At 42.1% G+C, this 71,628-nt stretch overlaps 3 protein-coding genes across 4 annotated transcripts; 2 read left to right on the top strand and 1 right to left on the bottom strand.

The window, feature by feature from the left end:
- The first annotated feature begins 12,503 nt into the window (after positions 1-12,503).
- On the top strand, positions 12,504-20,653 carry FGA (fibrinogen alpha chain). The gene is made up of 6 exons (XM_066632584.1): positions 12,504-12,554; positions 15,351-15,476; positions 16,157-16,340; positions 17,586-17,731; positions 18,545-19,544; positions 19,944-20,653. Exons 1-6 carry the CDS (start codon positions 12,504-12,506, stop codon positions 20,651-20,653), a joined length of 2,217 nt encoding a protein of 738 aa, XP_066488681.1.
- Positions 20,654-25,315: 4,662 nt separating this feature from the next.
- FGB (fibrinogen beta chain) lies at positions 25,316-45,963 on the bottom strand. Its single transcript, XM_066632891.1, has 10 exons — positions 45,788-45,963; positions 37,528-37,603; positions 37,063-37,089; positions 33,119-33,328; positions 30,958-31,141; positions 29,478-29,705; positions 28,619-28,732; positions 27,766-27,888; positions 26,300-26,585; positions 25,316-25,606 (listed from the first exon to the last, which is right to left on the bottom strand). Exons 1-10 carry the CDS (start codon positions 45,961-45,963, stop codon positions 25,378-25,380), a joined length of 1,653 nt encoding a protein of 550 aa, XP_066488988.1. The 3' UTR covers positions 25,316-25,377.
- Positions 45,865-70,172, top strand: PLRG1 (pleiotropic regulator 1). Of its 2 annotated transcripts, XM_066632457.1 has the most exons (16): positions 46,171-46,228; positions 48,373-48,525; positions 51,188-51,294; positions 52,557-52,693; positions 54,681-54,734; positions 56,593-56,686; positions 58,795-58,885; positions 59,090-59,191; positions 59,637-59,729; positions 60,024-60,173; positions 60,276-60,377; positions 61,809-61,911; positions 64,543-64,651; positions 65,577-65,716; positions 66,961-67,154; positions 68,956-70,172. In XM_066632457.1, the coding sequence occupies exons 3-16, from the start codon at positions 51,248-51,250 to the stop codon at positions 69,013-69,015; spliced, it is 1,476 nt and encodes a 491-aa protein (XP_066488554.1). In that variant the 5' UTR covers positions 46,171-46,228; positions 48,373-48,525; positions 51,188-51,247; the 3' UTR covers positions 69,016-70,172. The 2 variants fall into 2 exon arrangements, with proteins under 2 accessions (XP_066488553.1, XP_066488554.1); XM_066632456.1 differs by lacking the exons at positions 46,171-46,228; positions 48,373-48,525 and adding an exon at positions 45,865-45,970.
- Positions 70,173-71,628: the final 1,456 nt, after the last annotated feature.

Below are 71,628 nucleotides of genomic sequence, written 5' to 3'. Positions count from 1 at the left end.
TATTTGGGGGTAGTATTTCATCATCATTAAACATCACAGGGAGCCCCTCCATAAAACGTATGTGGGGGTACTTCTGAAGGAGCTCCTTATACATAGGCTGCCAGCATGCATAACACCATACAATATTTTCAGGAACAACAGAGAGCACTGTATGCGTGTGATCCAACATGTTTTTTATAAAATACGTTTTCCCGCAGTTGCTAGGCCCTGCTAAAATGGCCGAAAAAGGGTGTTTCCACCGCACATCCATCTTAATACCCGTAAGGTAGAGTTCTGAAGTCTTTCAGAAGGACCCTCTTATCATATGCGACCCATAGCGTCTTCTTCAGACCGCCTGTTTCGATACGCCACATCTTTTTATTTCTCAGAATGCCCCTCTGCTGCAGAACAATTTCTTTAGACACCGTTCCATAGTCCAAAACCATCTGTTTCAGACTATCGAAATGGACCCTTTCAGAATTCTGAGCATGGAGCATAATGCCCTTCACTCTCATGTAAGACCTCGCGGAGGACAGTCTCAGGCCATAGGTCTTTGGACCAGCTGACACAAACTCTGTGATGCGCTCATTTGGGGGAATCTCATTTGTCAGATCCCCTAAGTAGTCTCCTAGGGGGGGACGCCAGTCCCCCTCACGATGTACAAAGATCACAGAATCCGTGTCATGGTACAAGCACCTGTCACCCAACTGTTCCAGCAAGTTGTAAAGTTCTAATCGCGCATATGCGGTTGTAAAAGCCCCTATTAGTACATTTGTTCTACCGGACCGTGTGTACCTGTCTGATGAATTTCTCCAAGATACAGTGACCGCCTCGTCGTCAAGAATTTCAAACCCTGAAATCTCATAGGCAGGTGAAAAGGCATACTCCAGAAGCTGAGTAGGGTCCCTCATGATGCTGCTGTTCAGCAAGTTAGAGCGCTGAGCAAATTTTCCCCACAAAGAATTTAAAAACAACTTTGCTATCTGGCACTTTGCGGGGTTAACCGCGATCTTTTGGGGGCGTAATTCAATGCCCTCTTTTTCACGATAATCAGAGATATACTGTTTCTTTTTCGCCTCATCCGTGCACCACGAGGGATAGCCCGTGGCTTCTTGTTTCTGACGTAGATGCATTTTAACGTAACCAGAAAACAACTCGTCAGATTTGCCAGGAAAATCCCATATCTCTGAAATTGCCAAGACCCTGTACCCCTTTTCCAGGGCTTTCATCACCTCAAAAGTGCACCATGTGCCTATGATGGCGCGTTCCTCATCAGAGTGACGGCAGGGTTCCTGCTGGCTCGTTTCCGCACATTTCTGGCACAAAGGGAACATGAGCTTCCCCCTCACCCTAACCGGTAATACAGGGAAAAAGAGTCCTCTCGGGGGGAGCACTTTCATTTTCACGACACCAAAATAGCAAGACAGGGGCTTAAAGTTCTTTGTGATAATTTCAGGATGCCCCAAAGGATATTTCTTTGTTTTGTTTACATATGGGTACAGGCTCGTGAAGTCATAATAACATATTTCCTCCCCCTCTTTGGGTTTGTAATAGAGGGTAATGGCGTTTGTTCTCCCACTAAACAGCGCATCTCTAGGTTGCAGAGGTTGCGGAGGGTTTATTTCAGACAGAAACGCTTTAAGCGCTGAATCACCGGCTAACATTTCCCTCCATTCGTGTTCCCAAATGGTAATGATCTCAAACCCCATATCTTTGATCTCATACTCCCTACGCTTGGTCTCATAATAAAGCATATGGTAGGTTGTGTTCCTGAGGGGGTTTATTTCCGTATCCTTGTAACAAATGGGACAGCCGTGATAAAAACACCCGTAAAATTCAAAAGCTGTCGGTTTGCCCCCAATCACTGCGTAGCCATCCAGATAATATTCTCCTGCCCGAAATTCTCCCCCTTTCAAAGCGTGTCTGATCTCGATGGATTTTTTATGCTCCAGATACATCAGCCATTGTATAGCCACAGAGGAAAATCGCTTTTTTATCAAATCGTAGTTGTCCCATGGTAGAATAGCGATGGCATTGCTTTCTAAAAACATGTATCTAAACATGGCCATTGCGACGCTAGCTATGGTTAAGTATTGAAACGGATCCAGCCCGTCCCTCCCTCCCGATTTAGTCATCCGTAGGATTTCATCCCTGAACAACATACAGGCCTTCCTCAATATTTTTACATCCTGTTGGCAGTAATGCGCTAGCTCTTTCTGGAGATTAAAAATGCTGTTCTTATTTTCCTCATACCACATGAGAAAATCTTTTTTCTCATCAGGCATCATGGTGTCATACCCGTAAAATTTCGGGTGGGGCAGAGGGCCTTGGTAATCCCAGTTTTCAGCAGTGTTAAAAAAGTGGGGAAAATATCCTTTACAGCCCTCAAACCCCAAAGCCTTGGGAAGTTTCCCAAGCTTCATGGGGAGGAAGTTTAAGCTGTCGATAAATTTTAATTTCAATTTTTTCACCGTCACGCACAAAAGTTTACCTCCCTGTACAATAAGTTTCACATCCATCCTTTCCTTTACCAGCTGGTTTAAGATAAAGTAGCTATCATACCCCTTTGCATTGTGTGCCAAAAAGGTGAATCCTTTGAACTTTGGGGAGATAAAAGTTGAAATGAAGTCTGAAAGACAGCCTTCGCCCTTAAACTCCCAAGTTTTCCCTTCCTTTGTCCCCATTGCGTATATATAATTGGGAAAGTGAATTCCTGTCTCCTGAGTACACTCAAAGTCAAAAAAGATATACTTGTCTGAAAGTTCAGGTTCCCTAAGAGGGGGAATGTAACAGAGATGGTCAGGTAAAGGAATACTGAGACACTCCAAGCACTTTCGTGGCTTGCATTTGTGTCTTTTAGCGACATATCCTCCACATTCTTCACACAGCCGTTTAGAGAAACAGTCAATCTCCTCTTTGGCCGCTAATTTTTTATGGATATTTAAACAGGCCCGAGAAGGGCATATCAGTCTGCAGCTTTCACACCGTACCTCCACCTCCCTGGTACACTGCCTCCGTAAACAAAAACGACAGCGAAACCTACAAGTGTGTGTATGAGCATAAGGAGTTCCACAGATGGAGCAATAATTTCTAGAACCAAAGAATCCTTTCATGTTTAGAATACCATAATAATGCTCATCGTGTAGCAGTAGAAAGTAGGACTTATCATGTATAAGTGGGCCTGATCTGAAGATTTCCCAGCCTTTATCACCATGTAGTACAACCCCTATATTCACTTGTAAATACCTTTCAAATCTCCTCAGGTCTGATAGTAGTATTTTTTTATCAGGGCCAATCCCAACTGCTGCATACAGCTGTCTTGCCATCTGTAATAAATGAAAATCAGTATACCCTTGGCCATTTATGATTGCTAAGAGACTCCGCCCAAAGCAAAGGTTGCTGTCCTCATTATTCAGGTCAACAAGGTGTTGTCTTTTCTTTTCTATGATCTTGCTATAAAGGACAGTGCTTAGCACTCTTCGGCCCCTCCCACCCCTGTTTCTGATAACAGAAACAATGAGACGCAACAGACCATGGAGATGAACTTCTGCATTGCTCTGAATGAGATTCCCTATGTTAGCAAAAAATGATGCAGCATCCAGAGCATTGATGTGTCTCCTCAGGGAGAAGAGGGGGTTATTTAACCCCGCTCCTTCAAGACGCAGTTGTACTAAATCCCCTGGATCTATTTCGCTACGTAAGTCGTCCATTAATTCCTGAATGTTATTTATTATGGCGTGTTCAACCAACAGGGGGTGACTTAAACGCTCCAGGTTTACAAAGCGGAAGGAAAAAGTGTATCGGGAGACAGGTAGTCTCGGAGCATGCCATTCCCAGCGACCCTCCCTTTCCAGGTAGACTCTTGGTTCAGGCTCCTCCTCCTCCTCCCCCCCTGTAGTGTTCATGGTGGAATAACCACTATCGGACACAGGGTTTGGATTGGAGGAATAGCCACTATCAGAATGGTCTTCAACCATATCAACACCTGCATCTGGTGTACGAACAGGTGACCCCTGGGGGATGGGAGAAAGTCCTATATCATCATCCTCTGAATCAGAGGAGTCCTGTGGGAAGTGTGGGAAGCCTGCCCCAACCTGATTCACCCCTGCATCAGGTGGAGACTTGTGTGGTGTCTGGCTCAGGTCCCCCTGCAGACTATCAGGATAGATGTGGAAGTTTTTAATATTTTCTTGAAAAGAAACAAGCATCTCTTTATCAAGCCCCTTCCCCTGAAACAACGAGCACCAGTGTTTTTTTAACTCGGAATTCCAGTAGCTAAGCTGAGCTGAGAATTTTCTCTCCTTCTCAATAACAGAATTCATACACTGGTTCAATAATCCACCCAATTCAAAACATTCATCTGGGTCAAGGTTTCTGATTTTCTTCTGTTTTTTCTTCGGAGCAAAATCTTCAGATTCACTTTCAGACAAGGCAGCAACATGACGCTTCCGGTCAGGGAGCGGTCTGCCAGTAGGTGTGACAGTTCCTAGAAGGAAAAGGCAATATTAATTTTATTTTTTAGTTTATACAGGCTGGAAATGGAACAGCTGATACCTTTCTGATTCCCCGCTGTCGAGGTACTAGGTCTTGGTGACATGGGAATGTTTCTTTGGACCACATTACCAGGTGCTGTAGGCATTGGCCTTGGATTTCCTGAATGTAGACAAACCAAAATTTAAAAGCGCTAGAAAATAGTGGCATAGGATTTCCCATTAAAAATATTCCTATTATGTAATTTATACAGGTAGTTACCTTTTTTGTGACTGTCCAGAGCAGGTGGTTTGGACGTGCTAGGCTTTGGACTCAATGGAGATTTTCCTCGGGGTCCATTAACACCTGCATGATTTTGCACAGGCCCAGTATTTCCTGAATGTGGAAAAACCAAAATTTTAAAATCAGTTTTCTTTTTTTAAAAAAAAACTGACCTCCATAAAAAAAAAAAAAAAGGCCTAGGATTACCTCCCCCTGTGCAGAATTTTGGTGACCCTCTAGCAACTAAAAGAAAAAAGGAAAATCTTTTTAATTTTTTATTGTTATTAATCAGGTTCATTACCTCTTTTAAAGATGCCTGAACCACCATCACATCTGTTGGTAAGAGCTGTATCAATAATTCCTTTAGCTGAAATGATCAGAAATTTAATTTTATATTAAATGGTTATAAATGTGCAATAAAAAAGGGGAGCAATAACAGAATTTTTACCTCTTTTGAATAGAGCTGGAGAAGATTCTCCTTCAAAAAAGAAATAAAACAGTAAAAATAATTATGGATTATGTAGGATACACAGTTTCTTGATTTTTAAATAAAATATGAGGTAAAGTAACACAAACCAGAACTAGTTGCTGAGTATAAACCATCAGAACTGGGGGGGGGGGTTAATCTGGTACTTGAAGATACTCCACCAGTTACTTTAAAAAGAAAAGGAAGGCCACGTTACTGGATTTTTAAAGAAACTCTATAAACTTATTTTTAAAAAATATATAGGCACAGTTTTACCTTTTCGAAAAGTGAATGCCTTTTCCTTACAACCTGTAAAAATGTGGAAAATCAAATTTTAAAAATAGGCTTGATTATTCAGTAACTTTCCAGTTAAAATGTTATAGGCCCCTCTTACCAATTTTGCCATCTGACATAGCAGGGCCTGCTTGAGTAAGTGGATCTGAAAAAACATAAAAGAACCATATTTTTTTTTGCTTGCTCAGTTTTTATCTTAGAAAGGAAGATAAAAAATTCAACTGTGCAAATACCTGGTTTAGCAGTTGATTCCTGCAGTGCCCCCAGAAACAGCACTAAATTTGAAACAGAAGAAGACATGTAAATGTATCTTGTACTTTTAAAAATTAATAGGATACTATTATTTAAGATGATTCTCACCATCAGATTCCTGTGAATTTCCATCGTTGTCCTCAGACATTCCACCACTGATCAATCAAACAATTTTATTTTTTTTTTGCACTGTACACCTGAAAAAAAGACATACAGACATAAAAGATTCTGACATACAGATAGATAGAAGCAATATTTAATTCTATCAAATTCACATACACGCCCCACACATACAAATTCCAAGGCAAAGGAGAGAGAGAGCTAGGATTTTTTAAAAACTCCTGTCATTACATAACCCCTGAGCATGCACAGAATAAAAAAAGACATCAGACCCCACAAAAATCCAGGCATTTTGTCCTAATAGGATCATACACACACACACACACACACACACACACACACAGGCAAGTTTTCACACAGACATGCTGGCTGGCATAGTACAATCATACAAAATTGTGCAGCCAGCGATATAGGTGTAAGATTTTCTCAGACCAAGAATGCCCCAGAGCACTTGCAGAGTGAAAAATGCAAACCTTGAATAAAAGCAATCTGACATACAGATAGATAGAAGCAATATTTAATTCTATCAGATTCACATACACGCCCCACACATACAAATTCCAAGGCAAAGGAGAGAGAGAGAGAGAGAGCAATATGCTTACCAAATGAAAGATGTTCTGACACACACAAAAAGGTGTCCCCTTTTATAGGAAAAATCTCTGTACCCCTCACATCTGGACATTCCAATTAGTTTTTTCTTCCCAGGCCCATACAATAAACAAAAATGTTGGTAAGTTAGTATGTTTTTATTTTCACACCATAAATCTTAAAAGAAGTCATGGGTGTTGGATGTTATACACGTAAAAACCAGATACAGATTCTGTTCTCATGTCAAAGTTTTGAAAAATTTCCAAGTTATTGGAATGCAATAGTCCTGGATTAACCCCAGTTTTTGACCTGTGTCTGGTTTTTGCACGTGTAAAAATCCAGACACATGTCAAAAAAGTTTTGAAAAATTTCCAAGTTATTGGAATGCAATAGTCCTGGATTAACCCCAGTTTTTGACCTGTATCTGGTTTTTGCACGTGTAAAAATCCAGACACATGTCAAAAAAGTTTTGAAAAATTTCCAAGTTATTGGAATGCAATAGTCCTGGATTAACCCCAGTTTTTGACCTGTATCTGGTTTTTGCACGTGTAAAAATCCAGACACATGTCAAAAAAGTTTTGAAAAATTTCCAAGTTATTGGAATGCAATAGTCCTGGATTAACCCCAGTTTTTGACTTATATCTGGTTTTTGCACGTGTAAAAATCCAGACACAGAATCTGATTCCCAGTCTCATGGAATATAAAATAGCTGAAATTGTTTTCCCATATAGAAATGTGTCTGATCAGCTTCTGATTTTCAGTCCTTTTTTTGGTGTAACCCCTATGTGAGCAGGTTCTATTCTCCCATGCCCCCCAGGCCCATGTCTTCTAAATTCATTTGAATTAACCCCCCTGTAAGCATCAGAACAGTCAAAAGTTCATATAAAGAATATATTTTTTATTCCTAAACATGCACATTTTAATAAGCAAACCCACATGTCTTCTACATTATGTTCATTTTTCCCTTGCATGCAAGACCTGTAATTATTTTTTATTTCCATACATACATACACATAGAACAATAATAAGCATCCCCCTTCCCTCACCCACATGTCTTCTACATTATGTTCATTTTCCCTAGCATGCAAGACCTGTATTTTATTTCATACAATCAGATATTAATAAGTCAGCCCCACCCGCTCATCTCAGATAAAACCAAAAAGATTTGGCTTTGATCACTCTTTCAACAGAAATCAAAAATACGCGATCTTGCGGTTGAAGCAATTTACCGGCTATTTTATGGGGTTCAGATTCAAATTTATATACATGATCCAGTAATGACATAACATATTCAGGAAATTCCTGCTTCATCTCGAGACAACCTAATGAAAATGCAATACAGATACACGTGTGCACCAGGCATGCAATATCCAATTTCTTCATAACCCTGTGCAGCATGTCTCGAATAAACTCCTGAGTCCAATCCAAGCAGACGTGGGCGTCCTGGTTTGGGGCCTTCGTTCGACATCCCTCACAGGACACTTCGAGAAATTTTGATACACAATACTTCACAATGGTGAACAAACTTGCTCTCAGCACACTCTTTGTGATTCTCTGCCTTGTCTGTGATGTCAGATTTTTGTTCTGTCTGTCCAGTGGGAGAACCCCTAAAGTGTTCCGTAACGTTTTGAAAGCGTCTTGCTTCACATCCTTCTTTGGAATAGCCTACAAAAAAAACACAAATAAGTATTTTTGATTTTACATTTCAGGCAACACACTCACGTATGCACTCAAGCACAATTATTTACCTCTGCTTCAGTTTCTCTAGGTACAGGTGGTTCTTCCATTGCAAATTGGTAAACCAGGTTCAAAGATGGAAACGGTAACACGTCATCCTCCTCATCCTCTCCGTCATCCTCATAGCGCCTACATTTTTGCTTCTTCTTCATAGGTGCCTGCGGTAGGCTTTGAGAATCAGTGGGTCTGTCTGGGGTCTCCGGCTCATCGCAGCTCTCCATCTTGAGCAGTTTGCGAACGTAGTTTTGAGAATCCACGGGTCTGACCGGGGTCTCCCCCCCCCCTCAGAAGGCGGCATGTTCTCCTTCTCTTCTTCGGGGCTCTCCATCTTGACCACCACCATAGTGTGATTTTCACTCTCCTCCCCGGCAGGGGATTCGCACTCCAACTGGGGAGCCTCCATCTCAGAAGGCGAAGCGGGTGAGCTTTTCAGAGGGGAGGCCATGGCAGAAACAACAGCAACCGCAAAGGCTGAACGGGTTTCTCCCTCCCCCCAAAGGCCCTGGGCCTTAAATACAAGGACATGTCCGGACCTGTTTCCACTTCCCCCTTTTTCCCCATTGGCTCCACACGGTGGTCCGAGAGCTATGAAACCTGCGCCTATTGGTCGGCGGCGAGTTGTTTGAGTGGTCACATGAACCCCTTTCCCACACTTTATTGGTGGGCTCCTTTTCCCGCCAAACCAAATGTCGGGGTGCTACAAAACCCTTCCCTAGCGGTCGAGGGGAATGGGGCGAGTTGTTTGAGTGGTCACATGAACCCCCTTTCCCACACTTTATTGGCGGGCTCCTTTTCCCGCCAAACCAAATGTCGGGGTGCTACAAAACCCTTCCCTAGCAGTTGAGGGGAATGTGGCGAGTTGTTTGAGGGGTCACATGAACCCCCTTTCCCACACTTCATTGGTGGGCTCCTTTTCCTGCCAAACCAAATGTTGGGGTGTCCCAAAAACCCTCCCCAGTGGTGGGGGGCAGTGTGGGGAGTTGTTTGAGGGGTCACATGAACCCCCTTAGGGGGCGGGATTTCCAGTAAAAAGGGGCGGGACCAGCTGTCAAAGTAAGTTTTGACATAAGGTATGTACTTCCTACTACTTACCTTCTTGGGTGTTTTGGGGGGCTGCTTTCATTGGATAGGAACCATTCTAGTGTCATTGGGTTCCTCTCAGCCTGCCCTTTCTGACGAACTATGGCAAGTTTGCCTACTCATAAGTAAACGCACGATATGGCTGTTTCATTTTCCATAGGGTTCCATGCATTTTTTTGTTTCCAGTTTTTTGGCCATAACTTTTGATGGAAAGGAGATATTTCAATCCAATTTTTTGCATTGCATTCCACTGGAAATTCAGCATCTGACAGTATATAGCATGATGGGGTTCCTCCGAACCTCTGTGATGTTAGCAATGTTGGGGCATTTGTGGTGTCACCCCCCAAGGGTGGTACCTGGGGTGGAATGCCTCCCACCCCCCGCTAGCTACACCACTGCTTGTGGAGACCTCTGTAACTACTTTTCCACCACAGGATTCAGTGTACACTCCTCTGACACAGCTACGCCAGGGCTGGAAAGTTGGATAGGATTTGACCCCAACTCCCTTATGGCAGAATCTGGAACGGGACAGGGCTTAATGTTTGTTTTAATCTTGGAAGCCACAGCATGGAAAACAGAACAGGTCAACTGCCTTGGGGCTCCAAATGAGCCAGTCCTTTTCACCCTTTCATCACCGAACAGAACCTTGCAGAAAACTGGTGTAAGAAGTGAACATTTGGAGACCTCATGTGGGAAGCTTGCAGGATGGATGATGGAAATTCTGACATAACCTATTTCGCAATCTCTTGGGATGCACTCAGGTGTTTGGGGGCCTGTACAAGCCCTGCTCTGCCATATTCTATCCTCCATGTTGGGCTGCAAAGTCGGACAAAGAGGTTAAAGTCTGTGCCGGCAAAATAGCAAAATAATGCCATTGCAGGACTTGGAGCTTCCCCCGAGGAGACCTCCAGCAGCCCTGGCAGTGCTGCTGGATGCAGCAGTTGTGCCGCTACAACCAGTGACACCGCCGGGGATTGGATTGACTATGGATCAGATAACATTTCCTAATGAAACTCAGAGCAGATGTGGAAATCAGATGGCCTCAGTTTTTCTCGTATGGAACTGTGCCCCTTTCCACTTGCTTCCTCAACATGATTAATTTTAACACTCTCCTGCTACAGTACTGCTTGCTTCCTTTGTGACATTTTCATAATCAGCTTATTCTTTATCCCCGGTAAGTGAAGTGTCAACATACAAAACTGAGAATTCTCTATAAATCCTTAATGTATCATTTTTAAAGTTTTTTTTTTTAAATTCACATGCCAGTCTGTTCAAGTGTGTGCGAAATGCCAGTGTCATGAGGGCAATGCCATTGTGCGAGGAGATCTTTTTAGAAGGTGAATGGAACTAAAGAAGTGGGGTGGGGGAGAAATTTAACATTTTACAGTGCGAGTTGCATTCTTTGCCTGTTGTATTTGCTGTCTGACACTATCAAATTCTCCCCATTTCTACATCAGTAGGCAGTTCTTCCTGATATACAGCACCTGCTTTGTTTTCTGAAATGTTAAGATGCCACAAGGCTCTTCGTTGCTTTGCTACCTCACACTAACATGGCCACCTCTATGGATGGTATAACATATTGTCACCTTTGACTGTTAAGGCCAGCACTACCCCCAGATGTCCTTACTGCACCACTTTGTTGCTCATCCAGCTTCTAGCACTAGTAAAATGCTGCCAATCCCTGTTTGCAGCCTGCTCTGGTCTTTACAGTTCTTGACTTTATGCAAAGTTAGAAAGTAGAGGAATCAAAAACTTGGTACGTGTGTACCAGCGTGCTATTTTTAATGGAAAAAGCTACTACTGAAAGCAAATGGGAACTTTTTTCCATTAAAAAAAGCTAACACAAGGCCATAACTGATATCTGCACTTTGACAAGTGTAAAGGACAAAAGTGTCCCTAACCTCTGCCATGGTTCTCCTCTGTTTTGTTGCCCCTACCCCTTGTATGCTATTTCTAAACAATCCATGAACACACAACTAAGGGTGCAATCCTAACCAATTTTACAGCACTGGCATAGCAGTACTAGTGGGGCATGTGCTGCATCCTGCAGTTGGGAGGCAGTTATGAAGGTCTCCTCAAGGTAAGGCAATGTTTGTTCCTTTACCTCGAAGTTGCATTGCCCTTACCTCGGTGCTGGAAAGTTGGTTAGGATTGCGCCCTAAGTTGTGTATTTACGTTAATGTATAGTTTGAACAAGATACTCACAAATCCCTTTCATTTGAAAACATGGATATTCTGCGCAACTAAGAGCACAATCCTGAAGTTCAGATGGCATGGCAGAAGTTCCTTTGGGGTGGGCAAAGGTGTGGGGGGGGGGGCACGGAGAGAGAGAACCAATAGGTGGACCAGGCCCAAGAGGAGAGTGGGATTGGCCTGGCCCTCCTGGTCAGCATGGCGTTACACTGGGCTGCTCAGATCTGCACTAACAATTGCACTAGCACAGATCCAAGTAGCCAGCCCCATAGGGGTGGCTGCCATGTGACGCAGTGCATAGGGAAATATATCCCCGTACTCCAAATTGCATGGAAGCCACATCCTAACCTGCATTGGATACGGCTCAGGCCAGTTGGCCTGCCTGTTCCAGGACAGGTTAGGACTGGGCTGCCCCACAATTCCAGGTATCTAAAGACTGGGTTCCCCGTTACAAAAGCAGTGTGATTGTTCTCGCCAATATCACTCCAGTTGTGTTTCAAGCCAGAGGATTATGTGGGAAAGGCTGACAATATGGTTCCCTCACCATTGTCACATGGAGGACAGGGGCTGATGCTGGCATGGGAAATAGACATGTGCAAACCTGACATTCCTGTAATGCAACAAGTTACACCCCTGCTTTGCCAAGAGTGCCAAATAGATTGCATTTATATTGACCCATGTTTAGGTGACTTTTCCTCCCTAGATCTGTCTACAAAAGAATTATTTTGAACTTTAGAAGGTAAACTTTAGACAGTTCCTTTCCTGGAATATGGTGAGGTGATCCCCCCCCCCCATCTCTCTCCCCCATGTTTGCTGATGTTGTGCAAACATATCCCCAGCAAACAAATGGAAGAACTTGTGCAACAGATCCTAGGTCACCCAACTCTGATGTTGCACTGATACTTTGCAAACAGAAGGGAAACTAATCATTAATCTAAAGGGATGTGTTGTTTTTTTTTAACAATTCCAAGGTAAAGGTTTAAATTCAACTGAAAACTCTACATGAAAAGCATCTCTTTGTGTCACTTCTAGAGCTTTCAAGATGTTCCAGATGAGATTCTTCTGTGCACTTTTGTGCTTCAGCATTATCTGGGTATGAGTTAATTTCACCTTATTCTTCTATTTCCTTGACAGTTACACTGATTTTTGTTTCTTCAGTTGCTTGCATGCTGGCACTGTTCTGCTGCCAGATAAACAGAAATGAGGGGGGGGATGTGCAAGGGAGGTTTGCTTCCCTTCAAATCCTCAAATTGGTAAGAGGTGATTCTTAAATGCGTTCAAAACATATCTACTCTTGCAGGATAAAATCTGTTTGTATATTTGCACATTTTATTTGTTATTTTGTCCTAGCTGTAATGTTTAAAGGGGTAACCCTTGATTTTAATGGAGCAGGATCACAGCCAGTATTTATTTAAAAAAATATATATCTTGATCTTTCACTTTGACTAGACCTGGGGTCTTCAAACTTTTTGGCCAGAGGGCCGCATCAAATATCTGGCATGGTGTTGGGGGGCCAGAAAAAAATTTAAATATAAAATTTATATTAAAAAATTAGAGAACTTAGATGAGGAACTTAGATGAGTGAATAAATGAATGAATAGGCTCATTTATTCAACCTCTCTGGCCCTTAGAACACCCTCCAAATGCATCCAGAGCATAGTTTCAGTCATGTTCAGCAAAGTGGGCCAGAGGCTTTCAGGGGACAAGAGGCTGGCCGAAGGCCGGATAGAAGCTCACTGTGGGCCGCATATGGCCCCCGGGCCAGGGTTTGGAGACCCCTGGACTAGTACATTTCAGAAGCCAGTCTAGTAGGCTTTAATAGCAGTTCATAACCTGAAATCTGCTTCAAGACTTTGATAATTTCTTTCCAATAACCTGGTGCCTCGGTTTACTACACTACTACATGTGGCACTCATTTGCATTAGAAACATTATATTTCCAGTTAAGCTAGATTCACTCTGGACTCCTCGGCTGGTATTTTACAGTATATTGTATATATAGTACCTTAGTGTAATTTGTTCTAAGATCTGTGATTGAATATTTAAGCTCATGAGTGCAAGTAAGTTTTTTAAAAACTTTATTCTGTTGCATATAGACCCTGCCCTTCTCCCAAGGAGCTCAAGGAAACCTACATGCTTATCCACTCCCTTGTGCTCATTTTATTGCCAACAACCCTGTGAGGACGTTTCGACCCAAAGAGAGTGGTTGGCCCAAAGTCGCCCAGTCCATGGTTGAGTGGACATTTGAGACCAAGTCTCCCGATGCCTAGGCTGACACCACATTCTATATGTCCTCTTTTATACCCACCAGCATCAATCATGTTGTAAATTTTAGAATTCTGCTTTTTCAACAATGGTTAAGGCCGAGGAAAAGCTTTTGATTTGCCAGTCCTCCTTGCACAATTCTGAATTCCATGACTCAAACGAAAGCTTATGCTTATACTTCAGCAAGCCCCTCTTAACTATCTAGATTTCCAAAGGTATACAAGGGAGCCGGAGAGACAAACTGAGATTCCCCAAGTCACTTGTTGGGAATCATTGTGCTGCCATTTCTATGTTCTATCCATGCTTCTACTTTAGACTTGCCTTTTAAAATGGCAGTAAAAATACAAGCTGTTTTGTTTGGGGACTCTTTATTCTGGAAATGCCCTCAGACATGTAAGGGATTCTCAAAAGTACTCCCATGTTATTAGATCTTACTATGGAAAGTGTAAGCCTTTGGGTGTGAACTGCCTTGAATAAAGTCAAAGGAGAAATCCAATGAACAGAAAGGTGGTCTATAAATACCTGTTGTTGTTGCTAAAGTGGTGTTTAGGACTGAGGCAAGGAAAGCAAAAATGGATGAAAACCTTCCTGAATGCTTTGCTTAATTAGTAAGATTCAAAGCCAAGAGATGAAGTGGGAAAGTCTCTCAAGCAAAGAGAGATGCTTTGATTTCAAGCAAAGTCTTTGCTCCTGGATACCAAGAGCCACAACTGGAGGCAGTTTACAGTTTATGAGTATATATTCATTTTTGCCTTGAAGGATAATGAAATGGGACACAATCCTGTCAAAGTCGATCAGCTCTATTGATTTCAATAGGAAAGTCAATCAAGGGTTCCCTTGGGTTGGATTGTACCCTGGCCTTCTGGATATTCTTCCTTCCCTTTCATCCCTTACTCATCATGCTTCTTTGTTTCAGTTAACTGAGAGAGGTTTCAAATTCAATTTCTCCTCAACTACCCAACTGCTTCAGAAAGCAACTGGGTAGGCAAGGTGGGGAGCAATCTGAAGCCCACCCCAGCCCCCTCACCTTGGGCTTCAGCATTAACATAAGAACATAAGAACAGCCCCACTGGATCAGGCCATAGGCCCATCTAGTCCAGCTTCCTGTATCTCACAGCGGCCCACTAAATGCCCCAGGGAGCACACCAGATAACAAGAGACCTCATCCTGGTGCCCTCCCTTACATCTGGCCTTCTGACATAGCCCATGACATAGCTGACATTGCCTTCTTCCTCCACACCATCCTATTTCAATTCAAACAGATGAGCATGCTGGGAGCTTCCAACTGTTGACAAGCAACACTATAAGCAGAAGGTGTATTTATTATTCAGTGGTAAAACACTCTCAAAATGGACATTTCACAATTAAAGCCTGTGACTTGATTAGCGCAAGAAACCAGTAAAACATGTAATATCAAAAATCAACAAGATTTATAGCATCAGGGCAGAATTTGAATATAATTGAAATGTTCTACTGAAACCATTGCAAGCAGAAACAAATGCCCAAATGCAGGTGATTATTTTATTTTCATCTAATATTGCCATGTTGTATATTAACTCAAGCGTCTGTTACTGTGAAAGTAGTTAGCCTCCATTTTGTTGTTTCCTCCCATTTTGTCATGACAGGCAGAAGATACAGGCACCTTTGAAGAGCATGGAGGAGGAGTCCGTGGACCCAGAATAGTGGAACATAAAGCCCAGTCCCACTGCAGAGATGACAAGAGTTGGCCAGTATGCACTGATGATGAATGGGTAAGTCAATAGACAATGAAATAATCTGAAGCATACTAATCAATGTTTTGTTATGTCTCACAGTGTCAGTATAAAATCATAGTCATGGCATAGTAGACACTGATGGTATAGATGCAATATAATACTGGTGGTATTAATACAATTCAGTCATTGCTACAAAGGGTTCCATTTCCTTGAATTTCTAGATCCAAAATAAAAGAAAATTTAGTTTCAAAATTTTCAAAGAGGGTGAAATGGCATAAACAAAAAAAGCAAATGGATTGTCATGGAACAACTCGAGGAAGTGAAACTAAGGGCGCAATCCTAACCAACTTATCAGCACTGGCCTAGCCGCAATGCAGCCCCAAGGTAAGGTAACAAACATGCCCTTACCTTGAGGAAGCCCCCTTGACTGCCTCCCCACTCCAGGATTCAGTGCATGCCGCATTGGCACAGCTATGTCAGTACTGGAAAGTTGGTTAGGATTGCACCCTAAACTAGGTTTCCCAAGTGCTGTTCATACGCAAACATTTCTTTGAAAGGAAAGAACATTGTGGGACCATGAGAAAGCAGAGTGGAATCAGGCTCTTAAGAAGTGGTTACTGTATTCTCGTCACTGTATAAAACTTGGGGGCTGATCAAGTGATATGACAGATGTTTCACCTCAACTTTTTTTTGTTCTTTCTGTTTTCTGATTTTAGGGTTCCAAATGTCCCTCAGGATGCAGGATGCAGGGACTGATAGATGAAACAGATAAGGACTTTGGTGACAGGATAAAGAAAATTAAGAAACTGATTGCAGATAATCAAAACAGCTACAAGAGTTCATCCTTGGTGAGACAAGAAATCACTACCTACCTGGATAAAAATATTGTCAGTGAACAACGTGAGTGTCATCTCAATGCTTCCTTTGGTGCTAATGTTCACGATACACAAATAATTGTTCTTAATGTACAAGATCAACTAGGCCCCTTTCAATTAGTTTGACTCTTCAGAATTATGAGGGTCATAATATTCCATCTGTAGTTATATAATTCTCTGTTTCTATACAGTGCCATTTGTGTGCATGGTGCCTTACAAAGAATTAAGGACCCAATCCTGTGGGCCATGGCGCATGCACCGCTGGCACTGAGCCCAGCATCAGTCAGTACTGGGCCTCGGTGCCTGAAGACAGATGCTGAGAGCTCCCAACGTTGAGGACAGCTGCTGTCTGGCAGCAGGGCTTTTCAGGGTGGAGGGGAGGGTGAGAAGGGAACAGACCTGGGTGAGGGGAGGGCAGGCGGAGGCTCTTTCACCATATCCTAACCCCCCTTCTGGGCCAGGAAACCCAAAACGGGTCTTCTCAGTTCTGCACCTGCTCAATAGTGGGCGCAGATCCAAGGAGATGCATTGGGGCCACCTGAGTGTTACACGGGGTAAGGGATTATTTGGTCCCTTACTTTGAGGAGACCTGGTGCTGCTTCCCTGGCTCCATAGGATACAGTGATTGACATTTTGGCACCGCTGTAGCCCTGGGCATTAGGGAAGGAAAGGATTGGGTTGCCCATCAGATCCCTGCCCCAAAGAGTTTACAATCCAAAATTAACACAAGGGAGCCAACAGAGAGCGGAAGAGAAAAGTGGAAGCAGGAATCCATTGGGGCAGAATATATGATTATCTCATGTACACAGGGAAGTAAGAGAAGTGACATCACAGATGCATTCTGGGAGGCAGTTTCATGCATCTACAGTTCCTAATTTATCTGAACATAGAACTGTTCAGGCCCCTAAGGACTATCATACACTCCCAAAGGCTCACATACTTCTGGGGAAAACTGAACTGTGGTTCAAGTTCTCTCACAGCCCAGCCTTAGTCTCCCCTGCCCACCTCTGCTGCCACTATACTTGCTCCAGTGGGCTTCCGGGATCTGCTGGTAGATATGCAGAGCCTCTGGCCATTTGCCTCAGTAGCTCCAGAGTGCATGATGGCAGTGTGCCTTCCATGCCATCATAACAGGACTTATTGCAAGATCCACTGCCATAGACCCTGCATAGGAATGGGCTGAAAAACACGTTTATATTTTAAAATGTTGAATTAGTATTTTAGCTAAATGTGATCCTTTAAATAACAACTATGACTTCTCTTGTTACAGAGGCAGGCGATAACTATGGGCAAATAAGTGATGAACTGAGACGGAGGCTTGTGCTTCTGAAGCAGCAAGTTGCTGATCAAGTCAACAGGATCAGACTGTTGCAAAACTCCATCCAAAGTCAGGTTGGGGAACTGAAGCGTTTAGAGGTAAGTTGTAGGCCATTTTCCTCTTTTTCCAAAGCTGGGAGTTTCTGTCATTCCTGAGAGATGGCTAACATTCCTGTTTGTGACTGTTACCTTTCCCCAAGCAAAAAGACCCAGAACAAAAAATGCTGATAAACATATGTGCTGAGGGAGCATGACTTGTATAGTGTCATGGCAAAGAGACTGAGCTTTGAATTAGGACTTCCCAGGTTCAAATTTTGCTTCTGCCTTGAACTGGCTACATAGCCTTAGGCAAATCTCTCTCTCTCTCTCTCTCTCTCTCTCTCTCTCTCTCTCTCTCTCTCTCTCTCCAATATGTGGATAATGCCTTCAGGATCCTTCAAGACCTCCTGGCACCTGAGACAGCATGTAAAATGCTGCCACCCTCATTGCCTGGTATGCCCCAGGCTCTGCTCTTTCCATTCCCTGGATTGGAAAAGGGGTGTCCTCCTAGTCCCTTCCTTTTAATTCATCTCCTGCCACTTGTTCTCAACCCTACTGCATCTTCAAACAAAGAGGCTTGGCAGAGCAAACTGGGAGTAAAAGGATTGGGTGGGAAGAAGCAGGAGGTGATGGAGGTAAAGTTAAGGAAGAGACAATGGTGAGAGGGCACTCTGAGGTTGCCATGCTGCCCTTCCTTTTTTTTTTTACCCACCAAGCTGCTTTATTAAATTGTTGCCTCCTCTCCCACTGCAACAGGAGTGTTAAAGATCATTGCCTTTTTCTGGCCAACTGCCGTGGCAACCCTATTCAGGAGACTAAAGAAACTCAGAGTGTAATGTAAACCCACATTTTTTTCTTTCCATCTCTGCCTAGGTGGACGTTGATATTAAGATACGTGCCTGCAAAGGGTCTTGCACTCGAGCTTACGACTATCAAGTGGATAACGAAAGCTATGACCTCATACAGAGGCAGCTCACACAAGTCAGTTCGATCAACTTGCAACCAGAAGTTCAAGCTCAACCCATGAAGGTCCTAAAAATGAGACCACTGAAAGACTCAACTGTTCCTGGACATTTTAAAACGGCTCCTCTGACAGAACAAGAAGCGAACATACTGGACCGTTTAAAGCTGATTGAAGTAGTTACAGAGGACTCAGGAGCAGAGTCCAGAGGCCCTACAGTGGACACCAAGTTTGTTGTGTCAGGAACAGGAGCAGCAGGACAACCACACACCAGCAAGCAAGTCATTCCTGGTTCCAGAAGGGAGACCTCTATTCTGAGTGTAGAGCAACCTCATGTTACTCATGCCAGCCGTACATGCATGAAAACCATCACCAAAAAAGTGACTCATGGTCCTGATGGTCCCAGGGAAGAGGTTATTGAAGAGTATAAATCATCAGATGGCTCAGACTGTTCATATTTGCTGAGTGCAGCCAAAGGAACCGGCAGCAGCTACCATGTGAGCTCTAGTGGGGGTGGAACTGGATCATCTCCTTCGTTTGCAAGTGCAAGAGAGTTTTTTACATCCAGTACTGGTGGTGGAAGCCACAGCACAGGAAGCAGTAGCCGCAGGGTGATTTTTGAAGGATCTGATGCTTTTTCTGAGCTAGGTGAGGGAGAGGAAGAGGACTTTTCATCATTTGACCATCCTTCCCCTGAATTCCATTCTAGTAGAACTTCATCTAGGACAGTTGTGTCCAGCAGCAGTAGCAGCAGGAGCAGCAGTTTCAACAAAGGGGGCTCCACTTTTGAAATCAAATCTATCAAAGGCCCTGGACCATTTCAGCATGAGAGTGGAGAGGATGCTCCTGATTTTCGAGCACGCAGCTTGGGCGCAGGACCAATGAAGCTGGGGGAAAGCTACACCGGGACAGGTATCCATCCACCTCATGGAAAATAATTATTGAGTGAGCAGAAGTGAGTTCAGCCTGCAGCCAAACCGACACACTGGCTATATCATGACTGCAATCCATTTCATTCTTTAGTCAATCAAGGCAATGTGTCTGTTTGTTGCCAATTTAGGAAAGGCGGGGACAGTGACTTCTTACCATTAGTAATTAGGTAGAAAGGCAGTTGCATAGAAAATAAGCAATTAAAAATGTGCATGTCAATAATCAGTTTGGGGGGGTTGGGAAAAGTGCAAGATTCCCCAGTGTCACCCAAATTAAATGTATCAAGTTACTTTCAGCATGACTACTGTTTGGATTCCTGTGAGCCTGTTCTGTAAAACTTAACTGAAAACTCCTGTCAACCAGATCAACTTTTTTTTTTAGACTGTGTGGATATCCACCAGAAACACACTTCTGGTGCCAACAGTGGCATTTTCAGAATCAAGCCAGCAGGAGCCGCTAAGGTTTTTTCAGTTTATTGCGACCAAGAGGATGTCTTGGGAGGATGGCTTCTGATCCAACAGAGATTGGATGGGTCATTGAATTTTAACCGGACCTGGGAAGACTACAAGAAAGGTTTCGGCAGCGTGGATGGCAAAGGGCAAGGAGAGTTCTGGTTGGGCAATGAAAATCTCCATATATTGACCCAGAAGGACACTGTCCTTCGAATACAATTAGAGGACTGGGAGGGCAATGAAGCTTATGCAGAATATAACATACGCATAGGCTCTGAATCAGAAGGCTATATCCTCCGTGTCTCTGGTTACAGCGGGACTGCTGGGGATGCTCTGATCATAGGCTCAGAGGAAGAAGGCAGTGAATACACAGCACATGCGAACATGAAGTTTAGTACCTTTGATAGAGACAATGACCAGTGGGAGGAAAACTGTGCTGAGAATTATGGAGGTGGCTGGTGGTACAACAATTGCCAAGCTGCTAATCTCAATGGGATTTATTACACAGGAGGTCAGTATGATCCAAGGAACAACATTCCATATGAGATGGAAAATGGGGTGGTCTGGGTGCCCTTCAAGCCCTCCGATTACTCTCTTAAAACTGTCAGGATGAAAATTAGGCCTTTAGAAACAGACTAGATTCCAATGCAAATACGTTTTCCAAAACAACATAAACCTCAAACATGTTTTTTTTTTTACTCAAAGCAACTGAATGCAACTGAAACACTTCTGCTTATTAAATAAAATAAACAATTTCACTCAAAAAAAAAAAAGTTTGTGATGTGGTTAATTTATTTCCAACTGACCATGCCAATACACCTTTTGAAATGTTTGATGGGTGTGTGTGTCATAAGTCAAATGTACATAAGTAGAGCCTTGCTGGACCAGATCAAAGATCTCTCTCTCTCTCTCTCTCTCTCTCTCTCTCTCTCTCTCTCTCACCACATCCTGTTTCACACAGTGGCCAACCAAATGCCACAAGCAGGAAATGAAGACAACAGCCCCCCTTTCCACCACTGTTCCTCTCCACTGGTATGCAGAGACACATGATTGTTGCATCTGAAGGTAGCATGTAACCGTAGTGACTAGTAGCTGTGGGTAGACTTAGCCTCTGAATTTGCCCAATCTCCTTTCCAAGCCCTCCAAGTTAGTGGCCGTCACCACATCTTGTGGGAGCAAATTCCATAGATTAATCATGCACTGTGTAAAGAAGGACCTCCTTTTGCCTCCCTTAAACTGCAAATCATTTTCATTAGCTGGCCCTAGTTTTATTGTTGCACGACTGGAGAAGAGGAAGAAATTCTTTCTTTGTTCTCTCCACATCATTTATAAGCCTCAATTATGTCCCCCATAAGACACTTTTTTTTTCTAAACTAGAAACCCCTAAAACTTATAGCCTTTCCTATGCTCTACACCCTGATCTTTTTGGTTGCCTTCATTTGCACCTTTTCCAGCTCCACAATATCCTTTTTAAAATATGATGACCAGATCTGTACTGCAGCATAAAAATATTTGTAGCCACATTAAGCATCACACATCATAGCAAAATCAGTGGTTACATATTCAGACTAAGTTCAAAACTGTTAAAAACATAACACCATAAGAAGAGCCCTGCTGGATCAGGCCAAAGGCCCATCTAGTCCAGCTTCCTGTATCTCACAGTGGCCAACCAAATGCTTCAGGGAGCACACAAGATAAGACACATCCTGTGTCCTGGTGCCCTCCCCTACATCTGGCAAACTGAGGTAGCCTACCTCTAAAACCGGGAGCTTGCACATATCTATCATGACTTGTAACCCGTGATTAACTTTTCCTCCTGAAATTTGTCCAGTCCCCTCTTAAAGCCATCTAGGCAAGATCCCATCACTACTTCTTGTGGCAAGAAATTCCACAGATTAATTATACTCTGGGTAAAGAAATATTTTCTTTTGTCTTCTTTTGTTCTTATGAAAAAATAGAGCAGGGTGAGTAGAAAAGGGCTCATTTTGAAGTCCATGGCTTCATCAGTTCAATTCAGTAACAAACAGAAGAATAATGTTTTTTAAAAGGTGCATTGTTTTGGGGATGAGTGCTGGATCCCAAAGCCTTATACTGGATCCCAACCCCTGTTCCCGGGGAGTTTGGAGTGGCTTCAAGCTACTCTGCTCTCCTTGGACTTGTGCCACCTCAGGAGGTGGCACAAGTCCGAGGAGACCCATAGGGGCAAGGGTGCTTTACCCAGAGGCAAGAGAAAAAGTTTCCTCTTGCCTCTGGCTGAGCCGCTTTGGGCCCCTATCCTGCGCAGGATACAGCACAAGTTTCTTGGCTTGCCTTTTCCAGCGCAGGGTAGGATTGTGCCCTTAGTACTGTGAGTGCAAACCGATTAACAGCCCAATCCTAAACCGCACTGATGCAGGCAGGCTGCACGTCCTGTGCTGTTTCCAGTGCAGCTTGGGAACTGGCTGGAGGTCTCCTTGGGGTAAGGAGATATTTTTCCCCTTATACTGTGTCGAGCATCAGGCACCCCATGCCTCGGCATGTTTGCAACACTCTGAGCTAATGCAGGGACAACTGCACTGGCTCACCACCAATTCAGGATTGTGCCGTAAAGCCAACTAAATGTTCTATAACAAATGGGAGCAACTATCCAACATGGGACTCAGAAGCCCTTTAACAAGGGATATCAATGGAAAAAAGATTTTCAGTCCAATCCTGTTAGGATGTTACATCCTAAGACACAAAGGGCGCAGTCCTAACCAACTTTCCAGCATTGACATAGCTGTGCCAATGTAGCTTGCATTGCATCCTGCAGTGGGAAGGTAGTCAAGGGGGCCTCCTCATGGTAAGGGCATGTTTGTCACCTTACCTTGGGGCTGCACTGTGACTAAGTCAGTGCTGGAAGGTTGGTTAGGATTGTGCCCAAAGAAGGTTAGGTTAAAAAGCTTCTCACAGGCAGAAGTTTGGACATGGGAAAGTATGCAGTTATGCCAGTCCTCACCAGTATTTTGAATTTGGTCAGCTTCAGGAGGGTGGAATGAATTTTTCTGTATTTAATAACTTGATTCTTAGCTATAAAGGTCCCATATAATTTTTTTTAACAAGGAAATAAGAAAATTTGGACCATAACATTTAAAGTACTGGAAAAAGCCTTATAATTAATATTCCTCCCCCAACCCCTTCCTTCTCCACATCAGGACTTTACAACAATTTTTTTCCATTTATCTTATTTATCAACTCCCCCCTCCCTCCTCATCTTGTTCTGATCGTCCTCCATGCTCCAATGGAGGCTGTGCTGGTATTTGAATCTGGGTTCCTGGGAGCCAGAGATGACATATGAAAAACTTTCAAGCTACCAAGATGGGAGAGGCAGACAGAAGTGGGGGTGACTGGGGTGGTTGTGCATCATTGTCCAAAGTGTGGATGTGCAGCATGCCTGTTATGTGTTTGCATTTTGACTGTGACATCAGATCAGGCGTGGAATTTTCAGCTTGTGGGGACACTCAAAAATATTTGGATTTTGCAGCATTTCAGATTAGGGATGCTCAGCCTGTAGATCTGGAGTAACTTGCTGCCTGCTCATGCTATAAGCAATGGTGAGCAAAAACCAGGCTGTCAGGCAGAAGGTGAACATATCCTAGGAAGCCTATCAGACTGAGCAAAGCACCACAGAGCATGACAGAAGTCTGCTGTATAGAAAGGTTTTTCCCTCTTCCTCTCCCAATTACTGTTTTTGATTGATATTCTCTTCTCTCTTCTATCCCTCGTGCTTTATCAAGGGCAAAGTGCATTTTACTGAGTGTGCAAGTTTGGTCCTTGCTTTTTATTTTTTAAATTTTAATTGGGGAGGGGGACACAAACAGTCTAAAACTAGGCCAGGGAGATAAGGGTGTTTTAGATCTTAAACTGAGGTTTTCTATATGACAGGTATGTGCCCCACCTTGTCCTGGTCAAGAGGTCTGCATCATTAAGGAATAAACCAACCTCTTCCTCCAACAAGAGTATGTGCAGAGTTAAAATCTATACAGAGTCATGGTCAGCTCAGGTTTCTTTTGTCCGGAATCGCAACACTTTGTAGTGCAATTTATAAACAGACAAAACATCTTCTTTTATGGCTATTTGGAAAAGCCCTCATTCAAAACATCCTCGTGTGCTTTAGACAAAATGTAGTACAAAGCACATAAAGGTGGTTCTGGTCTCAGAAAATAAAACAAAAATGGGATAAACACTAATACTTGACTACGGGCCCAATCCTATCCAACTTTCCAGCACTGGTGTAGCTGTAATGCAGCCCTGAGGTAAGGGAACAAATGTTCCCATACCTTAAGGAGGCCTCTGTGACTGCCTCCGCACCACAGGATGCAGTGCACGCCCCATTGGCACAGCTACACCGGCACTGGAAAATTGGATAGGATTGGGCCCTATGACAGCAATTTGAAAACAGAAGTATACGTGAAAGAAAATAATTTGCTTGGAGATACAAGGTGCATAAATAATGGAACTTTCCTCTTCATGGTCAGCATATAGTGGCATATCTGGGGAAAAGGGTGCCCATGGCAAGCACTGAAATTGTGCCCTGTCCAAACAGAGAAGGGGAGATCATGGGGTGGGAAGCCAGCCCTGTTCATCCCACCAAGTGAATTTATTCCGCAGGCTACACAGAGAATGGGAGATGGGGAAGAGGCCAGCCCTGTTCCACCAAGTGAATTGATGCAAAAATCCATGGATGCTAAGTCCCCGTAAAAAAAAAAAAAGAAATGAAAAACATGTTCATTTACCTCTTTTTGTAGGTGTCCTGAAACTGGTGCAGAAACATACCATTGGCTGTGGTGCAGAAATGCACCATCGGTGGAATATGGGTAAGCCTGTCCCTGGCACTCCCCTTCAAGTGGCGCCCAGGACAGACTTGCCACACCTTAGATACACTACCGGCACAGTGTTGACTGTCCACAATAGTGACTGTGGACAAGCAACAGCAGAAGCCTATTGCCTTCATGGTCTGTTAGTGAACTTTGCAGATGATGGGTGAGATGGAAATTTGGGCTTGTCTTATGTTCTTCTTGTATGTTCAGATGAATTTGAGTCATTCCCTTCCTTTGAATCTGATTTTCAGTGGGAAGTTTTCATGCTAAAAACATAAATCAAAGGTTTCAGCAGCACCTATCTTTAGGTCCTTTGGTGCATCAGCCATCTGGAAGTGTTTTAAATGGGGTACGTGTAGAGTCAAATTCAGTACAAGGTTTATGCTTTTGATCACAATGTATTTAATCATAGAAACCTAGTGATTTGGATTTTTTATTGTTTTAATGTAACGTTGAACTCAAGTATAATCAAACAGATCTGAGCAGAAAGACTTGCCACAGTTTATTTAAATACTGTAATCATCCCTATTGCAGGGAGACTGGTCTAATCTTCATGCTTCCTTTCTTCAGAGAATACCAGGACCCTTTCCAATCCAGCCATACAATTCCATCATCTGTTCCATGTTTTGCTTTCTCTGGGGAATACTGTCCACCCCAGTAGTATCTACCATTTGGATTGGCTGAATGACAGCGATTGTACCACCAGCCACCACCATCTTCCTTGGAGCACTGCCTTTTGGGATCTGGGTTTGTCCTGTGAGGAATAACACACAAAGCAATTGATATCAGTCAAGACATATGCACATTGATGACAGAGTAGATAGGTTATCTGAGAATAAACATATGAAGCTGTTTTATACTGACTCGGATCACTGATACATCTACATCAATATAACTGACAATGGCTTTCAAGGGTTTCACACAGGGGTCTTTTCCAGTTTGACCTGGAGATGCAAAGGGAGAACTGGGCCTTTTTACCTGGAGTATACATGTAACTGTGAATCCAGAAACACTGATGCCTTGCTTGGAGAAGACCAGCCCTATTAACCAATCTTTCTATCCCATGAGATTGCTCCATAGCTTTCCATACAATTAATATTGCTTTTAAAGAAACCTCTGGGATAGTTTTGATAAAATGTTCCAGACTATGGAACTTTAAAAAAAACAAAAAAACTCTACAGTTAAAATCCTAAGCTCATTAGCCAATTGGATCTCAATCATTCTATTATGCATGCTTAAGCCATTTCTGACCAATGTTGCATATATGCAACAGGGACCAAATGTGTACACCTGTTGGCTGGGCAAAAAATGGATTAACTAGGTGTAGTCATGCAATATTAAGAGTTGTAAAGCAGCAATTTGTCTCCATTTCCATGTAAACAATCATATGCTTCTAATGGATAAGGTGTAGTACAATAACAAATCAAGTGTAAGAACATACACATACCATCCATCATTGTCTCTGTCAAAAGTGCTGAAGAACATGCCATTGTGAATTGTCATTGTTCTGTTCTCTCCTTGCAGTTGTGAAGCTCCTTCCATCAAGGTATTTCCAGCTGTGCCCCTGTAGTTGCTAACTGATAGCTGATATTTGCTTGATTCACCCTGAATGCTGAATCCTCCATAATGCGCTTTGACCTTGTTACCATTCCAGTCTTCCAGTTCAATTAAAAGTTCAGTGGGTCCTAATTTGGTAAGCTGGTGGATTTTATCGTTTCCAAGCCAATATTCACCTATGGCACAATGAAAATATGTCTGAAACTCTTTTCAGATAAAATTTTAAGAAAGTCCCCCTAATTTGCCCTAAATCTGTAACAAGTAAGTCATAAACAGCCTAGTCTTTTGGTTCACTCATTCTAGGGCAAACATCTGCTACCAAAATGGGTCTCCTCAGATCTGCACCAGCCATTTTGCTGGCACAGATCCAAGGAGACAGGAAAGGGAGAGGAAAAGTGGTTAGGATCCATCACAAGTTGCTGTTTCTGGAAACCCCACTCTCCTGTTCAGCCTTCTGGGAACCTCCCTTCCCTGTTCTGCCTGCCCCCTTCCTGCCCAGAAACTCCATTCAGCTCACTCCCATTGCCAGCATCCCACAATGGCTTACCTGCCTCAGCACAGGTCACCATCTATGGCAGTGTGCCAGGACCGGCAATGCCATTTGCAGTGGCATCCCCAAAATGCCCACCAACATCATGCTATTTGTGATGTCATAAAGATGTATACGCTATCATATATGCCTTTATGCTGCCACAAAAGTTTGTTAGAACTGGGCCAAAAGGCTGCATCCTATACACACTTGTCTGAGAGTAAATGTGCTTATCCAACTTGTGCAAATAGCCCCTCCTGTACTAAGGCCCAAAGAACCTGACTCCTAGCTGCATGCCCAAGTACAGCACAGCATATGTCAGGAAAACACCTAGCCATACCATGGGTAGGCATTATTTACCGTACTCAGAAGTAAGCCCATTGTGTTCAGTAAGACTCAGGCTATAATCCTGTCTTACTCATTGGAAACCAAGACTTCTAACCATGGGTTAAAATAATACATTTAAAAATAATATTGAAACAGATGAAACTCTGTTCCCCCCGCAACAACCCAACCCAAGTAGAAAAGCTTTAATGTATGCCAAAAAAAATTTAAAAATAAAAAATAAAAAAATTACTACAATCTTTGTAAGAGAAAGTTCCATTACGTAGCTACTAAAAATACTTTAGCACCCCCACATTTTACAGGCTTTCTACATTGATGAGAAATTCAAGAGAGCAACAAGCAAAAGTGCAGAAAATGGAACAGAGATGGGATAAAAGCTCCAGCGACACAATCCTAAGAAAAGATCACCTCTCATATTCTGTACCAGAGGAAGCAGCTGATAATCATTTATTAATTTAAGCTGTTCTGAGTCAGATTCTTACCTGGGGTATCACAGTATTTCTTTCCGCCACTCAATGCAATATTCCCAAATCCTCTTTTGTATGAATCCCATGTCCTTCCAAAGCCAACGCTGCCATCCTGGCGGTTCTGAATAACAAGCCAACCTGTTCAAGGTAGATGGGACAGCAAAGTACAATGATGATCTACCATTAACCAATACTATTTCATTTCTCATATATTTCCCTGGCAAATTGGATAGGATCGGGCCCTCATCGATTGCACGGGAGGTTAGGTATATTGTACTCTTCTATGCACCCTTAGATATTTATTGTGCCCTATCTCAAGAGTATTGGGGCAAGTTACAACCTACTTCACATCAGTATATTCATATATACAAATAAAGGGTAAGAATCTGTCAGAAAAAAGTGCTTTTAAATTCCAGTGATTTCAGTGACAAAGATTTTAAATATGTGCTTCAGTTTCCCCCACATGAATCAACAGGAATTAAAAGCATTTAATATTGATATGATCATGGCAATAATATAGAAAACAAAATGGGAGACATTCCCATATAATTACAATTATAATAAACTTAGGGAACACAGTATTTACAATAAATGCTTAAGCCATTTCTGCCCAATGTTGCATATACACAACAGGGATCAAATGTGTGCACAAGTGGGCAAAAATGGGTTAATTTCAAAGTTTACAGACAGACCATATTATAATTCCCTACATTTTGCTGTAGATGTTAATAAATACACAGCACAACCCTATACTCAGAAGTAAGTCCTGCTGTTTCCAGTGGGGCTTACTCCCAGGAACTGCATATAAGATTGCAGCCACAGTAAACGAAAAAATTGTCACTTCTAGAGACAAATTCATTTAACTTACCTCCATTTTCTGTTGTCATGTCGCAATAAACTTTGTATGGTCTGACTAAAGGATCGGGTTGAACAAGATACATCTCAGATGTTTCACCTCCTTTCCTTATTATATCCTCACACTCTGTAATCAGAAATCCATTGTAGATGTTATTGGGTAAGTTGAAATGGTCTCTATGAACCCTTATTGCAAGAACTAAGCTTAGGACGATCCTTTCTCTACTAATTATACACATTCATACTTTTTAAAAAATGTATTGAATTTCATTTTGATCTAAGGATGAATGAAATCATTGCGAAGCGGATATCCAAAAAGAAAAATGTGTCTGTATTAGTTCATTAATATCCCTCACACAAGCGATTTTCAAAATTTATGCTTAGGGCACAAGCCCTACTGAAGTCAACAAAGCTTTTGGAAATCATAACAATTTCAAAATTCTTTCTCCCCCACCCATCATTTTTGTTGGCTGTATAAGCCTCCCTCTCAGAGTTCCTGTGCAGAAGCAGCCAGGAGATTTTCAAGATTCAGTGAAAAGAGGTGAGATATTTTCATTTGATTAACCCGGGACCTCAGAAATCTAGTTGATTGAAAGTGTCCTGTTTAAAAGTTCTCCCATTTTGTTGCTCCCCATTGATTGCAGCTGGTGAATTGCCCCTTAATTGCCCCAGTGCCAGTTTCTGTTGGTGGGAAAGGTTTTCATCACTGATTTCCTTGCATTTTTTCTTTTATTTTTGAAGTGCATGGAAATCAGTAATTGGTCCTCCCCATCCTATGGACGCAGAAACTGGCACTGCTGGTAGCATCCTGAAGGGTGCCTATATACCTTTCCAATTGTAAAGCAAGACAGACAAAGAACGTGAGACATCACCTTTGCCAGAGACCACAGGGATATTGCATGAGACAGTGCAGGGCGTGCGGCATTCTCCCAACTGGAACGAGATTGCACTGTCCAGCTTTTGCAATTTTTTTTGCAAAGTATCAACAATCCCACGAAGTATTCGTAGGCTAGATGGGATGTTGTTGTCTAAGTTCTCTTTAATGAAAGTGTAGTGCTGCTCTATATTCCGGTTGTATTCACTGATTACATTCTCATTATCTGAAAAAAAACAAATTCATGTAAAAAGGTGGTAGATGTTTTTGTATAATGTGATATGTGCCTTTTATATGAATCTTGTTTATAAACAATAGTCAGGACTGAAGTTCTGCTTTATCTTCTGGGCAAGCATCACAGGTGTCTGAGAAGCACATATACCAATCTGATCCAGCACTTTTGCAAGGAACTATTATTACTTAGACTGAGATATAAGTCATACGACCAAATCGGTATACTGATAATGTGCCCATTTTCACAAGAGATTTGTCAATTGGCTTTTTAATTTCCCACATTTGCAAATGTAAAGAAAAGGCTTCATTGACCAGAAAGATGTTTTTCTTTGAAATATCTGATTTCTACCTCTTGCACTGAGTTAACTTGCATCAGAAGTCACCCATTCTCCATTAAAAGATAATATTTGTATCAGTGGTGAAAACATTTTGGATTGTGTCCCTCTATAACTTCCCCTTCAGCAAATGGAAGGCACTTCCATTTCTGCACTTATTAAGGGAATTCTGCTGATCTCCATGAACTTTGCAGCTCTTGCTGTCCCATACAATCTTGTACTGGGGGGTTCCCCGCACCCTCCACAGTGGATTTCTGGGGGATGCCGGTCGCTATTGTACTGAGGAGGAAATGGGGGGAATGGGGTACTCTTTGCATTCTGGAGGATGCAACAGAGTGAAAAGCGGTATATAAATACTGTTAATAATAATAATAATAATAATAATAATAATTAATAACTCCCTGTGCAGATTGTGTGACACTATGCATAGTTTAGAATCTACAGAAGGGTTCATAATCTGAGTATTGACAAACCTACAACTCAGCGCACGTTTACCACACATAGCAAAGCGGCACAACATGGGTTGAGAAGTGACACAACTAATCTTGGCTGAGTTACAGATCAGGTGTATCCAGAAACAGTCACATGGCACAGTTGCGTGTGCTAAACTTTGCCTGTATCCTTTCAATCTAAAGGTGCTAAACATGGAAGCCATGTGAAACTATGCATATAGGGACTCCATCATGGCAAATGTATAATGGGGCTGGGTGGGTAAGATGTAATTCTACTGCCCTACCACACATAGACTTTACCCTATTTGCTGAAGGTGATGCATGTGAATCCGATATCTTACACAGCCTGTTACCTCCTGTCCTTTTGGAGAAGAATTTCAAACTTAGAAACGAAGGGCAAGGCAGCTTTGCCTGCTTATGAATTTACTGAAGGGATAAACAATATTGCAGGGGATACCTCTTATTTGTTTCTGTCTTTTTGCTAGTCGCTCATCCAGCAAATTGGTGTATGAATAGAAAGATGAAGAGGATTGGTCTAACTTCTCCACTTTGTCTCTGAGATCCTCAACGGTTGGTTTCACTGTACTTTCCTGTTTCAGCAGTGCAGTCTGCAGCTCACATCCAGTTGGACATAACACTCCCTTAAAAAGAAAAGAAATATTTTCTTTTGTCTGTCCTAACTCTCCCAACATCCAATTTTGGTGGATGTCCCCTGGTTCTGGTGTTATGTGAGAGGGAAAAGAGCATCTCTCTATCCACTTTATCCTTCCCATGCATAATTTTGTATGTCTCAATCATGTCCCCCCTCAGAAGAAGGGGAGGAACCATGCACACTACCCTGAGCTCCTTAGAGGAAGTGTGGTATAAAAATGTGGAAAAAAATCAATTAATTAACTAATTAATTATCTCGTAAGGAGGGGCGCCAAAAATTTATGGGCCCTGGGAGTCAAATGGAGCTACACCACTGGAAATAGGGAATGGCTATTCAACTATCACAGTCCTGATGCATAGAATTAAGCCAATTTAAATCCCATGAATTCCAATGAGACTAGTAGACCAACATAAGAACAGCCCCACTGGATCAGGCCATAGGCCCATCTAGTCCAGCTTCCTGTATCTCACAGCGGCCCACCAAATGCCCCAGTGAGCACACCAGATAACAAGAGACCTCATCCTGGTGCCCTCCCTTGCATCTGGCCTTCTGACATAACCCATTTCTAAAATCAGGAGGTTGCACATGCACATCATGGCTTGTAACCCGTAATGGATTTTTCCTCCAGAAACTTGTCCAATCCCCTTTTAAAGGCGTCTAGGCTAGACGCCAGCACCACATCCTGTGGCAAGGAGTTCCACAGACCGACCACACGCTGAGTAAAGAAATATTTTCTTTTGTCTGTCCTAACCCGCCCAACTCTCAATTTTAATGGATGTCCCCTGGTTCTGGTATTATGTGAGAGTGTAAAGAGCATCTCCCTATCCACTCTGTCCATCCCCTGCATAATTTTGTATGTCTCAATCATGTCCCCCCTCAGGCGTCTCTTTTCTAGGCTGAAGAGACCCAAACACCGTAGCCTTTCCTCATAAGGAAAGTGCCCCAGCCCCGTAATCATCTTAGTCGCTCTCTTTTGCACCTTTTCCATTTCCACTATGTCTTTTTTGAGATGCGGCAACCAGAACTGGACACAATACTCCAGGTGTGGCCTTACCATCGATTTGTACAACGGCATTATAATATTAGCCGTTTTGGTCTCAATACCCTTCCTAATGATCGCAAGCATAGAATTGGCCTTCTTCACTGCCGCCGCACATTGGGTCGACACTTTCATCGACCTGTCCACCACCACCCCAAGATCTCTCTCCTGACCAATCTTACCCTGGACCATTGGTGGCCCCAGCTTGCTTGCCATCACAGTGGCTGCCATGGCAGGGCCCTGGCCTTGTGTGGATGGAATGGGAATTCCATCAGCTCATGGCCTGGATAAGACTGGGCTGAAATGGCCCTATTCACACTCCTGTAGCAGTATGGAAGCCTCTTCTCCATGGTGCAATCCCATACTGCTTTGTGAAAATGACAGTGAGATTCTAGGTGAGTAACAAATAAGTGGGAAACTTCCACACAATTGGCCCCACCCATATGATTATTTCATTCTCATGAGTGTCCCTGAGTGATGCAGAGAAGGGATTTCTGCAGCACTGAAGCATGTATGAATGAGACCTTATAAGCCAGTATAAGGAAGTGGCAAACAAATCAATGGTTAGCTGGCTACATCTTTGTACCCAGTTCATTCCTAACAGATGAATGGGAAATACATAACAATGTATAAACAAGGTGAACTCTTTCTGCGATTACAACAGTTAATAAAAATATCACTAAAAGCAATTGAAGGGCAACAATCTAAGGATCACAGAGTACTCCAAGTATGAAGCAGGCGAACTTAGTTGTAAGTAGTAAAACTTCCAGGAATGATGGCTCTGATATGCAGTGACTGAGTCGATGCATGTCTTTGTTTTTCCAGGAAGCACACACTAAACTGGGAGGTAACCTCTATACACAGGAACAGGCCTATTACTATTAAAACGTTTGTGCTTATTGTGATATCAATGCAAATAACACCTACCAACTCTTCTGATAGGTGTTTGCAGCCTCCACTATCAGGGTAAATTATCTCTGTCTTCTGGCCGCGGACAGGCGGTTTTGTTGGACGTGCTCGATATCTGATGCCACCGACGGGAAGAGGAGGAGCTGGTCTGACAGTTGGAGTTGACTCCCGTCTTCTGTCTATAGGCCTGTGACCTCGTGCATCTGGGCCTTCATCTCTACCTCCAGCCTGCGCACATTAGAGGAAAAAAGAATAGTTACTGTTGTGATCTAGAACAATGAAGATAATTACAATCTATCGTGTATTTACTGAAAATCCTAAATCATAATGATGCCAGGCTAAGACAAAATCTCCTAATTACTCATGATGTCTGACTAAATACAACTTATTGTGAACCATCCATCAAAACAGCAACTGAGTTGAGGACAAGATTGGTTTACTACACAGCAAAAACCTGCACCACACCAGCCTACTCCAAATTGTCATTTTTAAACATGCATTTCCTATGTAGTTAACAAGTGCAGTGAAAAAAGAGGCAACCTCCAGACAGATTCAGGGGAAAAGAAATATATATTAGAAAATGTTGCTTGGGTGACAAACTCAGTCACATGGTTGTGTTTACTCACAAGTAGGCAGACGTGCCTTGGCTGGTGGCCAGGCCAGACAAAGGGGAATGTGAGGACACCAGAATGGAGCTGAGCCAGATCCAATGAAGCTGGAGTGCAACAAATGCTCCAGAAGGCAGCCTCTCCCCCCCCCCCCACTAAAAAGGACAAAAAAGAGGCTTGAACTGGTAAGGGGAATGTTTTCTATTTTGCACTTGCAAAGCCAGGAGGGTCTTTATCTTGATATGCCTGAAATAGAAGAACTTTAAACTGGGCATTGGGGAGGGCTGGAAATCTCACTGATTCTTTTTTTTGGGGGGGGGGGGGTTATTGCAGGCAGACTACTGAGTAAGCTCCATTGACCCCTATGGGACTTACTTCAGAGTAGACATGCATATGCTTGAGCTCACAGGCTGCAATTCTACCCACACTTTCCTGAGAGTAAGCCCCATTGGCCACAATAGGACTTACTTCACAATAGATTCACTTGGTGGAACAGGACTGACTCCCCCTTATTTAATTATTTCTTTTATTTTAATTTAATTATTTATAATCATTTATTTTAATTTACTTGATGTCTCTTCTGGCCATGACATCACTTCCAATGGGTCCTGGACAGATTGTCATTCTAAAAAGTGGGTCCTGGTGCTAAAAGTTTGAGAACTGCTGCAGTAAGGTGTTAGTAAGTTGACACAGGGGTGTGTGAGTGAAAGACTCTACAAGTTTTCAAAATCACTAAAATCAGAATTTGGAGGAATTATACATCATGTTATGTATCAATCAATGCATATTTCATGCAGAATGCAATGAAGCAAACTACATTAAAATATCTGTGTTCTAACAAAAGGTACAGCCAAAAAACCAGTGGGGGTGGGGCGATGGTACATCACCACACCCACCACCTGGGGGTTGCCCCACCCACTGCATGAGGTGACACACAGGACTCCCGCACTGGGTGATGCAAATCCTAGTGACGCCACTTTTTCACCTCCTCAAGGTCACCTCCTTTTTCCTTTGTGTTGATTGGATGCTGTTCTCTCCCCTCAAGAAACAAGCCTTACACACTGGCTCCATTAGTTCCAGGTCATTCTACTGAAAGGGGGGGGGAAACAAGACATAAATGTTTGCACTCTTTCTGCTGGGTCCAGAGAATAATCTCATAGTATCTTCAAACAGCAGAGAAACCGCTCTATGCAGAGGACTACTTAGGTTAAACTGCAACAAAAACTGAGCTAGTTCTGTTGGAGGCCCAGCAGTGATTTCAAAATTAGACCACTGCAGGGTTGGAGCTTTCCATGCCATTTGGAAACTTCAGATAGGGCAGAACAAAGTCAACTGCCTGTTAACACGTACATGGGCAGACATTCTCATCTATCATCTGTTTTGAAGCATCTGATCTGATTGTCCATTCATTTCAGAGCTCAGTTCCAAGTGCTGGTTCTTACCTTTCAAGTCCTAAGTTCTGATGATCCCAGGGAAGGGCTCATCTCCTATGAGTCCAAGTCCACCACCACACATAAGATTTTCTGACTAGGTCCTCCTCCTGATTCCATCTTGGGGGAGGGGGTGTTGAGGGTAGGCTAGCAGCCAAGCAGGCTCAGGGTTTTTTCCTGAAGCAACCTGGTGCTCTAGCACTCTCTCCTGAAAGCTTCATATATACAACCTTCTAGATCAGTGTTTCTCAACGTTTGTCCCCTGCCGTACCACTTCGCATGCCCTATTGGCAGTACCACCAAAAGTGACTGGCGATGATGTCATCATCACTTACTTCTGGACTGGGAGGCCGGATGTGACATGAAAAAGACCGGTAGGAGGCAGGGTAGATGGGAGGGCTTTTTGAACTATGCAAAAAGCATACGCTGGAGCTCTGACTGCCAAGCTGAGCCTCCTACCACTGCTTGTCATGTTGTGTTGCTAGTTTTGCTGCTAGGCAGTGGGGGTCTGGGGGTCCACGTGCACCACTGGACACCACCACAAGTATCACCAGTGGTACATGTACCACTGTTTGAGAAATGCTGTTCTAGCTGGCTTTCAGAAGGCATGGAAAACTGTTTTGTTTATTTTGGGTGACCTTTGAAACCAAGAATGAGAGCCCCTTCAAGTGCCCTTGCTTAAGTTGAATGATTGGTTTATTGATATTACTTTTGGGTTTTTTGTTGCTGCTGCTGTTGCCATTTTTAAATGTTGAATTTCGTATAGTATTGTGTTCTTTGCATATGTTGCAGCAGGGCATCATCTTAGAAGGCGCATACCCTCCTGTGCGTGAGAGAAGGTGGAATATTTCTTCTTTGATGGCAGCCACCATGTCTGGGCTTTGCAAGGGCTTTCATTAAAAGTACATGACAATTATTTTAAAATCTGCTGCCTGATTAACTTTTTAATTGATCAAAAATTTTTGTTCAATCAGCTGACCCAACATTTAGTCCAATTTTCATAGGTGCTGGGATTTCTCTTCATTCTGGCAAGAATTGTGAATGCTCAATACCTCTTGAAGTCAGGACCTACAGTAGGACTATTCACAAATTACACTGTATGTATGTACAAGTGTTAGAATGCACATATACATTGTTACACATACACATGACTGCACATGAACTCATTTCAAAAGTCAAAAAAGACTGCGGGTCCAATCCTATCCAACTTTCCAGCGCTAGTGCAGCTGTTCCAGCAGGTCATGCACTGCATCTTTGTGGTGATGGGGGCAGTATAGAGGCCTTCTCAAGGTAAAGAAATGTTTATTCCCTTATCTCGGGACTGAATTGCGGCTGCATCACCACTGGAAAGTTGGATAGGATTGGGCCCTGAAACTCTTAAACATTGATTGCAATCATGTGTACTACTGGATGCCTAGTGAACATCATAGAAAATGGTAGATGTACATAGCTCACCAATCCATGTGTGTTAAACATTGTACGTTTTCAAGACATAAATTAATTCTCCCTCTCTTGCACTTCTTGTATATCCCATGCTTTCCCCTCTCATTAGAGAGGCACTCAAGGTGGACAGGAGTAAGGAAACATCCCTAATTCATTTTAGGGGATGGATTTTTAATCAGATGAACATAAGGATTCTATAAATAATGTTTACAAACCACAGTTCCTTTTGCTAGACATCCTGTTGGGGTCAGTTTTATCTCAAGACACAATGCTACAATTTCTTTAGGAATCCCATCATTATGGGAGTGGCAATTTTAAGAGCTTCAGAGACAACCCACAAAATTGAACATGGATCTTTCTGTATGCGGATATTTGAATACAAACTATTACCAAATATGCATGCAATTTCTAGATGGCAATATATCATCATAGCACTTATATCGTTTATTCTTTTTGAATGAAAATGAAAATTCAGTCTTACCACTGGTGTGCGTGGTACTTCATCATCCTGCAAGAGAGAAAAGGGAAAAAAATCAGAAAAACAAATATGCATTAAAAAAAAACAAGACACACCATTTTGCTGTTACATGTTTAGGTTGCAACTTATGATGCTCTTAAAGGAAATAAAAATGCATTTACTTTTGTCTTTATTTTCTAATACCTAAACAAAAGAAGCACAGACATGAAATAGTGGATATTCTTACATCATCATCATAATCCTGTGATTTGACTACAGCAACAGACAGAAGAAAGAGCAACAGTAGTTTCAGGATTTGGGTTTTCTTGAACATCTTAGCAACTTTTCTCAGCCGTAACTCAGAAAAAGTGAATCGGTGATCATATATAAATGAATTGATATGCAATTTCTCTGCTAGTTAATGATAGGTTATCCTGCTATCCCACTGTTAATATTTAACTTGATTGGTCACTGCCTGGACAAAGTCACAGATTGAGCAATGGCATCTTCCGTAGGTGTCTGAAGGACAGGGAAAACGAGAATTCTGTAAATTCCTGCAAAGTATCTGGAGGAGATGTAAAATATTTTATTGATCAAAATTCCAAGAATGTGTTTGCAACAGACTGGCAGAAGGCCAGCAAGTGTGGCAAGAGCACTTCCCCCTTTGCTTGATCCATGCAGAGGCCCTTTCCTTCCCCCTTCAGTTACCCACGTTTAGTACCCCGACTCACAGCAATATGTGACTTAACATTGCCCAGAGCAGTGGTTTTCAACTGGTGTGCTGTGGCACACTAGTGTACTGCGAATGGTCCTCAGGTGTGCCATGGGAGTTTGGGGAAGAGTAATTAATTAGTAGGGTCATTGAGGATGTGGGCTTCTCACCGCAGCATGGTGTCAAAAAACTAATTGTGCACTCTAAAAATATTAGCGCCTTGACAGTGTGTGGTGAGATGCAAAAGGTTGAAAATCACTGGCCTAGACTGACATGGAACACTGTATTTACTTCAAAACAATACACGTAAGACAAACATTTTTACACAAACACAATCTACACAGATGAAATTTGAGCCTAAGTACTTTGGAGTTCAGTGAGAACTCCCTATATATTTTTCTTTTACAAAAGGTAGCCAGGAGGTCCCAATTCAGATGGTCCCAAGGAAGGAAAATTTAATCTTTACTCACTCACATATGCTATTTTATGACTGAAAATCACCTCCCCCAAAGCTGCCCTAATTGGTAGCATCTATAGAAGTACTGTATACAAACCTGAATGCTATTCTTACAACATAAAAAGCTAGTCAGTCAACTCATAACTGTCTATAATATTTTGGACTATGGGCCTAAAAACATTATTAATTGCCTTTGGTTTATACTAGGTCTTTAGTTTTCTTTGAATGGTTTGCTTCCCATTTTTCACAGTGTTCCACACCTTCATCTGTCATTGTTTTTGGGAAGACCCTGAATTCACTTTCCGTGCATCTCATAGCAAATGTCAAGAGATACAGGACTGCTCATGACATTCCACTGGCATACTATATCATTTACATTGACATCCTATTGAAGATGAGAGCTGGTAGAATGCATGTTCTGTTGGTGCAGGCTGCTGCAAAGCAGCTCTAAAGAGTTTTATGGCAGTATAAGCTGCCGCCATGCTGGTGGAAAGGCCAGAGCCTTCCTGTGTGCACTGGAAGATGTTGGAAGGTTTACCAGAGCAAGTAAGTTGACCTATTGGGGCTGCTAGGGTTTATCCCATGGAAAGGGGACAAATGTCCCCAAGGACACCTCCACCAGCCAAAACTCTGGCGCTGCACCATGCTGGCATTTCTGAATCACTGCATAATTTGATAGGATTGAGTTGTTAGGCTATATGCACTTACCAGATAGTAAGTCCCACTAATATCAATGGGGCTTATTTACGAGTATATATGCATAGACTTGCACTGTTAATAGAGTTACAATTCATTGTTACAGTTTCACTATAGGATGCTTCATGCAATATAATTGCTACCCTAGCATTATTTCAATGATGGCATCACATTCTGCTCATCCTAAGCGATGCAACCTCTCGTTTTCAAGATCTGATTTGTCTCTTGATCCCTGGCTCCACCATGCGACAGAACCTGAAGTTAATGGCTGGAATGAGACACAGAAGAAGAACTAATGTGGTAAATACATTTGGGAATCTTGGGGTACAATCCATTTGGAAATGTTTCTGTACAAGCCTTCATAATATACCTTAGGCCCATGATCACTATATGCAACCTCTGGTTTTAGAAATAGGCTATCTCTGAATGCCAGATGCAAAGGAGTAGCAAAAGGATATGCGTATATTGTTGTCTTGAGAGCTCCCTGAGGCATCTGGTGGGCCACTATGAGATATAGGAAGCTGTACTAGATGGGCCCTTGGCCTGATCCAGCAGGGGTCTTCTTAAGTCTCATTGCAGCTTGCATTCATCGTAATAAGGACTGTGCAGGACAATTCCTTGGTGAACACATCTCTTGACTTCTTTATGTAGTTTCATCATATGATTTATGTTTTTATATATGAAATATAAAACAAGATATTTAGGTGGATCTTTCACTCATTGTCCAGTGTTTTTGAGGTACCCCTTCGCACTTCAGCCTATTGTGTTTCCTATTAACTGCTGAACCATATGAACTATCTTAAGATTCCTCTTCCTCAGAGGAGAATATCTGAAGACAATGCATATGTAGAACTGCTAGGGCACATACATGGGCCAACGCGGGGTTCTGGGGAGGGCTGGAGGTGGAGCCAGGATCCAACCCTTGTGCCAGATCCCAGGCAACTCTGAGCAGCGTTAGGCTGTTTGGATCTGCACCACATCTTCAGGTGGTGCAAATCAGAGTAGACCCATTGGGGCTGCTGTTGTGTTACCCAGGGTAAGGGCAGACCACCCCAACCCTGAGTTGCCTTTCCTAAGTTGCCTTTCCTAAGTTTCCTAAGTTGTAGGTTGAAAAGAAATAGCTCTAGATTCTCTCACTTGTTTGTCCTGTTGGCTTGTTCTATCAGTGGTGCAATGCCCTTTAAACAAGCTCTGCAGATAAGTCAAGGCCACTGGTTAGTGACTGTCAGATCAAAGATCTCTTTATGTGCCGGATACTAGAAGCAAAACTTTGGGGCCAAAGATAAACCATCATGTTTGTGGAAGGAGAAAAAACCTGCTGGTTATTAATTTGTTTAGAAATATCCTTTCGTACACAAGTGATGTCGCAAACCTATTCTGAGCAGGGTAAACACAGAACTCATCCCTGATTTCTCTTAACTTGCAGTCTAAAGGTAACAAATATTTGTTGCAGTGGTTTCCCGTGAATGAGAATCCATCGTCATTATGCTGTCCTGGAAGCAAGCAAGCAAGCAAGCAAGCACTTGTTTAAAGATTAATGTGTGGGATGTTTTCTGCTGTTTAGTTATATCAATTGAGTAAGGGCCCAATCATGAGCTGGTCCAGCACTGGCACTGACCTCCAGCGTTGGTGCTGGGCAAAATAGCTGGCACAGACTTGAGAAACCCCACTGCAGAAAGTCCCCTTCCACTGAGGAGACCTTCTGCAGCTGCCACGGGGCTACAAGAAGAAGCAATAGCCACTTTGGCGCAGTTTTACCCAGCAGTGCCGCCACCTTTAGGATTGGGTAGCCCCTTACTTAGATTTGATTTCATCATATGGAGGGTGTTAAAAATTTTCCTGTTTGATGATGTCACTTCCAGCCATGACATCACTTTTAGGTTAATGACATCACTTCTGTTGTTTCCTGACAGAGTGTCTTTCTTAAAAGTGGGTACTAGTACTAGAATATTTCACTGTCTTAGGGGAATGGAATATCCACTTTGCTATTGGATGGAATTATTCCAAATAATGTATGAACCGGCCCTACGTTATGAGTTTAAATTTTAAAACATTTTTAGTTTATTAATTTTACTTTATCTCGATTCTGTGTTCACAAATCATCTTACCTGCCTTTGTTTAGGTTATGCTTGTTGTAACATTTCTGAAAACAGTTGGATAAAAATTATATCCTCTTATTAAACTCATACATCAAAACAACAAAGATTTATATTTTTGTTTCTGTAAGACTGAAGTATGCAGGCACATACTTCAACAGATTTAGATTTGAGTTGCCACTACAATCTATTTATAGTGAACTGCAGGCCACGTTCTGTGTTTTCCTTATGTCAATTCACAATTGGAATATCATTCCAAAAATATCAGTGGTTTCACCAAAATCAACAAGAAAGTTGTCATCTGTTGTCACGGCAAAACATGAATCAGTAATAAAAATGATTCTTATTCTGCTTCTATTCTTTGTCAGATCTGTTGCACAGTTATTCATGTTGCTCTTTGTGCAACACAGTTATTCAATGTCTGCATTCTTGTGATATTTTACTCTTTGGCAGTATCCCCTTTGTAGTTCATCCAATCTTATGATACTGGCTTTTCATATCTGAAAAAAACAAAACCCAACTTACTCCCAAAATCAGAGAAGCTACTATATGACTACAAAACCCATAATCTGGTATGAATGAAAAAAGAAAAGGACATGAATGAGATTTACTATTTATGCAGTGTAAGGACTATAAAAACCATGATGAATTGTAGCCATTGTAGGAAAAGTGCAAGAGTAGCAGGTTAACAATTGAGAAGGCAATAAATTATGAGAGTACACCCAACTGGGTTAGCATGGTGAAGTAAAAACAACAGTGTTGCGAAACCATAAAAATTAACACATTGATGGCCCAATCTTATATTCCTATACCCATCATTGTGCCTCTACCACTGGTGCTGACTATAATAAAACAGTGTATTCGCAAATGGTACTCTGGCAGTGCGCTCAGTAGTGTGCTGCCAGGAACACTGGTGAGAAAGCTGGAGCCTTTCCACCCACTTCATTGGCTCTCCCACAACCTGCCAGAGCAGGTAAGTCAGCTGGAGACATGGGAGGGGCTGGGGAGGGCAGAATGGAAGGTGAATCGGGCCACCAAATCCTGACCCACTTCTAGGATCCAAACCCACATTGCAGGTCCACGTAGACCTGTATCAGCTATTTAACTAGTGCATGTCTGAGTAGACCCCGCTCCCCGGTGCTGCAGAGGTTTATCCACAGGAGACCTCTATAACTGCTTCCTCCACAGGATGCAGCGGTAGTCATTTTTGCACTGCTGCACTGGTGGGGGGGGGGGGAGAATAGGATTGGGCTCTTATTGTAGCATAAGCTCTGGACCTGGAGTTCATCCTATGAATTTTGCCTTTCACTAACTCCAGTGTTTGGCATTTCTCATTGTTGTCGATGAAAAGCTAACTCATGCACTCTTCTGTTTAAAACCTGTAACTGCAGTGTGCTGCTTTCAGAAATATAAGGTATAAATGAAGCCAGTTGATTACTGCTGAGCAAAAATGGATGTAATATAATTCAATTTTACATTAAATATTTACTACACAGTGCCGTGTAAGTAGGTCTGGCTGAGCAGGCAGTAGATCTCGCTGAGTGGTAGAGCTGCCGCCTATGAAAGCCCAAAGAACAGCTGGGAATGTAGTTTGAAACAGTTGGAAGTATCTGTGAACTGTGGGCAGCGCTAACAAGATGAATAGATTATCTCAGCTGGTGAGAGGAGTGAGATGACCACCTTTGGTGGGAGTGAAGGGGTTGCTGTCAATTAAGCGTGGGAGGTGAAAGCAGCCATAAAATTAACAGACCGAGGACCCAATCCTATCCAACTTTACAGCACCAGTACAGCTGCAGTGCAGCCCCAAAGACAGGGAACAAACGTTTTGAGACCTTGAGGAGGCCTCTGTGACTGCCTTCCCACCACAGGATGTAGTGCATACTCCTTTGGCACAGCTGCACCAGCACTGGAAAATTAGATAGCATTTGGCCCTGAGAAGGATTCCACCTGGAATGAAGGTGTTCTATGGAAGACTAGAACTCATAATTGTAAAAATTCTTTACGGCAGGGCTTTTCAAACTGGGAGTTGCAACGCCCCAGCCTGCGGGCCCTGGCCCCTGCCCCCTTAAGGGGTGGGGGCAGCCTGGAGGCAGGGAGGAGGCAGTGGCGCACGAGGAGGATCGCGCCGCTCAAGGGGGCTGCAGGGGCATGGGTACAATACCCAAGCCCCTGCAGCCTCCTGGGGGTGCAGGGAGCTGGGTGCAACCTGCAGCAGGGTTCCTTGCAGCAGTGAAAGTACATGCAGAGCGATCGCGATCCACTTCCGCTTTAGCCCCTTTTGCCCACCCCTGCTGCCTCCCCCCTCCCGCCCACGCAAGAACTTAGTGGCTCTCAAACTCCCCCAGAGAGTTTGAGAACCACTGCCTTACGGGGTTTTAGAAAAGCCTGCTTGTGAACTGCCTTGGATTAAAGCTGGAGGAGAAATCCAATGACAAAGAAAGGCCGTACATAAATACTGGTATTATCATTATTATTTTCTATACAGTCCTTAGTAGTTCCTTTCTTTCTGCTGTCTAATAAAGTAGCATTGTTTAATATGTTTATCCTATTTGAATCAGTGATAAATTTTACCACCTATGCTGTGCTATGTTCCTGAAATAGTGTAAGAAAGAATTGCTTTATTGGCTGGCAGGAACAACAACAACAAAAGCAACAGCATTGTCACCCCAGAATGTCCACTGTCACCCCAGAATGCATTAGTATATATACTATACTGCATTCAGCCACTATGATGAATAATGGAAACTAATGGAATTATTCACCCCATGTAGTGGCTGAATGCAATATACTGCCTATACCTTGTTACAAGGCATTTAATGGTGGACCCTAGTATCCACTGATTTTGATATTCACTGAGGGCTCTGGAAGGGAACCCCAGTGGATGCCAAGGTCCCACCTGTAAGTGATAGTCATATTTTGGGCAGGAGGTCTGGTCTAGAGGGTAGAGCCTCCATTTGCCTGAAGATTAACATCCACAAGGTCGCCAGTTCGAGGCCACCGGCACCGTGCGACCTTGAAGCAGCTGACAAGCTGCAGCTGAGCTGTTCCATCTGCTCGGAGCGTGGGAGGATGGAGGCCAGAATGTTAAACCAGATCGGAGTGTAACAGCTTGAATGTGGTGGTTCTTGAAAGAGAGAACCTTCTTTCAATTTGTAAAAATCCCTGCGTGGATTTAATAAGCCTGCCTGTGTAAACCGCCTTGAATAAAGTCTTGAATAAAGACCAAGAAAGGCGGTATATAAATACTGTATATTATTATTATTATTATTATTATTTTACTTACTGTAGTCTAGAAGAAGATGCAAAGTGGGGTTGTATTGGTAGCATATTAAAATTGGCATCCATTTGGCTCAGATTTTAATTTACAAATGGAACCCATTAAAACATAATGTACAAATTCCATCTCTTTTTTTGGAGTTATCCAAATTTAGGACCGTCTGGTTCTGGTTTTCAACCACTCCCATCACGCTGTTTATCATGCTGGTTGCTCACAGCCCTACAGTAAATTCTCTATATCAGGGGTGTCAAACATAAGGCCCGCTGGCCAAATGTGGCCCCCAGAAACAGTTTATCCAGCCCTGTTATAATTGGGCTCCCCGTGTAATAATTGGGCTCCATCATATCTTGAGAACATGAACAAGATTTGCACATTTTCTCTTCTGTCATTTGCAGCTAATGAGTTTCTATGGTAGACCAAAGTGCTTATTTCTGGCCATCATCCGCTTAATGATGTCACTTTCTGCTAAATGATGTCACTTCTGTGCCTCGGCAAGCAGCATGAATGCTAACTTTGGCCCTCTGTATGAAACAAGCCCTTTAAATGGAAGTAATTCCTACTGAATTCCATTCTACTTAATAGGCAAGTTATTCTGACCAGTATAATGTTGGATTTGAGTGTATCACCTTGCACCCCATCTCAAAAACACAGAGGCAGAAAAAGACTAGAATCACAATATCTAGTTTCTGTCCCGAGGTGAGAGCTGACAGTTCAAAAAGGGAGAAATGTCCCTTCTCCTGTGCTTAAAGACAGCAGCTAAGACACAAGCTTGTGCTCTTTCTAACCCAGGTCTTGTTTCTTGTGGGAAAAGTAATTTCTAAAGAGTTTTGGATATTTAAAATTGAATCCACTGTGTCCATGAAGCAGCTTGGTGGGCTGTGGCTCAGTGATGTGCAGTGGGTGGGGGAGGCAGGTGAGGCAGTGCCTTGCCACTGGAGTCCTTCGAAAGTGGCACTGCTGTGTGAGGCGCCCAAGCATCCACAACATATGTGCTCCAAGAGGGTAGGGAGACAGGTGAGACAGTACCTCCCCACTGGAGTGTGTGGGTTGGGAGTGCTGGAGCACATCCCACAGTGGCGGCACTTGTTGGGAGGACTCCAGTGGGGAAGCATGCCTCACCTGCCTCCCCACCCACTGTACATCCCTGCTGTGGCTAGGAGATAAATCAGATAATGTTTTGCAAGGCTTCAAACTAGTCTGTTGTTAATATTATTAACAACAGGTAGAAGTTAATAATAGGCTGGAGGTGGGGCTGAAGTTAGTTTGGGTTACATCGATTGATTTTCTCTCTCTGTCTTGATTTTAACAGGTAGCAATTATTTCAGCCTCCCTGTTTGCGGCAAGAAAATGGCTCCCATGCCTAACCCGCAACACATACCTTTTTGTGAGTCTATCCAGTAAAAGTCTAGGAGGTTGGCGGCGGCCAACTTTTTTCTGGCCAACCGACGCATGCGCAGCTCAGGACAACGACGTCAGTTCCGGTGCGGCCAGCTGCCTTCGTCGAAACTAACGGACGCGGTCTGGCGTCAGCTTGGGTGACTCTTGGAGTGAGTCCGTGACGTCGGTTCCGGTGCGGCGGGACTCGCGTGCACCGGAAGTAGTTCTCGTTGTAACTAACGGACGCGGTCTGGTGTGGGCTCGGGTGCTTCGTGGAGGCCGCTGGGCGGCTGAAGGCGGGAGGCGCCATGGTGGAGGTGAGAGCACCCTCGGGGACTGGTGCGCTCGAGGGGGCGGCCCCGTCCCTCCTCCCCTCCCTGCAGTGGGCAGTCAGAGGCCTCCCCTCTTCCCGCCCTCTTGGGGTCGCCCTGTGGAAGCTCAGCCCTGGCCTTCTGCCTGCTGGGGCTGCCTCCTGCCTCCGTGGCTGCGGCCCAGGAGCTGAACATGGAGCCGCACTTGGGGTTGCCAGCCCTCTAGGTCGGCGGTTTCCAACCACTGTGCCGTGTGGCCCGCAGGTGTGCCGGGGATGGCCCGCAGGTGTGCCACAGAACTTGGGGAGGGTCATTATGAGTAGGGCCAGTGGGGGATGTGAACCCCGCACTGGCAGCATGCTGTGCCTTGTCAGTGGTCAAAAAGCGGTGTGCCTTGACCATTTTAGTGCCTTGTCAGAGCCCAATCCTTTGCCTGTCTACTCGGAAGTAAGTCCCACTGTAGTCAGTAGGGCTTACTCTCAGGAAAGTGTGGCTCGGCTTGCAGCTTCAGAGCCCAAACCCATGCCTGTCTAGTCATAAGTAAGTCCCATTAGAGTCAATGAAGCTTACTCCCAGGAAAGTATGGATAGGATTGCAGCCTCAGAGCCCAATCCTATGCTTGTCTACTCAGAAGTAAGTAGTTAGTAGGTCTTACTCCCAGGAAAGTGTGGATAGGATTGGAAGCTCAGTGAGATGAAAAGGATTAAAAACCGATGCTCTGGGGCTATGCTTCCCAGTGTTTTTTTTTTATTTATGTGCCCCTTGGCAGCTCATTTCCATAAATCATTCCCCTCATGTTAGCAAAATGTTTATAATTAATATAGTTGCTGTTGTTTCAAATTTATACATTTGCAACTACTGATCCAGATCTGATAGTACATGAATTGATGACCAGAAAATAGCAATTGATGGGGCTTTCACAATCACTTAGCTGCCTTCGTTTTTTCCTTACCAACCCAACAAGGCATTCTAATATAGACCTTTTTTCCACCATTTTTCAGTTCTTTTTCAAGTACCCCAGGGGTACATGTACCTCGGGTTGGGAATCACTGCTCTAGGGTTGACCTACACTCTTCAGAAATTGGCATCAGTGTCCAAGTGATGAAAGAAAGCAGTGCTGGAGCGTTTAGTGGGGTCTCCAGGAATTCCCAACATTATGTCATGTTGAAAGGAAAAAAAAAATTCCCAAAATTAGTTTCAAAGTACACACTTTCTAGCTCAGTGATTTTTGAACCTTTTTCATCTCATGGCACTCTGACAAGGCACACATCTGGTTTTTTGATAAGGCACACCATGCTGTTGGTGGGGGACTCACATCTCCCAATGGCCCTACTAATAAATGACTCTCCCCCAAACTCCTGTGGCACACCTGTAGATCATTTGCACAGTGGTTGAAAATGGTTGTTCTGTGTGTAAGCAAAGAGTTGTTTGATGACAGAAATCTGGGAAAGTTCTGATTGAATCTCTTATGTGCCTGGCATGGCAGTCTTTGAAATGAGAGGGGGGAGGAAATAATGGTATAAATTAGGATTTTTCTATTCTGAGAAGTTCGTTTGGTACAGGCCATAGCTCGGTGGGAGAGCACATGGTTTGAATGCAGATTTCCAGTTCAGTCTGGAAAGCATCATGAATTCCAGGATTGGGAAAGACCCCTGCCTGGAGAACTGTCAGAAGAGAAAATGCTGGGATTTGCAGGTCTGCAGATCTTTGTGAAAAGCGTCTTCATATGTTTGTGCCTGCTTTTAGTTCCTGGCAGGAAAAAGTAATCTCCTTTTTGACTCGTTCTGTGTGTGAGGATATGGTGATAGGTTCCTTAATATCTGGCATATAGGGGTGGATTGGGGGAAGAGATGTGATTCTCCCCTGCAGCAAAATCAGATGTAGCACTTACTGAATCTGCAAATTCATTCTTTACTTAAAAGTGACTGCAACAATGGTGGGAGATGAGTACGGTTGGGATTATTTACTCGAAGCCTAGGGGACTGTGCTTGGATACTAGCAACCTAAGCTTCCTTCGTGTGTCTTACCTATAACATACTACAATAGCTGCAATTGCATTCTCCTTACATTTTGTGTGGAATTTCCCAGGGCTTCCTTGATTGTCTTTGTTAATATACTGTCAAATACCACAGTAACTGAGATGGATAACAAATGTGGTCTACGCTCTGGGGAAGTCTGAACGGTGCACCAGCTGTCCTGTGCCTTGCACCAGCATTGTTAGAGATCTTACTCACTGTATGAATGCAAGGAATGTTAGCAACCCATGGATGCAGCTCAACCGTACAAAATTTTGCTCAGATTCCAAGTTGGTGAAGATGGGGCTGTGGTATAAGAGGGACTATGTAAGCTGATATTGTATTTTTTATGCCTGAATTGGGTTCTTGTGTTTTGTGTTGTACTTGTGCAAGGGTTTGTTTTGGAATCAGATCGCAAGACACAGGATTAATGCCGGTGAAGAACACTATAAGAAAGTCAATATGTTTTCTTCACAAAGTGACAGGAACTCCAAGAACATGCAGCATCCACAGAAGATATACCCAATATACGCATAACTATTTGATGTACGTCCTTGAAATTTCCATTTGTCAGTATATGTGAAGAGCCCTTGCCCCAGGTTAAATAAACAGAGACCTGGAGAAGCATGTAGTATATGTCCATCAAATGGAACCTGGCATCATTGCTAAGGGGTCAACTATGGAATAAAATAAAGAATAGGATACCAGTGTGGTAGGAAGGTGAAAGACAGGATAGTAAGATGCAAGCAGGAAAAGTTTGGCCATTGTGCTAGATAGTAGGATTAGGTAGACAATATTTTTGCTTTGTTAATAAAACTGATTGGAACTGTTTGACCCTTGTGTGTTCCTCAGTATTTTCATGTATCCATGAATGCTTCCCAGATTCCCCCTTCTTGATTACTTCTGTTTTTTGCTGCATTGTAAACCATACTGGACTCTTGGGAAGCATAAGGGCTGCAGTTGGAAGAGGGGATTTGAAAGGCTTGGTGTGTACAGGACAATAACTCCTAGAGTTCACTGAATCTTGCTTGTTGTTTTACTTTCGTTTGGCTTCTTAAGAAACCTTAATAGAAACCATTAAGAGAAAAATTACTTAGAAAACCTGGGTGCCACTTCTCAAGAGATGTCTCTTATTGCAGCCTTCTTTGTTTCTTCTCTGTTTCATTTTCTTCCTGGTGGATTATATATTCCTTCTTAAAGTATTTCTAGATCATCCAAATATTTGACTGTCTCAGTGAGTTAGATATCTTAATCCAGTTGAAGAAGAACTCCTATGTGTTTAGTAATTTATAGCGTTGTGTAAAAAAATAGATGCCCCCGCCTGCTCCCAGGAATTAACAAGCTGAACTTGGATAGCATGGGTACTGACAAAGAAACAAGGAAGGCAGGCAGGCAAAGGTTACCAGGGTTAAAGTTTGTATTATCGATATTATGAACATTCCTATAAAACCCACTGAAATTTTAGGAAATTGATTATTCTACAAAATGTGGTTCTGTGTTGCATGGAATGAAAGAGGAAGCTGTCTTGGGATGCAGACCGTTTTTTAAGACGCAGGTTGGATATTTCTGTTGTTCAGGAATAAGTGCTGGAGATAACTACTGCCACTCTCACCTCAGCTTTTACATTTGAAGCAAATCCCCATGCGCTGAGTATAATGGCATGTTTGTCAAAGGCAGATTTATCACATGACAAAGGTAGAACATTCCAATGTCACAAAATTAAGAAGACTTTAGTGTGTGGTAATCTTACTGCTCTGTGTAACAATGCCACTTGTTAATATGATTAATTCATCAAGAAGTGGTGCCTGCTTGAGCCAACAATAATGAGCAACAGTTCTGTGATTCCAGGCATGAACAAAGGTAACAGATCCTGTTTAATGTACTGTGAATAATATCCTCTACTCTGTGTTTGTTTTTAGCAGGTTTTTATGGTGGAAATAAGTCCTGACCGCTTAATTTATGAACAGTGACTGCTACACTGATGGTGAAATGCTTTTATAAGTAGATTACCTTAGGACAGATTGTTGACCTAAGTATTGGTCTAATGACCTTTAGCTTGGTATCTCCAGAAAGGGAGAAAGTTAATAGTTCATTCAGAAAAGATCAGAACAAAGCATAGCTTTTGGTGTGAGGCTCCTAGGGTATTCTGTTGCAAAATAAATATCTACTAGCTAGAGTGGGTTGCTTTCTTCCTCATATGTTGTTGTTTTGCTGTCTTTTTTATGGGGTAAGGTTGGGAAGGAAGCTACACTGTGTAGAAGAAAGATTGAAGTCAAGTTAGCCATGCTTGCATAAGAAACAGTAACTTAATATGTTTTATTAGAACCAGCTAAAATGTCGCAAAGTAGTCACCATAACAATTGCATGTTATATTTTTGTAATTGATTCATTGCTCAATACAAAGTCTACTATGATTGTAATTTTTTAAACTGATAGTTAATTTCCAGATCAGCATTTTAATGCCTGCTGTAATTTTGTTTGTTTTAAAACATTTCCAGATGTTTTCCAAAATGGCTCATGTCAGGGATACAGTTAAAACAAAAATAAAATCATAAATAGTAGCTTAAAGCTTTCAGTAAAATGACTAAAAAAGTCTCAGAACACAGCCAGATATAAGCACAGAGTTTTTACAGTCCTTATGGAACTTGGGCAAGGAGAATATCACCTGCTTCCCATCAGTGGCACAAGAGGAGTAGGTGCTTGGTGTTTCTTCATATAACACAAAAAAGCATGCAGAGCAGGGCCTGCCTGATTTCCTGACCATACCTACTCATAGATTGATCAAGGGAGAGGTAGTCCATCTATTTCATAATTCAACTCATTTCAGCTAGACTCCGGCTCTTTAAAATCTTTTATCAGGCCTTTACAAATTCACTCACCAGTTTTTAAGTCCCCACAGTAAAGGTGGGATCTCTCATCACAGAGAACATTGGAGAAGGAACAAGCAGTTGGTGCTACTTGTTCTTAATCTCAGTATGACATGAGGACCCTCCCCTTACTCAGAGTTGTTTTATGCTAAACTTCGTGTGGTATGAACCCCCCTCCCATCTTTGTTTTGTGGCACGTGCAGCGGGTTGAAGAAGGGGAAGGATCAGTGCTGATCACAAATTGTGGCCTAGTAGTACACAGCGGTTCAACATTCATAGACCTCTGCCTTAAAAAAAAACCTGACTGCCAAAGATTTAACTGAAACTTTTCTTTCCTTTAGGAAGTGCAGAAGCACTCTGTGCATACCCTTGTATTCAGATCTTTGAAGAGAACTCATGACATGTTTGTGGCTGACAATGCAAAACCCATACAGTTGGATGAAAGAAGGTAAGTGAGATGACCATTTAGCCACTAGATTGCATGTCTCTGGGTTCCTTGCTCCTTTCCCTCTTGTTCCTGTGTCAAAAGGTGAGGCAATGACATGGTTTTAGAATATTAGACCTTAAGGAGACAAGATGGATATAGACAAGGTGACAAGGTGGATATAGCAGATCCCACCACCACACGAGGTGGATGCTGTTGCTATCTGGAGTGAATTTTTGGAAGAAGGGTACAGAAAAGGAGGGGTGGTGAGGAGGCTTGAGTTCCACTTGCTTGTCCTTATCCTAGTGTATCTTCAAGGTCTTACATGGATGCCATTCAAAGCCTCCTTAGTTGTACATCCTTGGGAGGGGATTTTTGGTGCTCCCCAAGGGAGCAAAGTCCATATGGGAATTCAGCCTCATAAGAGGGCCCAGCATGCAACTCTCCTAGGAAAATGCTTGGGCTCACTTTCTTCTCCCCAGGTTCCATCTTGCTATGTTACCTTTCCTTTGTCCAGCTTGCTGCACCCGTGCTATCTCTCTTCCAGATCTCTTCCTTACCCTATTGCTCCAGTTCCCTTCTCCGTTTTTTGCCAACTTATCTCACTGCCTCTCCCCCCGCTATACCTTTCATTGGTTCTTCTGCTTGCCCTGCTTTCATTCTTCATGTTTGTTCCTTTCTCCTTGCCATCCCTTGCAAATTGCTCTGTCTCTCCTCTGCCCTTCCTTCCTCTGATCTGCCTGAGTGTGTCTGGCCATTTTTTATCTCCCCACTTCCTGGCTGTCCTCCAATCCAGGAAGCCACAGCTGCATGCATTGCCAGCTGATTCTCATGAGGCTCTCTACTTGGAGGTGATTTCACTGCCTGGGGGAAGTTCTGCCAGCCTCACCCAGTGGCTGCTCTGCATGACCAGTCTCTACATGGCATTACCTATAAGGGTAGGGTGGAGTTTACACATAATTAAAATTCAGCTGTATTCACCAACCATTGTTTGGGATCTCTTTTTTTGGTGGCAAAACTGAATGCACAACTCTTATGGAAAAGAACTACTGAATTTCTGTGGATGGTAAAAAAATATTGTAGTTGAGATGGTGAATGTAAAGAAGTCCAATCCAGAAATTGTTGCTGAAATTCAAATAATCTTCATGTAGAGCAACCTGAGCCCCATCAATATAAACAGCAATCTTGTCTATCTGGATTTTGGATTGTGTAAGAATTGCCCAGTAGAATTTGCTGTGATAAAATGCGTCAAAAGTAAAGATTTAATAAAGTGTTTTCTAAAACAGCCACAAAATAAAGATGTCAGTTAAACTTCATACGGAATACAGTTCTGTGCTCCACATGCCTGTCCTGAAAGAAAATGCTCGAGACAAGGGATCTCACATTGATTCCTATGGACAGAAGCAGTATCTTCAAAATCAAGGTATGGTGCTTTTTAAAAAAAAGTTGTATAGGCCTGCGAACTCTGATGAAGGCATTTCTGTCTGCACAAGGGGTGGAGGAAGAGTGACTTTTGCCAATTCCCCCCCCCCCCCCGCAGCCCTTCATGCCACATCCCACATTGTTTGAGGGGCCCCCAATCCTCAGGACTGGATTGTGGGTGTTGCTTGGTCTGCGTCCTGCTGTGGGGAGGATGAGAACTTCTTTATGCAAGCACAAGAGTTAGTATACAATCCACAACAATGGAAATGAAGAAAAAGCTTCTTTGAAAAATTTAGAAATAGAATTTGCATATAACACCAGAAATTTGGAATTTTGTACTTACTCTGAAATTGTCTTATGTAACATCCAGAGTGTCTTGTTTTACTCTCATCCTATTCATTATTCCAAGAGTGTGAAAGATCTGTTAGGGTGTGGAGGCTTAAATTTAGTTCAGCAATTGTATATGGCACATGCGTGGGTTGTTTTTCTGGATAAATGAGGAGTGTATATTGTAGTGCAGTAGTTCTCAAACCTTTTAGCAGTGGGACCCACTTTTTAGAATGGCAATCAGTCAGGACCCACCAGAAAAGATGATATGGCCGGAAGTGACATAATCTGGTCGAGAAATTTTAAACACCTCCCATGTGACGAAATCAAATCAATCAATTAAGTACATTAAAGTTTACAATAAGTATAAGCTTAAAAATTTATTTAAAATATAGAAGAACCCTCTCAAGCAGTTGCTGATCTATTTTAAAAATATTCCCCAGACATCCCAAGGGCTGCAATCATATCCACACTTACCCGGTAGTAAGTCCGATTGACTATCATTGTTAAAAGCATGTACATAGTAGCCTTGTAAGTACAGGTCAGTAATGTTTCCTCAAATGCAGTCACATGCCATGGGAACATCAAGTCTAATATATTAAAAATAAAATACACATTGAAATGAATGGGGACCCACCTGGCATTAGGTCGTGACCCACCTAGTGGGTCCCAACCCATAGTTTGAGAAACACTATTGGAGTGTTTAGTTGATGTTATTTCTTGGCTTTTGCTTCGTTATTATTAGTCATAACTGACATTCATTTCACATTCAAACATCACAGGCAAGCATGTTGGTCCATTAGAATAGGCAGTTCTTTAGTTCTATTTTAGTCACAGTATACATAGATCCAAGTAACTGCTTGTTTTCATATTCTCAAAGTAAGAACCACGACATTTAATTTTCCCTGTAGACAGAGTTCTCTTTGCTTTAAGCATGGTTTAACCCAGGGGTTCCCAAATGTTTTAGCATTGGGACCCACCTAAAAAAAGTTTCACTTTACCAGCTCAGGTATCTGTGGCTATCAATAACGGTGATTGGACAGCTGTGCTCCCCCAAGTAGCAGGTTGTTTAACCCTTGATGCACATAGCCTAATCTACCTTGTCAGTTTTATGAACCACCAAAAATTGGGTCGTGACCCACTAGTGGGCCTCAAACCCAGTTTGAGAACTGCTGGTCTAACCTATTTAAATCTCTCTTACACCTCCATTCACTTTAAGATGATTAGAAACTAGACTTGATTTTTTTATCATGCCTATGAAAACTTTTTCTCTTGTTTCACTCTTTTTATTGGTTGTTTGGGTTTGTTTGGCTAACATTCAGTCTAATAAAGCTTTTTATTTAACTCAGAAGCTTGTTCATCAACCTTTTTGATAGTCCTAATGAACCTACTCTGCTGTTGCTTTTGGAATATTTTTAGTTCAGTTCCATAGTTTAGTTCACTTATAGTAATAAAAAATGTGAATTCTTCAGTTTCTTGTTAAATATATACATTGAACTGGAAGCATACCTTTTACTAGATAAAAATGATGGCAGTTTATATTATGCATATCTTCTAATGAAAATATACGCCTGCTTGAAAATGTGTTTAATAGTCTAGGTTTTTGATAGTTTAATATTATCTACTTTAAAGTAATAATTAAGGAATCTCTTGTTCTCTAGGGGAAGATAATGAATATTTGATAACAGGAACACATCCATATCCTCCTGGACCAGGTGATTAAGCCGTTGTACAAACATCTGTTCAGTGCAGATAAAATTGTGTAATAATCTAATATAAAATTTTAAGTGAGATCTCTGATCACTGATGCATTACTTGGTGATGGTTCCATATTAATGAAGGTTAAGCATTGGATACTAAAATCTGTCTTGGGAGAGTGTATGAACAGACACCTTCAGTGCATATTATAAAAGGAGTTTGTACAGGCAATGATCCTTATTGACTTTGAGGTGAGACTGCACAGTTTGCATACTGAGCTTTTGTGACTGCACTCCTGTGCACATTTACCCGTAAAGAAATTAGTTGACTTCAGTGCAACTTACTTCTGAGTAAAGATGCTTAGAATTGTATTATGTGTTCTGTAGTTTACAAGCAAAATTGTTTCCAGTATATTTTGGAATGTTTACAGCCTCCCATTTCTTAAAGGAAACTTAACCTTGAATAGAAGGTTTAGATATCGTTGAACTTCTGAACGTTGCTTTATTGTCAGTGATAATAGAGAAAAACGTGAAATATATATTGATCAAATATTTGATCAAACATCCATTGTAGTAGGAATTGTCTAATAGATGTTTATGTACCTATAGCTTCATGAACTACCTACTCTAATGGCCCAGTCCTATCCAGCACAGGAGCAGCAGCTCCAAATGGATCTGAGCAGGCCCTGGGTCTCCTCAGGGAGACTTTGTAAAGCCCCAGACTGTTCAGTGGGGCTTCTCAAGCCTCCACTGGTCCCTATCCCTCCCCCTGTTCCGCTCTCCCTCCACACTTTCTCCCCTCTGGAACACCTCCCACATTCCGACCACCCTCCCCCACACCCTTGTGCCACTCGGAGCTTACCTGAGCTCTGGCAGTGGCTGGAGTTAGCACTGTGGTGTCAAGGCCCTCTCCACCAGCACCACTTGCTTTCTGGGTGGTGCAAACCAGCCTTATGGTGTGTTTGTGACACCCAGTGCTGGGGCTGGCCTCGCTGGTTCTCAGGCAGCATTAGATCAGGCTGTAAATCTGTCTACAAAAACATCATTCAGATCTTGTGGCATTTACCTTTATAATATGCAAGATATTTGCTTTTCTTTATTGTCACAAAGTCACTGATTTGATTGTACTTTCATCTGTATGTTAGGGATTAGTTTGTCTGACCCATAAAATGTCAACTTGTTTTCCAAAAAAGGTAATTTAGTCCATGAATAAAAAACCAAATAAGACTATAATCATCTGAAGTTCATGGATTGCCACTTTAAGTACAGGCATGTGCCGCTTAACAACCTGCCTCTTGATGAAGGGCTGCATATTCAACGGTGGTCAAGCATAACAAAGAGGCTCTAAATTAGGCAGTTGGTTTCCCCTAGCCTGCAGTAGAGTGTGGGTTTACACAACAAAGAGGTTCTTAATGCGGAGATGAGGCAATCTGTCTCCAGTAGCCTGTGCAGCCAGCTTGTGTCTTGCAGGGAGAGTCTGTTCACACAACAAAGAGGTGCTTAAGCCATTTCTGCCCAATGTTGTACATTGGCAACAGGGACCAAATGTAGGCTGGGCAAAAATGGGTTAATGCAAAGAAGAGGCAATCTTTCTCCAGTAGCCTGTGCAGCCAGCTAGTTTCTGGCAGGGAGTGTCTGTTTACGCAACAAAGGCACTAGATTCTGGCTGAATGTTCACTTAACAACCTAATCGCATAACAGGGATATGAGAACATATCCCCATAAGTGGCACACACCTGTGTACAGAGTATATGATCAGTAATGACTTCTGAGTTTTTATGGGTGGCTATTTTAGAATAACAGTTAATGATTTCCTTGTTAACAGACCATACTTTGTTGAGATTTATCTTAACTGGGTGTGCTTTTGCTTTTAAAGGAGTGGCCTTGACTGCAGACACAAAAATCCAGAGGATGCCTAGTGAATCAGCAGCTCAATCACTAGCTGTGGCACTGCCTCCTTCTCAATCCAAGTAATTTTTTATTTTTTTAATAACTAAGAAAAATCTAAAGTAAAAACTGCAACTGAAAACCAGGAAAATATTTCCGTTTGGAAAATACAATTTAAGCACAATATTTTACTCAGACTTAATTTGATCTTTGTCATTTTTTATAGACACTATCTTAATTCTGTTAGTTTCATCCAGTTTATGTATATGCTTACACAGGCCAACACGCATTTTGCTTCCTTAAACGTTACACCAATTTCTGGGTATAATTGGGGTGCCGAGTCCAAAAATGGCATCCGTTTTGCCCTATCACGTCTAGTTTTGGAGTTATAGTATAGCTTCATTAGTGAATGGTTCAAGCAGCTTCCTCATGAGGAAGCTGCTTGAACCATTCACTAATGAAGCTATACTATATCTCCAAAACTAGACATGATAGGGCAAAACGGATGCCATTTTTGGACTTGGCACCCCAAATTCATATCAAACAACCATAAAGTTTGGGAAAAATGTTTTCTGACCCTCAATTTTGTAGGCCTGTGTTATTTAAAATATTATTCTGATTTGATAGTTGGTTATGATGGTAGTGTAGAACTTAGTCCTGCCTCCACCCCTTCTTACCTTATTTCATCAGAGCTGTGATACTACTTATCTTTTGGGGGGGGGGGTGGAAGCCACCACTAGACTGAGGGGTGGTGGGGAGTTGAGAAACAGCAAGCTCACAAATTCTTCACTGCTTCTCTAGTGAAAAGGGGAGCTTTGCAGGTTCTTCTACTAAGAACCAGTTTACATAGTGGCTAAGAACTTGACTCTAAGAACGTGAAAGTCCTTGGTCAAATTTCATCTTGGGCATGAGCTCACTAAGAGGCTTGATTATACTCTCAGCCTCAACTCCTGCATCAAAATATGGGAATAATGGTACTTAGTGATTAGAGATAATGTTTGATTGGGGTAATTTTTGGGACTGTGACATTGTATCCTCAATGTGACACAGTGTTTTAAAACATTCTGTGCTACACATACAAGCATGCCCGCTTATCCGTGGATCCAGTATCCACAGTTTCAGTTCGCCATTATTTGCAAATTCACCCCCCCCATTGCAAATTAGTTGTGTCTCATTGCAGCCTTCAGGTGTCTGTCCGCTCTGTGTAAACATTGCCAGGAAGGGTTTGGAAGGCTGAAACTAGCTGCAATGCTGTGGCATGTTTGTGTATTTAAGGGCTGGGGGGGGGGAATCGTTAAAGGAACAGCGTTCCACTTCAGGAAGTTGCTGCACCTGCCTGGGGACAAAATACTTACCTCTAAAAAGTGCAGAGCCACAGACACAAGTCTCTCTCTCTCTCTCTCTCTCTCTCTCTCTGTTACCTCTGGACCCCAGCCAGGCAGAGTCTAGTCATAGGCAGGCAGGTGGAGGAGGAGAAGGGCAATCTTTTTTTTTCTCCAGAGTCATCGGGCAGCCAAAGGGGAGGGGGATGTTAGGTGGCAAGGGAAGTTGGGAAGACCTCCCTCACTCTCACCCCACCCAAGTTCTACCTCAGTTCTCCAAGCGGAAAACCTCAATTGGAGAAGTGCCTTGTTCCTCCTGGATCAGCCAGTAATCTCCCAGCAGTGGATCTTCCCCCCTTCTTTCTTTTTGAAAGAAAGTTAAAACCACATGGGAACTTCCACTTCTATCTGACTAGGCGCCTGCAGCTCCGCACTCTTTAGAGATTAAGTATTTTGTCTCCGGGCAGCTGCAGCAATTCCCTGAAGTAGAATAAGTGGAATGCTGATCCTTAATGATCCCCCCACAACATAAACATGCCTCAGCGTCACAGCTGGTTTCAGCCTTCCAAACTCTTCCTGGCAATGTTTGCACAGAGTGAGCAGACACCAGAAGGCTGCAATGAGACACAGCTAATTAATTTGTGATGGGGGGAGGAAATGTTCACCCTTCTTATAACGATCACTCTTACCTGCGATTTCTGGTATCCGCAGGGAGGTTGGGAACAAATCCCTCACGGATACAGGGGTGTGCCTGTACAAGGATTCATGAATAATTTATCAGTATTGATTACTTGCAAACTACATAGTTCAATGCGTTGTGACAGAGAAAGCATTAAGATACTTTACTGTGCATCTGTGGCATCTTCCAGAATAGAAGCAAATCGAACTGCTGCTGGTGTAGGTGATATATACAGACATGCTGGGATTGCTGAGCGCTCACAGCCTCCAGGTTTGACTCTGGTAAGTCTCCTTAATAGAGTCTCTAATAAAAATATAGCAGGCTCTCCAAATAGGGTTCCAATCTTTCAGTGAATATGTCAGGAACTGTGACAGGATGATACCATATAATCATGTGAAGTGAGCTTATGGACTGCTAAGGATTATATAGGGACTCTGAGATTGGGAGCTAATATGTAACATTTAAAATTTCTGTTTGATTGTTAGGCTATGATGGAAGCAGGTGGGAATAAAAACTCTGCATTGATGACAAAGAAGGCTCCAACGATGCCAAAACCACAGTGGCACCCCCCATGGAAGCTGTACAGAGTAAGTAGTTTATAAGCTACAAGGATAAATCTCAAGACAGAGGAATGCTAAATATTGTTTTCTAGTGTCTGCAAATTCACATTTTATTATAGAAAAGCCTTTAATGATGATGAATACAGCATTTGTATATTGCCTTTCTCACTGACTCTGACAGTGAGAGACTAAACAGACTCAAGGTGGTTCCCATAGGCAGGCTATACTGAACTCATCTTGATTTCAAATGAGTTTTTACTAGAATTGTTCTAAGAACACTCATAGGAACAACCCTTTACTTCCAGATGGAATACAGACTGTGTTATGACCTATAATCAAGCCAATAAAGCAAGAGTAAGCTACTGATTTTGTGTAGGTTTGAATCAAAATGTGTATATGTATTTCTGCATAGTTTAAGTTGTAAGTGTTGATATTCAACATCTTAAAAAAATGCATCTTTTAACATCTGTAGGTTATCAGCGGTCACTTGGGTTGGGTGAGATGTATTGCAGTAGAACCAGGAAATCAGTGGTTTGTTACTGGCTCTGCTGACAGAACAATAAAGGTAAGACGTATAGAAGGACTAATTGTGATCCTGTGCCATTTATTCCTGTGTTTAGGTACTGTGAGTTCTTCTTGAACAGGAACATGTTTTATTCTTCCTCTTTCATTCTGGTTCCCAAAACACTCAGGTGTGCCTAAATTTGGGTTAACATTTTGCTTGAGTTTTCAGGCCCTGTATTTTCAAGTAAGGATATGTTATGCTACTTAGGAGTTTGAACTCTTGGTCTCAATTAAATGGACACGGTTTGGCACCTGGTTTTGCAAAAATATCAAACACCTGCTTCTTTTGTTACAGATCTGGGACCTTGCTAGCGGCAAATTAAAACTGTCTCTCACAGGACACATTAGTACTGTTCGGGGTGTAATAGTAAGTGGAAGAAGCCCATACCTCTTCTCTTGTGGAGAAGATAAACAGGTCAAATGCTGGGATCTTGAATATAATAAGGTAAGTGTAAGTACATTGGCAGCAGCTAAAACGTGTCAACAATGTAAAGATCATCTGTTGATGGAACATCCAATTTTAATTGGAATATGTTTCTGTGTCTAGGTTATTAGGCATTACCACGGTCACTTAAGTGCTGTTTATGGTTTGGATTTGCACCCAACAATAGATGTGCTTGTAACATGCAGCAGAGATTCAACTGCACGTGTAAGTAAAACAAGAATTGATAAGTTGTTCTGAAATCATGACTCCATATGTGTACTTGAGCTATAATTGGATCAGAGGTGTTCTTCTGTAAGAATGGAGGAGGGTTTTACATCTTTTCTAATTATCATTTCATGCCCAAGATTCTAGTCTGAAGATGGTCTCTTAACACAATAAATTTATGTGTAGTGCTTTGCATGAAGCGGGAGTATAGAAACTTCTGCATTTGTGTAAACATTTACAAAAGAGTACTAGTGGGTATTTTCCTTCTTTTTGTGGTTTTTTTTTTATTATTTAACCCTCTGTCTGTATCTGCAAAATAAAAATTAGGTTTCTGGTCACTGCATCCTTAAGTTTCTGTTTGATAGGGTACAAACCCTGCTATGCTCCTTGATGTGGCTTTGTACCTTGGTCAAATAATAATATTTGATAATGAACACAGGTAAAAATAGTTTTTCCCCAAATAAGAAGGTAATATACCTACTTTTCCCTAGATAGAGACTACAGTCAGATCTCTTTATATTTGAATTTGCTATTTGTGAATTTGCTTATCTGTGGGAGGCAAAATTGCCACCCACCTCTTGTTATCTGCAACTCTCTTCTCATCAGCACAGAGGAGGAAGCATCAGATGTAGGGGAAGTTGATGAGCCTTTGCTACCACCCAGCCCCACAGACTTCAAGGTTTAGGTTCATAAAGTTCATAGAGTGTATGGTGAACAGGGTCCCCTGGAACCTAACCCCCATGGACTCAGTGATTCAGTATCCGCTAATTCGGTATCCACTAGGTTTTGCAGAAACCTAACCCTTGTGAATAAAGAGAACTGACTGTATTATGTAGGAGTATTTGCTGTGAATACACATGTATGTAGTGGCTTTTTGATATGCCCAGTAGCAGCAAAATAGGTTTCTTCACACAATATGGTAATGTCTTATACCCATTATATTCCTACTGCCTCTGTGTTAAAAAAAAAAAAGTCCATATGTGAAGTCAGTCTTAAATGTGCGTTAGTACTTGCTTTTGGTTTCCTGAACCTTTTACATTTGACTGTTAAACTAGTGTAGAAGCAAACCTAATTTGATTCACTGTGTTCAGGAAACTTAGGATAGATTGCACCTCTACCATATAGTAGAACCATATAGTAGCATTAATTAGAACGATAATAACAGCTTACTGGGTTTTTGCAAATCGACCAAGGGAAGCTTGGTAGATAGATGGCCAAGCTGCCAGCAGTAGGTGCTGCGAACTATATTGTATGGGGAAATGGATTGAACACAAGATATTATTTCAGGTCAGGAGAGATCCAGTTGATACGTGCATCTTGCTGAGAAAATACATATTTGAGGGGATTATAAAGTTAGTGAGCACATGCAAAATGGATTTAGAGAACAGTAAGCCAGACTTTTGATTGACTATGCATTTTTTTCCTTGTTAGATTTGGGATGTGAGAACAAAAGCTAGTGTGCATACATTGACAGGACATACAAATGCAGTGGCAACAGTGAAATGCCAAGCAGCAGAACCACAAATTATCACAGGTATGTGATAATGTAATGTGCCAATAGTTACTGTTCAGACACCAACATATTGCCGCAATGCAAGATTAGACATTTTATGCACCACTCCAAAAAAGCACTTATGGTGATGTGAAAGGTTAATTCTCTATATAAGTGTGTCACACAGGAATCAAACATAAAAGAAGACAGCTTGTTTTATGACTGTGATCCCTTTGGAAATATATGGAGTGCCAAAAAGCCAGTAGTAATTTGCAAGGACACTGAATCACAGTTGGTTGAATATCTTCCACGTTTAGCTACTTGTAACGTTTTCAAAGGGAAACTAGAACTGGGAGATACGTTGGGAGATGGCATTCCATTAAAGGAAAGCTCAGTGTAGCATATTGAGACTAACCAATAAGGATGTTGGCTCACAATTGCATGTTCTACAGAAGTCTCTCTTGAAAATAATAAATAATTACAGCATTTGTATATTGCCTTTCTCACTGATTCTCATAACACATTGTGAGAGACAGACTCAAGGCTGTTCCCATAGGCAGGCTATACTAAAACTCATGTTTATTTCAAATAAGTTTTTACACGAATTGTTCTATGACCATTCGTAGAACCCTTAACTTCCAGATGGAATCCTGTATGGTATGGTCATCATATCTGGCATCTGGGTATGTCCTCCAAGCTTCCAGTAGGAGCAGCTACCGGGTCAGCCATGCTGTTAATCATTGGTTCTTGGAAGCTTACTCCCCTGCATTCCTGTGGCATCACTTGCAAGTCCATCACCCTCTCACAGTGAGGTCACCACAGTGACTACTCCTGGCTCTGTCCTCTCAGAACCACTTTTGTCAACTTTTTTTGCATCCCATCCAGAATTCAACTGCTCCTGCTTAGCATTCTTCAGGCAACCTTCAGCTCAACCACCAAATCACGCCACCTAGTGGTTGATCTTTGAAGATCAACTACCAAATCTTTGCTGCTTAAGAAAGTGTGACAGTTGGGGAAAGGTAGCAGATTCAATTGCTATCCCCAGATGCCTATAGGAACATAAGAAGGGCCCTGTTGGATCAGGCAAAGGGCCCATCTAGTCCAGCTAGATTTTTTAAAAGATGGAACCTATTGCACACTTTCCTGGCCTTTTTAACATCTTTTAATATCTTTTTAAACATCTGGTTACAGGCCTGATCCTTTTCTAATTTGCTGCACTATGCTTTTACCTGACTACTTTTTCATGTGACTACTGTTTTTATGATACGTTATGTTTTTATCTGTTTTTAAATTATGTTTTTTTAATTTGTTTTAACCTTGTTTGTAAGCTGCCTTGAGTCCCTTCGGAGAGAAAGGCGGGGTAAAAATAAAGTTAATAACAACAACAACAACAATAGCAATAGCAACAACAACAACAACACACTGTCCCTCCCTTACTAGTCTGGGGTAGGCAATAAAACTGTCACCCATGGCCAATTTGAATGACAGAAAAAAATTCATACCCAGCCCACATGATGATCAACCAGTTAATCTCAGACAGTACATACCCATCATGGCTTGATGAGGCACCTCTTTTCTAGACTGAAGAGCCTCAAATGCTATAGCCTTTCTTCATAAGGGAAGTACCCAGCCCAGTAATCGTTTTGGTGCCTTCCTTCTGCACCTTTTCTAGTTCCACTATGTCCTTTTTAAGATGTGGTGACCAGAACACAATACTCCAAATGTGACCTTGCCATTGATTTGTATAATGGTGTTATAATATTGGCTGTTTTATTCTCAATCCCCTTTTTAATAATCCCAAGTATGGAATCGGCCTTCACCTCTGCTGCACATTGGGTCGACACTTTCATGAGTTGTCTACCAGCACCCCAAGATCTTTCCTAATCTGTCACAGACAGCTCAGAACTCATTAGCCTATATGTGAAGTTTTGATTTTTTTTGCCCCAATATGCTTTTCTTTGCACTTACATTGAAATACATCTACCATTTTGCTGCCCATTTCTCCCAGTTCGGAGAGATTCTTCTGGACCTTTTCACAATCCCTTCTGGTTTTCACCATTCTGAAAAGTTTAGTGTCATCTGCAAACTTGGTCACCTAACTACTTACCTCTGTTTCCAGGTCATGTATGAACGAGTTGAAAAATACTGGTCCCAGGACAGATCCTTGGGGCACACTGCTTTTCCCCTCTCTGCATTGTGAAAATTGCCCATTGACACCCACTCTGTTTCCTGGTCCTCAACCAATTTGTAATCCATAAGAGGACCTGCCCTCTTATTCCCTGACAGCAATGGGCTGATGTTACCTCTTCTCAGAAGTGGCTTTGACATGGAAAAACTTGAGAACATAACAAAAGTGTTGTGTCAGTTCTATAACGTACTCTAGCCTGATCCTAATTTGTCTTTCACTGGTAGAACAAAGTGCTGTTAGCAGAATAAGGCATTCTTAGCTTCCCTTTCCCTCTGCAGCCCTCTGTGCTCTCTGAGAATCAGCAGGGACATTCATAATAGGAGGGTTTGCCACGGGGGAGGTTGCAGCAAGAAGAAGTGTTTACTGGGCAATAGTTGCTGCTCTCCCTCCCATGGAAGTACATTCCTTTTGCACAAGATCAATTTAGAAGCTTTTCCACAGTTCAGAGTATCCTGTATCTTTCTAAAAACACTTTTAATTCGCAGGAAGTCACGATACCACTATCCGGCTCTGGGACATGGTGGCCGGCAAAACTCGTGTCACTTTAACAAATCACAAGAAATCAGTACGAGCTGTTGTACTGCACCCAAGACAGTAAGATTCTTTTATTCTTTTCTTGGATACACTTATTGGGTAGCTATAACTCATTTTTTAGTACAGATATGCTAGATGACTACTTTGTTATCTGTTCAAGGTTATGTTTTCTCTGTTTAGCAGATAGCAGACTTCATTTGCTTGGCACTGTGTAATTCTTAGTTACATAGTATTCAGGTCTAACAAACTAATCATTGAGCCTGTGTGTGGTTCGCCTTTCAGCATGTCATCTGAGCAGGTTTTAATCGGCCAATTTTATTCTTTCTGTTGTGTTGTTTGGTCTTCTGTACTTATTCGATTGAGAATAATTTTATGTATTTCATCATTTTATAAAGAAGGATGTTTGTCACCTTTGAATTTTTGTGACTAAAGGACAACATACATATTCTTAAATCAAATTCATGATTTTTAATTTGAAAATGAATGTATGCTGCAGTCTTCAACCTGGCCCTATTGATTCAAATGGGAAAGTTGTATTAAGATTTTAAGCTCTTGGTGCTAAAAGCGGGTTTGGTTGTAGCTATAACAATGTGCAAAAGTCATAGCAAGGAAATGGGGCAAGCATATTGACAAAAATGGTTTGAATCGTCTTCAAAGAGATACCTTCCAGCTTGTTCTGCCCTCCCCCTCCACCCTTGCAGAAAACCTACTTGTGATGGTTACAGGATCTCCATAGCAGACTTGTATACAGTAGAAGGGACTGAAGCTCAAAAACTGACAATACCCACCTACATGCATGCACAGAAATGCTTTCCACTTGCATATGAGACAGTTGGAATCCCAAGAAACTCTTGCTAAGTTTCATGTTCTTGTTGAATTTTTTGTTTTGCTTTTTTGTTGAAAAGCAGTATATAAATAATAGTTAATCAAATGCAAGCATTTTTGATACACTGAATACTTACTGACTTAATACATCCTATTACAGGTACACATTTGCATCCGGTTCTCCAGATAATATTAAGCAGTGGAAATTCCCTGATGGAAACTTCATCCAGAATCTCTCTGGTCATAGTGCTATTATCAATACACTGGCTGTGAATTCAGATGGAGTTCTGGTTTCTGGAGGTATAGTGAGAATTTACAAATGATGTGCATAAGAAGAATCTTCCTCTTTCCCTATTGGGTAGAGCAGCATTTCTCAGTGTGTGCTTTTCAGAGCCCTGTGGCTCTCTGAGTCCAGTGATAGGAGTGGAAATGGCTCTGGAGACCAAAACATTTCACCACTGGTGTGCAGTGACATGGGGCTTCTTTTTTGTAGATTGATCAAAATCTTCTGCTTGTCACTTGCCAGCCCACTTAGTTGTGGGAGTGAACCAACAGCAGCATAGAATGCCAGTGTTGGAAGACTGGGAGCCAGTTTTTTTCCAGGTTTTATTCATAGTACTGGTTTAATCATTAAGACCCTAAAGAACCATGGCTCAGGTCCTTCAGGGTTCGTCTTGTCCCGCACGAGCCTATTAGTGCTCAAAGCTTATCAGAAGAAGCCTTGATCCAAATCTCATTATTAGTAGTCAGATTGATGGGGACAAGGAGCGGGGCCTTTTTAGTAGTTCTAGAATACAGGTGCCACTATCTCCCAAGGGAAGCTCATCAGTCCAACTCTGTGACAATTTGAGAACATTTTTCAAGCATTTTTTTAAACTCCTGCAAGCATTTGAGGGATAACAGTTGATTTTTAACTGTTTGCATTCACTGGCTGTTCGGATGCTGTGTTAGAATTTTGCTTTAGCTGTTGGATTTTTGATAACTTTTGTATTTATCAGTGTTGATTATATATATTGGTATCTGCCACGGGGCACTTGATGGGGATATACACTACACAGTCAATACATAGTGGCTCTAAATGTGTTTTTGTTACAGAATGCTCAGTATAACTTGCCATATTTCTGCTAGTGGACCCAGTACACACTTCCCGTTGGCTTAGAGGCTGAGGGGGGCTGGGGTTGGCAAGAAGTTTACAAGGGTTGTGTTCTGCCGAGTTTCAAGATTTTTTATGCTGCCTCAGATCCTCTGGGCTTAACCATGTGACAATCACTTCTTCCTAACTACCTGTTTAGGGGGCATCTACAACAGGGGGATCTATTGCTGCTGTCATAGACTTCCAGATCTGTGTTCAAATTTAAGAGGTTTAGCCAGTTAAAACAGAAGATAGTAAGGGGTGGTTATCTGTTGTGATGCACACAGCAAGTGTTTATAAAAAAAGATTAATGTGTAGTTTAAAGTCTCTCTCATATTGACTTTCTTGGTATAGTAACTTTTGTACTTTTGAATCTTTAAGCAGATACATAATGCTGTATTTACTTTCTCAGCTGACAATGGGACTATGCATCTTTGGGACTGGAGAACTGGGTACAACTTCCAGAGGGTACATGCAGCTGTACAGCCTGGGTCATTGGACAGTGAATCTGGCATATTTGCTTGTGCATTTGATCAGTCTGAAAGCAGACTTCTTACTGCTGAAGCAGATAAAACTATTAAAGTCTACAGAGAAGATGATTCTGCGGTATGAAAAAATACTCTTATCAATATTAAATTTTGATATATGTAGAAAACTCTGTTTAGAATACCCTTTGGACAAATATTCTGAAAGCATTTATCCCCAAAAGAGGTTGGCTGCTGAAGTAATTACTTTGCAACTAAGCAAAGACACCTATGCCTACCTCTTCAGTGGCAAACATGTTTTGTGGAATGGGGATATCTCATTTAAATAGCAGTTTTCATAGATTGGGGTCATTTGGGGTGCCTGGTTTAAACTTTGTACCAAATTAATGAAGGTGATAGCATGTTTTTTTCAGTTGTTCAGAAACTGGAATTGGGTGCTTTTAAAATGGTAAAATGGCGTGTATATATTTGTGTAGTACAAAACGGATCAGCCCAAGGGCACAGAAAATGCACAGCCTCACTGCCTGATTGTCCACTGCCACCTCTTTACCTCCAAGTAAGAGTAGTGATGGCAGCAGTGGCTGCTGCTGGGAAAACCATACAAAATGCGGTGACTTACACTAGCACTTGCAAATGCACTTTCTCATTCATTTCCTTTAAATAAAACAGAAAATGTGGGACATGTTCAGAGCCTGCAAGGAATTGTATGAGGAAGGATATAGGGAAGCAAATCACTCTCTCTGTGTGGAAGAGAGGGTACATGTGAAGTGGCAGCCCATGTTTGCTCCTTCCTTGTAAATAAAACTTCCTTGTAGCCCCTTGTAAATAAAACAAGTAATGTGGAAAATGTTGATCACACCCAACATGTTCCACACTTCCCGTTTTATTTAAAGGAAGTCATACGAAGGAGGAAGGTAAGCTGATATGGGACCCCTAAGGCTAAGGGAAGTGACAGCAGGCTCTGGAGTAAAGGCATCATGAGTCTCTTTGCTACTCCCCACAACCTGCTGCATTGTTTGTACTGGCCTTGAGTAGAAAATTCTTAAATTTGTGTCCCAGGGCTGTAAGGCAGCAGGTAGCATCCACAGTTATTTTTCCTTTGGAGCAAGAGACTCCTTGCTTTGATGGAAGAGAGTCCTACTCCAGTGGAAGGAAAGCCCGATGCTACTCAGTGTGGAGATGGAGACTACTACATTTTAAAAGCAGACAGACTTTCATTGCTATATTGGTTACATGCTACAGCAAATTGATCTGAGTGCTGGTGTCATTTTGGTCCCAACAACGAAAGATTAGAAAGACTGTCTCTTTTATTGGACAAACTCTAGTTGTTTTCAGGGAAGAAACTGCTCCCAATTTTTTAACTATCCAATTTCAGTAAAATATTGAAATAAAAGCTTCAGTTCATACAAGTCTCGGCCGATGGTATGTCACTGAACCCACTTCAGTGTGACCTAGAATTTCTTAGATACAGATTTCTTTTCTTACAAAGAACTAGAGGTGATCCAATAAACAAAGACATCTGTGGCTGCTTTGTGTGTTTATAACTTTGTACTTCTGTCTGCATTAAAATTAGCAGGAGCAAACTGTTGGAACATCTGGCATTGGATGTTGGCTCAAGCCTGGAGCTCACTTAAAAGGGCTCTGGCAAGTATCTTTCAGCCTAAATGCCCCATCTGTAAAATGGAAACTGTAATACCTCATGAGAGATTTCTCTGAATCATTTTTATTGCAGTGCGCCTGTGTGCAGATTTTTTAAGTAGTGTATAATGCATATTCATATAGTTATATGAACCAAAATGAGCAACTCTAAGCCAGTGTGTGAATACACTGGAACTGATCTATTAAATACAAGATTAAAGCTTGTGGAAAGGCACAATTAAAATAGAACTCTAATCTTTTTCTTTTAAAAACAAAACTTTTAGACTGAAGAAACTCATCCTGTCAGCTGGAAACCAGAAATCATCAAGAGAAAACGATTTTAATGAGAATCTACCTGCATAGCTGTGCCATAATCCTGACTCTGACTAGGACTACAAAGCCTGAACTCTGCTAAAGTTATTGCTTTGTTCAGTTTACAGTTTGTATTATATATGACTTTCCTCTACGATTTTATCCTTTTCCTCATCCCAGGAAATCAGCTGCAGCTGTTTTACATGACTGAAGAAGTTGAGAGTTTATTAAAATGTGCTGGTGATTATTATAGTCACCAAAAGTGTGCATGTCATTCTGTGTGGTTAGAAGATGTGAATCTCTTCTCTCTCTGCATCTCTGCCTTGATGGAGAAGTAAATCAATGGAATTTTGTAAAGGATCCCCCCACAAGTTTGCTAAAACTATCGAGGAAGAAAGAGCCACTGTATTAATGATTTATTTCCTTAATACAATGAGTTGCTTTTTGATAGTGCAGTGCAATAAAATGTTATTTCCACTTTCTTCTTGGGCCTTAACAACTTATCGGTGGAACTGAACTTCTGTGCTTTTTATGTGAATGTGTTCTGTTTCAGAGTTTTATTTTCCCTTTCTATATCAGATCCTGTTTAAAGAATAATAATGATGAAACAACATCTTAAAGTATTTTTCTGACTTGTCTCCTTGCTTCTCCTGATCACCACAAAACGTTTCAAACTGAATGTGAATAATGAACCTTAGAGAATAAAAATTTTGGAACAACACATGGGTTTTGGTTCAGATCCAAACAGCCCAGTGGAAAATTCTTCCACTCATGGTGGAAAGGGATCATTGTTCTGGATTTCTAAATGCAGCCCTTCACACTGCACTGAATTCTGCTCCATTGGGTCATATGATCTTCAGAAGCAGCTTTTCAGGGAGTGTGCGAGGCTGTATTGGAAATAAAAGACTGGAATATTTTCATTATGTTTGTGGCTGTTTGGATCCTGCTTCCTGTTAGTCCATCAGGGCTTCTTCTTCCAAAGGTCCTATGTTGCCATCTTGTTGATCTGTTGTACTAGTGGCTGAAAATATGCAGGGGGGGCATATTTATCATCTTTACTCTGTTGTAATAGTATTAATAAGGGTATATATTAGAGATGCCTGTCTGCGTAGATATTATTAGCAGTGAAATATTTGCTTTGTAACATCACCTATTGTCAACCCAGTTCCCATAAAATCTCTGAAACTAGTGATGGGTTCATTGTCATTAATGTATATATGAGTTGTGCTAATGTAATGATGCTTTAGTTTTTAAAGTTCAACCTCTTAGAATAGGTTCATCTTTTCCTTAGTTTTTTATCAATGATAAGTGCTACTACTTAATATGCTAACTCAAGGCATGTATACTGGGAGATAAATTTCATTGAGGTCAATGAGACCTTCAAAATGGAAATGTTTAGGATTTGATTTATAGTTGGAATTGAAGCAAAATGAAACAAGACAGCATAGTCTGCTGGAATCTGCATATTAAAATCAACTAGAGACCATAATACCTCTAGCTCATTGGGTTATCTCCAAGGACGGCTTCCTGCACACACAAGATGTTTTTATTTTTCTCAAGGAAGAGAATACTGCACTAGAAGAGCAAAACTAAATCAAAACATGTTGCTTTGTCCGTGCAATCACTTGCAGAAGCAGTCTTTTGCAGTAGAAGCCGCTCTTAATATAATTCTCCAAGATGTTTCACAAATGTTTGTGAAATAGTGCTAGTGACTATCTTCCCTCCATTCCTGGTTCTTCGGTATTTTTACTTACTTTTTTTTCCACTTGAAGCCATTTATATTTTAATGACAATACTGCAATATATTTAAAAATCAAAGATGCCACACTTTCACCTAAAATTAGTTGCATTACAGGTGGAGCCTATTTACCCACGTTAGTTCCGTTCTGTGACTAGATGCAGTTAACAAAAAACATGTTGTGCTAAATTCCATAGAGTTATGCAAATACTGCAGCCTGACACTTCCTGATGGAAGGAAACTAAGGTAGCTGTTATCAATACCCTCCCCCTCCTCCCCCTTTCACAGGTGGGATGCTGAGCTTTTAAGAGTCCAGGCCTATGCGTTTCTACTCAGAAGTAAGTCCCATTCTAGTCAATGGGGCTTACTCCCAGGAAAGTGTGGATCGGATTGTAGCCTAAATCTCCTGCTTTGGCTTGCTGGGAAGACTTGCTTGATGGGCTGTTTGTTTCTGTAGGCTGGAGCATGGAGAGCCTGCACCATCACAGTCTGAAGGGGGGGGATTGGGAAACACTCCCTGAGTTTTTTAAAGTAATCCCCTCTGTTGCTACTGCACCTGCCCCTGTGTGTGTGTGAGTGAGAGAGAGAGCTCCACGTTGTTGCATGTGCTCTGGCTACAGAGGTTTCCGACCCCCCTTACCTCTTCAGCCTCGGCTGGCTCAGGGACTCCAGGAGTCTTTCAAACTCCTGGAAAGAACTTACTGTTCTTTCAAAAGGGGAACCTCTTCCATGGCTCCAGGGCTATTACCCTGCCTGGGCGAGGCAGAGCCTTTTTGCAGTTTTTTGGGCTGCCTGGAAAGCGAGTGAGAAGCCAGCGCAGGGCAAAGGAGTCAAAGGTGTGTGTGACTTTCAGGTGTCCCCCCCATTTGTGTTGAGACAAATCCACAGATAAAAAGTCCATGGATAA

Source organism: Tiliqua scincoides, chromosome 6 (genome assembly GCF_035046505.1).
Source record: "Tiliqua scincoides isolate rTilSci1 chromosome 6, rTilSci1.hap2, whole genome shotgun sequence".
NCBI classification, from domain to species: Eukaryota; Metazoa; Chordata; class Lepidosauria; order Squamata; family Scincidae; genus Tiliqua; species Tiliqua scincoides.
This window is presented reverse-complemented; position numbering and strand designations above follow the sequence as displayed.

Coding starts and splice junctions, on each gene's coding strand:
- FGA (XM_066632584.1), top strand. CDS start 12,504: ATGTTCCAGATGAGATTCTTCTGTGCACTTTTGTGCTTCAGCATTATC. Junction 16,341..17,585: donor AAATATTGTCAGTGAACAAC/GTGAGTGTCATC, acceptor CTCTTGTTACAG/AGGCAGGCGATAACTATGGG. Junction 17,732..18,544: donor GGGAACTGAAGCGTTTAGAG/GTAAGTTGTAGG, acceptor ATCTCTGCCTAG/GTGGACGTTGATATTAAGAT.
- PLRG1 (XM_066632456.1), top strand. Junction 58,886..59,089: donor AGCCTCCAGGTTTGACTCTG/GTAAGTCTCCTT, acceptor TTTGATTGTTAG/GCTATGATGGAAGCAGGTGG. Junction 60,174..60,275: donor GGGATCTTGAATATAATAAG/GTAAGTGTAAGT, acceptor TTCTGTGTCTAG/GTTATTAGGCATTACCACGG.
- FGB (XM_066632891.1), bottom strand. CDS start 45,963: ATGGCGCCTCCCGCCTTCAGCCGCCCAGCGGCCTCCACGAAGCACCCG. Junction 33,329..37,062: donor AAGTACCACGCACACCAGTG/GTAAGACTGAAT, acceptor TAATGTGCGCAG/GCTGGAGGTAGAGATGAAGG. Junction 31,142..33,118: donor AACACCTATCAGAAGAGTTG/GTAGGTGTTATT, acceptor TTTCTTTTTAAG/GGAGTGTTATGTCCAACTGG.